The following is a 64377-nucleotide window of genomic DNA, read 5'->3' on the forward strand; positions in this document are numbered from 1 at the left end:
AAATGTTGACGGGCGTATAAAAAAGCGTAGTGCACCCGTATGTCAGAAAGAAATCTGATTTGTATGTTTTTGTCGAGTCTTCGACTTTAGTCGAAAAAGCGAGACTAAGCGATTCTACATTTCGTCGGCGTCTTTGAAATTTTAATGACCGTTTCTTACTCTATCCTGGATTTCTATTAAACTTGAACAGAAGCTTGTTAATAATCATAAGATAGTATCAAGAAGTTTTAAAACACTTATTAGATTCATAAACTGTCCGGGGTTTTTATCAAACCTGGACAGAAGCTTTTTTCAATCAAAAGATAGTATTAACAGGAATTTTTTATTGATTTATTTCCTCATTTTTTTTAACAAATTACCTGTTTAACATATTGTATGAAATAATTTATGAAATAATTACTGTGGTGTGGTCATTACTCACTGTTGAAGGCCGTGGGGTAACTTATGGTGAAAACTTCTGTGTCATTTTATTTCTTGCGATGAGTTGTCTCATCCCCAATCATACCACATCTTTTTCTTGTTATCAAAACTTCAACACGTATTTTCAAAAACTTTAAGAACGATTGTACGAATATGTATTGAAACCTCTTAACCAGCTTCAACATGTTCATGTGTGGACAAGTATCATTTGCAAATATTTTTAAAAAGCACGTATTGAAAATGGCGATTAACTGGAAACAACAAAGTATTAATACCAGAATTTGTGAAAACGCTCCACGAACAACTCAAGCTGACGACTTTGGCGCAATGGAGTGCGATGGTTTATAAAACGCGGGATATCTTAATTAAAGTCTACATATGTGCAATTATTATGAGCAGTATATTAGTTTCAATGTCAGTATATAAAGCATTTTTTTAAATTTGTTTTTCAGGGATGCACCCAGTTGCACCTTTTCATTTAAGATATGTTTCCGTGACAGAACCTCGAAAGATTAGTCACATCACTAAAAACAATAAGGGAAATGAAACTTCTTCTCGCATGTTGCACTTTGGGTAATTATAGTTCTCTTCGACAAAATACTGCCTTGAACTCAATTTTGGTATATATAAATATAAAGAGGCCAGTTTCTGAAATGTATATTTTTGTAAACTCTAAAAGCTAGGTAGCATATCCCTTAATTGATATAGGCTCTTAAATTCGACAATGTTTAGAGACAGTGCTAGGGCTGTTAGCAAGTCAAGGTCGCTAAACTCTCATTACCCGTTTAGAGATTTTCTGAAAATACAATGGCTTTTGCCTTATTAGAAACAAAAACATTAGCAAATATAACTGGTGGCCTTCGACTGTCAATTGTTCTTTTCGGGTTGTTGTCTCTTTGACACATTCCCGATTTTCATTCTTAGTTTTAAAATAACTAAAAATACTATTTACATAATTGTCAGTTCAAAATACATTTAAGAAGTCAGTGCGTTGATACATGTTATATTCTACTGAATTTACTATATCCGTTATTATTACGTAATAAATATATTATACAAGTCCTGTGTCTATAGGTGGAAATAACGGGCCGTAATAACAATATGTGATTTGTATGTCAGGTGAAAGTGACAACGGGTGGTATGTATACTAAAATGTTTATCGTCTTCCATTATACATGAGGGTGTGAAAGGGGGTTTATAGAAGGAAATTATAGACAAAAAAATAAAGAATACAAAAAATAACCAGACAAATAGAAAAGAAAATGATGAGGTACTAGAATATATGGAATAAAGAATGATCGGCAAAAGGTAAAACGAATTATTAAACAAATTGCCTAAAAATATGGAATACAGAAATACTGAATCCCCATTCAGACCCTCATGATCTGACAGTTAAAGCTTTAGGACATTTATGGGCATGCGATACAGTTTTAGACCGATAGTGATTTTTTTTACAAAATCAATTTGTACATGTGTATTTGTGCTAAAAATTATATCTTCATGTGTTAAATTTAAAAGATAAATGGGTTTGAATTATTCGACATTTACTTAATATTTCGGTTTCTTTGACATTTCTGTCCTTTGAGCAGACACCCTTAACATTTTATGTTTCAAAATATAAAGATATGCAGATTTCGGTAAAGAGATAAGGAATATCTTCGTTACAAAATTGGGTTCTTCCTACATTTCTGTAACAATTTTTTGTTAATAATTGATTTTTGTTAAAAGAAATTAAATTAAGAAAAAACGGTATTTTTGTTGAATATTTATCTAGTTAAAAAGTCGTTAATTTCTTCATAATAGTTGGAACAAAAATCTCCATACGGTATCAAACCAAATTTCTAAAAAGAAGGGAAATATGCTCTTAAGCTAATGGTTAAATCTCGAAAAAATGTTAAAATGCTAAAAGTTTTTAAAAGAAAGAGTTTAATGTCTGCTATTTTAGATTAATTCTGCGAATTGTTTTTGTCTGCAAAAACATAAAACAGAGAGATAAAGAGAATCACAACTAATTGAATAAAATGGAGGATTGAAATGGAGAATGTGTCAAAGAGACAACAATCCAACCAAAGAGCAGAAAATGGTGCGTCTAAACACGGTTAAGGACTCATAAGTGCACTAATATGTTATAATATGCTACTAAGGACTAAAAGAGTGATGTGCAGTGTAAACAAATTTCTTATCTAGATTGAGATTGATATTTAATGCATATATTCAAATTTAATCAATAAAAGATCACTGATAATAATTGAACAATGCCTGTGCCGGTTTTCGTTAATTTTTCCGAAAATCACTGAACTATAAGACACGTGTCAAATTACATAACTGATAACACTATTACCTTAAAAAATGAAGAAAAAAAAATTATTCAGAGAGGAAAATTACCCAGACATTTAGTTATATTTACCATAAAAATATGTTTTTAAATTTAAAAAAAATCATTTAATATGCATCGGTTTATGATTTAATGAAAACATATAGAAAATTGTTAAGCTGGGTTTTTTTTTCAGGAAGGAAAATAATGTTTGCATCGAGAAAAATAGCCCCTCCTCTATAAATGATCATTAATTTACCTAAGTGGGAGCTTAAATTTTGGAATCAATCGCGAGGCCTGACTGCCATAAACAACAGATTACGAACAGCAAACAGTGGATACACCAATTCATTGATATGTATGAAAGACAACGACGGACACAAAATGATTGCATTGAATAATTTCAACTACCATTGAGATAGATTTTTCAAATCTCCTTATCAAATTAAGCATGCATTTAAAAAAAACCTTGGGATATCTATTACCGTTAGGTTTCAAATTGGAATTAAAAATTGCATTTTCCCAAAGAGTTTTAGGTAAAACCCCGTGATTCTCACCTCCTAGAAATTTGAAGTGTCAGCTAAGATGTTTGAAAATATGTATGAATTTTCTTACATACTTGAAATTGGAAAGGAATATAAACACATTCAGTATGTTTACTGTACAAACAAACAACAGACACCAATTGTGTCTTATATTGTTGAAGTCATTTTTACTGAGATCAAAATTTGATTAATTGATTATTCAGTGGTTGTTTAAACGTCCAGTGGCAAACATTTCAAGCATATTCAGGACGAAAAGTAGTTTCAGAAGTATATAATTTGGTATTACAAATGAATGTTTAAATTTTCTAATTATTTAGTAAATGTCATTTTCTTAGGTAGTTCTAATTAATTTGTACGAATCAAATTTTTTCTGACAAAATAATATCTTTTGCTCTCAATTAACACATACGATTCTGATAACAATGGATAATATAAGGAACTTTGTAACTTAAAAAAAGAAATTATGATTGTTTAATCAGGTGTTATGTCAGTTCGCTTGTCAGTCGGATCACTGATATTCGGTAATATCAAGGAAAAACCGACACTTTCTAAAGATTGTTCAACTACTCATTTATTGGTGAAATTATAACCTAATATGTCCTGTTGATAAGTATATATGTACAGAACTTAACACAAAAATTTTCAGTGAATGTTAACATAAAAGAATCAAATAATTTCTGCTATGCTTGTAGTGAAAACGAAAACAGCTTACAATATTTTTTAGATATATACATATATAATCGTTTATAAAATGTATCCGTCAAAGTGAAAAAATATATAACATGTAAAAATACATAGATCATTCATTTATTGCAATCAATTATATCAAACATGTTAGTTAAAATAATTTCTAGAACCAGTCACTCTCTGTAGATATAATGCGTCGGACACTGTATGCATAAAAATAAAATCTCGATTTTGAACTGTATGAAATAAAATTAGTAAGAGTTTCGCGGAACACAATGTCTCGCCTTCGTTTGCCGTAAACTTGAACTCTCAGGGTGAGGCTGAACAAAATCAAGACACTATATTTTGATTGTTATGAGCTTCTGTCCAAGTTCGAAAATATTTCCGGTGCCTATAAAATAGCCGACTTCAATTCAGTTATTTGAATCTGAGCTGGCAAAGTAGCATATTATCTATTATGGTGGTATCGGCAAAACAGCTACAAGTATTGCCTTTAATGAAAATGCATATCAATTTTAAATACTATTCTAAATAAAATAGCTTTGAGAATCGTGTATGAAGTGTTCGTTGTTCAGTCGTTAATGAATCATTCAACGTACGTGTATCGTGCGTGCGTGTATCGTGCGTGTATCGTGTATCGTGCGTGTATCGTGTATCTATCATTCATCGTGCATCGTGCGTGTATCGTGCGTTCATCATTCATCATTCATTTTGCGTTAATCCTCCGTGTAACGCTCATCGCTCATCGTGCGTGTATCGTGTATCGTGCGTGTACCGTGTGTGTATCGTGCATTCACCGTGCGTGTATCGTGCGTGCGTGTATCGTGCGTGCGTGTATCGTGCGTGTGGTCAGTTTGAATTTTGGAAGGTCTGTAGTTGTGACTGGGACTTTCCTCTGACTGTATTTTTTCATCATCTTCACCTAACCAATCTGGTTCGTACTTGGGACTCGGACTTTCCATTGTGTATACTGCATCCGCCATCACATCTTTGGAATGGTATGGTGTTGTATGGTATTCTTTTGCAGGGTTTGATACTTTCTCAATTGTTTCTCCTTTATGAGGTGTTTGCTCTTTTCTTTGTCCTAACATTGCGGGACTGTGGTCTTCCGTCTTTTCTATCATCAAATTGGTATCAGCTCCATCATTTTCCATAGGTCCATTACATTCCACTTCACTCAAATATTTAGAAGGGGTATACAGTTCTGGTTCATCGTTATGTACTTGTACTGTGTCAACGTTCTCATCTAAATCAACAAATTCCTCTCTTCCCTGTTTTTTAACCATTGGATCCTGGTCTTCATTCTTTTCAATCTGTAAATTGGGATCATCTCTTTTGTTTACCATTTCAGGTTCCCATAAACTATTGAGCTTTAAATATCTATTACATTTTGCCAATACACAAAGATAACTTTTTGCTACATAAACAGAACCTTCGGCGACTGCTTTCACCAACTCTTTCCCTTCCTCATCACAACAAGCATTAGTGAGGTACTTTATGACCAGATGTTCTTTTGCATTTTCTGATTCATTTTGAAATGCCCCTTCTACTAACTCTTCAATCCTGTCTGTAAATTCGTCCAATAACTCATCTGGATATGGGAAGATATTCTCTAGATGTTTCAATATGAGTAATGGATAGCCCACTTTGTCAAATCGGTCGTTAAAGAGTTCGCACAATGTTTCGTAGTCTGTTTGTACTGTATTTGACCTGTTCTTATAGAACTTGAATGCTTTTCCGGTAATTCTCGATACCAATGTTTGTAACTTTTGTTCACTATTCCATCCTTTCACAAAAGCTGTAGACTCAATATCAGCTTTCAGCAGGGACCATCCGAGCGTCGCTGTTCCATCAAAATGACTTGAGCTACTCATACTTTGAGTTTAGTTGTAATTTACTATCTAAGATTACAATAAAAGCTTTACAAAAAACGAAAATTACAAGGAATTACACACAAAATATATACAATACAACTGTGTAACACAACACAAATCCCACAAACAAGATTTAAAAACAAAATCACAAACACCTGTACATACAATCAGCAATATCAGAAAAAATGGTATACTGATTGTATTCTGATTTGCCAATGAAAACAAAAGTATAGCAAAAAAAAAAAAAAACAATCTGAAAACACCTATGACATCAGAGGATCTGACGCGCAAAGCTGCTTCAGGAATTAAATAATTTTAATAACCCTGTTTATATCATCATATAAGTCAAGGGACCTAAATATTCAAAACTTTCACATATGCATACATGTAAATAAACATATAAGTGACACAATCAAATATGTTTATATTTGTCTTTCTTTTTAATATCAAATATACAAATTCATAAACTCAGAAAAAAAACTATTTAAACACAGGTATGAAATTGTAAACAATGACGTATGTATACACAATTCACAACAAATAGTAGTACAGTACAAGTTTATTATCAACACATTCTTTAATGAGTGAACACTTTTCAGACGGTAAAACCGACAAGACAATTAAATAAAATGAAAAAAAATAATTTGATAACAACTATGACATTAGAAGATCTGACGCACACAGTTGTATCAATAATTTATGAAAAACAAAAGAAAAACATACATGTATAAATGATATCTGACATCAGAAGATCTGACGCTCAACGGAATATCAATGAATGAAGAAAAAAAAATGTGTTGATTTGTATTATTATAAATAAACAAAACATGAAATAAACCAAATAGATAATCAAAAACTATCCACTAGTTGTTTGTTTATAAGGTTATTTTTGTCTTATTCTCAAGGTGTATGCAAATCTGTGTATTTTGTAAATGTGTTACAAAAAGGGGGATGGGATTTTTATCACACGGAAAGTCTGATAATCACAATATAAATATGAAACAAATATATCACTCGCGCAAATATCAATAGTACTGATAAATCAGCGCGCCATGAAATAATCCAATCGCGGGAGAGAAGATACAAAGATTTTCCTCTCGCGAAAACAAAGAAAAAATATGAAAATATGGCGCGAATGGATGTCACTGCCGATTAACAGTGTAAATCAGTGGATTCGTGCCGACTTCTGACACCACTGTAATGATTTTATAGGGATAGTGTATGCAATATATTACCTATAATATCACAATCTTAGGCCTGGGTCAATGGTTATCTTTTAGGCCGCTCATCAATTGGGGACGTCCGATCAGGATAACAACTATTATATGACTGTCAAATATATGATGGGGAAACCCGGAATTCCATGATATGACGCAGTAGTCTTCCGAATGTACATATGTAATAGTGAACCCAACTATGTGTAGTTCCGAGTAACTGGTGTTATCCATATTCATTACAGAATCACCAAATTTGGCAATAATGTACCTCTGGGGATAAATAACACAATACAAAAAAAAAATTGGTGTGGCTCGCCCGGTTCGGCAACTGGAGTGAAAACAGTGACAAAATCCTGTAGGATATTTTTTTCTCCCATAGGATTTTTAAAAATCCTACAGGATTTTCAGAAATCTTATAGGATAAAGTCATAATCCCATAGGATATTTTTTATATCCTACGGGATATATAAATCCTATCGGATTTATTTATCCTATAGGAAAATTTATCTCCTATGGGATAAAATTAATATCCTATGGGATTTAAAATCCCGTAGGATTTTCAAAAAAAGTGTTAAATCCGATAGGATTTTTTTTATCCTATAGGATTATCATGAACGACTTTTTGTCAGAAACAAATGTCCCTTAGGATAATTTTTTCTCCTAAGGGATTTATTTTGTCCTGAGGGATGTTTTTTCTCCTACCGGATTTTTTTCTCTCCCTTAGGATAAATTTTGTCCTGTCGGATATTTTGTTTTCCCTTAGGATTAACTTTGTCCTATAGGATTATTTTTTCTCCCATAGGATTAAATTTTGATACGTATTGTAATCTAAGATGAATTCGTCAGTTTTGTTGGTATTTTACAAACGTTAACGATTGTTAAAACGTTTGTAAAATACCAATATACATAGATATATATAGCAGCTATGTAGCCGCTACGTACCTGCATGTTATGATATTGAACTCAGCCCAGTTGCTACATATATATTGATCACTCACTAGTTCTCCGTTAAAGCGCCCAACGTCGGAGTAAAAAATGATAAAATATAAATTGCAGCAAAACTTGTTTATAAAGAACATAGAACATCTTCATAGTGTATTCTTTCCACCCTATAAATTTTAGCATGTAATGTGCTACCGTTAATTTGTAATGATCGAGACAGTTTAGATGAAAAAACAATAAAAAAAACATTTAACGTCATTTTATTTCCTTTGACGTCGTGATTTTCAATGCCAAAATGCTAAAAAAAAATATTGATTCACGTAAACTTTTATTTCTTTTTTCTTGTTAGCTGAAATTTAAGTATGATATTCAGTCATGTCTGCATTATTATTATATATATAAGGTTTTTTTTTTATCTCCTTAACACAAATTAAGGTGATAAATCTTCAAAAAGTTTTTTCTGTGCGAACTTGTACGATAAACAATCGACTCAGCATATCAGTCTTGTACAAAGCAAGATAAATAATAAAATCGTATAAACATGCTTTCAACACGAATACGCATATAATTTGCCACTGAATCCTCCTCCTTTTCGTCATCATCCTATTTACCATTCTGTGTTATCATGAATTATAATTGATGTGGTCATATTGATATCGAAAACATATATATAAATCAACTGTTTTAATTTCAAAATGCACAAGTATGGCGTATAACGCATGAATTTCTTGCTTTGAACTGTTTTTAAAAATGTCTTCGAAGCCGAAGCACAACCCTTGTATGATCTTGTATCTTTGATATAGGTTACTTCCTTTGATATTCCTTAATACCGTTTTGTTCTATGTATTGTAAATTAGAAAAAATAGGAGAGGCAAGAAGTGTCTATTAATTCTACTAATAAAGATAGTCGGCAAGATAAATTCGTGACACAGTGTTTAGTGACCTAATACGATATATACAGGGTCAGTAAATTCCATATGAGGTTCTATTTTCGCTCAAATCCCTTATGGAATTTACTGACCCCGTATTTATTGTATTAGGTCACTAACACACTGTGTAACTGATAATATCTGACTAGAATTTAAACGAATCACTTATTTGAAAAGGTTTACACTTTGTATATTAATACAATTTTAGAGGAGATATGCTTTTTTGATTGATGTTTTCTGAACGTACAGTGACAAATATTTCATGCAGATTTATGACCAGGAGAAGAATATTCAAAAAATAAATAAGATGTGACATGCGTTGTCGTTGATAAAGAATTTAAAAAGGTTCAATAAAAATATATAAAAAAAAAAGTGATGAGAGAGACACGACAAAAAAATTATCCAGCAAAATATAAAATATTAAATCATTATTCATATATATTTTATTCATCCTCTTTGGTGGTTAGTTGTAGCCTATTAATCTCGCAACTTTGATTTGTAGACAACCAGTAACGACCACAGTTTCTTTTTGTAGATCCTCTTATACTAATAGAACTGTGCATTGTATTCCGTTTGTATATCATATACTTTTTTTTTAGTTATTTGAAATAATTCAAGATATAGAAGGTGGTTTATAGATTAAAAAATAATTTTGAAACTTAAGAATATGGTGAAATGAAAATAACAGAAATAAATGATTTAAAGATTAATGAAACTTTACGTTTTCTGCATATTAAATTCATCATTGACAATATTCTAGTAGATCATTTCGAAAGAAACGTTGATCTTTCAAATTGGTTGTAAACGCTACTGGTCAAATGAAATAAGCGATGCAAATTTTATACATTCATATAAGCATCATTGTTTTTCGCCAAAATCACGATCTTGCATGAGTTAACTTTCATTTCGTTTCCTATTGTAGACAAATTTAACCTTACATCCTTCACGTGCATTGCTTCAGCAATTATTTAATTTTATTCACCTGGAAAAAAAAATAGTTCGTGACAGATGTCAGACCACGATAATCCGATAAGCAACAAAAAGATCTGCAATAGTGGCCGAAAAAAAAACAAGTTATAAATTCCATGCGTCCGAAGCGAGCACTATTTTTGATTTATCTTCATCATTTACGCCCAGCGACAGGTATTTGAAATCCAAAGATATGAAAGAATAGAAAGAGTTGATGAGCTATATGACGAAAATGACACACAAAAAATATTCAAATCAGTCGAATGTAACATTGATTGATAGAGTATAAAACCATAGGTATCTTTCTAATTCCAAAATATATAAATTGACCATTGATTGGAATTGTAAGGATTTACAGAACCAAAACATTGTCATAATTCGTACGTCTTAAATTTTCATACTGATGCTCGAGGACGGAAGACATTGTCTTCAATATTTTAGGGTATAACATTTTTTTAGTACCAACACATATTAAATATATTTCATAATATTCACCAAATTGATTGATAAGCAATGTTTCTTTCTATATTTTGTTGGACAGATGAGTAATCAATGATAAAATCGTTTTGGTGATCAAATTTTTATTTTATCCGATTTCAGATTTCTCTTAATGTCGGTTAGCTACCGGTACTGTCACTGTGTTCAGCTCCTCATTACCAGTACCTCGAATCACAAGGAAAATATGATAAAATATACCTCATATCATCTTTACTTTTGTTTATGATCCCAGCTATCCAACTTATTTCGAAGAATTTGAAATACTTTTTTTTTCTCCAAGTTTTATACTTATTTCAAACGTGGTATCATTTATGCAGTACAGTGGCAGAATAAAAAAGAGGGGCTATACGGAGAAGTGTCGTCGTACTTATGTTGTTGATACAGACAAGACAATATCTTGTCAAAATTTTATATACGGAATTTTTGAAATGCAGGAACTGAACCCAAGAATTTTACAGAGAAGGGCATATATTTCTAACTGAATAGAGAAAAATGGTCAAAAGAAATACAGAATGCAGAAATGTAGATCTCCTCCCCTAATACAGACCGTAATATATATATAGCATTGTGACGGATAGTTTTGTTTAATCTATATCTTACTCCTTTTAATTCCGAAAAGAATGTTGTACAAGGTGTTGTTAATTAATGTAACGGAATTTATATCGGGCCCTTTCTATCGACGTCATAATTTTGATGAAAGCTAAAAGCTTCTCTGCTTGTGCAACACGAAAAAAGAAAGAGCAATTTTTATGGCTTCTTGCAATTGCATACTTGTTAAATCGTATTGAATTCGGTATCAAATTTATATTAATCATAAAGCTTCATATCTTGAATATTGAAAACAGGTATAACTTATTTACATGCATTACGATTGATATAAAAACATCCGGTTCGTTTTTTTGTTTTTTTTTTCATCTAGATTTGAGAAAGAAGCAACTTTGTTACACTCAAACAATTATGGACCAAACAATTGATTTATAAAAATGTTACATGTTGTCTTCTTATGTCGTCTGAATTACAATATATTATTGATCTGTAAGTGATTATCCGCCATCCATTATAACTATCTAATATGTTTATTTGGCACGCCATACTCGATAAAAGTGCGGACGTGATAGAAAGCACTCTTTACCAAAATGTCAACGGAGATTACATTCCACGGAGGTTACATTTCGACGATTTCGTCATTTATGAACCATAATATGTATATCTAAAGATCGGAGTTAAACTAAAATTTAATGTTGACATCCATATCGATCTGTTGAATGTGAAATTTGTTTTCATAATTGATGTTTTTTTAAGAATTGGCCATTCCACGGAGATTACACGCTTAACAAATCTCTGCAGTTTTCAACTTTGCTTCGTTTTTCAGACTGATGTAACTTGGAATAAATGACCATTGTTATAAACAACATTATTTATGGTAACCTTATGATCAAATTTAACTCATATACACTCTATACTGTACTAAATATTTTGTCCTGCTTGGTCTTTTATCCATCAATGGAAATTTCAGCTTTTCGAAGAAAACATTATGGACGGCCGGTACGATCACGATCGTTGTGCATATGTACTAAACTTTATAAAAATTAAAAATATAGATAATAAAGAATTCTAAAATTCTCAGATATAAGTATAACAAGCTACGGGTATATAACTGGAAGTCGTTGGGTTTGCTTTCTTACGGAGGGACAAAATAACGTCATAAAATGGGCGCTTTAACGGAGAACGTTAACACTACGTAGCTGCTACGATATTGAACTCAACCTTTGTATTTAGCCTAGCTGCTACATCGATATTTATACCAGCTACGTAGCCGCTACGATATTGAACACGACCTTGGGTTGCGTTCAGTATCTTATCGGCTATATAGGGCTATGTAGATTTATGACTATTGAACGGGTGGCTAGCCTAGCTGCTACGTAGATATTAATAGCAGCTAAGCTAGCTACTCGTTCAATAGTCATAAATCTACGTCGCACTACGTAGCTGCTACGATATTGAACGCAAACCTGAAAAGGATCGTTAAAGTTTCCATAAGTATCGAAACGGATACATGGAAATATTACTTTATAGGATTGTGCAAATCTTGCCTTCGTATATGGTTTTCATGATATTTATTATTAATGAGTGTTTAATAAATGTTGTTTGTTTTACGTCCTGTGGCAAATATTTCATGTATGTTCATAACGAGAACACATTAATTATAATTCTAACATGACGTCCTTCAAACGCTTTGAGTACACGTGGTAAAATATGAATATATTGCCAGTGCTGTTCCGATTGTACTCCCACGTCATATGATTTTTTATGAACGAGATACCCGACGTCATGGAACAATGACGTTAGTATGTAAGCATTTTACGGGAAAATACACGCTTGTGAATCCGAAAATCATCACAAGGAAACATACACAAATGATGCTAAAATGTGGCAAAAGCCCTTTATTGTACATCATATAAGACATATAAATAAATTATCATTCAAATTCATCCAAAACTGTCTAAATACATTATTTTAAATAAGTTTAAGCATGTCACTAATGCAGTTTGATCCGTTCTTTTACGCTAGTTTATTAGTGCGTTTATTTATGGGAACGGCAAATATTTGCCTACACCTAGAGCGCTTCGATCCAAAACAATTGCCGTATGTGTCCTATCAGAATCGAAATAATTCATGGGGGCTTGAATATATCTAGATTTTACCACGGGTTGTCCCTTTATGCCGATATTTTACCCCTCGCTATCGCTCAGGGGTAAAATATTTGTCATAAAGGGCCAACCCGTGGTAAAATCACGATATATTCAAGCCCCCATGAATTATTTCTTAAATACAATAGGTAGGCTTTTCATAGCAAATATAAAAGGTCGACTGGGAGAATGAACATGGAACTTGGAATGGTAATTTGCAAAATGAGGATATATTGGATAAAAAAAAGAACTTCGTGAGTTTAGCCTTGCAACAGCTGGTCACACATGGATCCTTCAATTAATTGCTGCAAGAGTACCAAATGTGCAGAGAGCGTTCGTGCATGAAATCTACGCTTAAATCGACCATCGTTTTTCAAGTACAGTTTTCAATAATATCAATTGGTTAAATGCATTTTGCTGCCTAAAATAAAAGGGAAAATTCTTTGAGATTGGGTTACTTATTGCATTTTACAATGTAGTTTTATCTGGTATGATACTATATTTTTCTGACAGCTTCAGATCTCTCTTGGTTATATTTTTGCACTTGGTGCGGGAAATCGTGGGTTCAAATCCCGGCCGGGTCAAACCAAATACGTCAAAATTTAGAATTGCTGTTCCTCCGCTTAGCAAGTGGCATTAATAATTTAGTTATACTTCCCTCCATGACATGATATATCTGTAAAAAAAAACTCGACTGGTATGTGCTCGAGTTGCTAAATGATGTCTTAATACGGAGTGTTACCTTGTGAACTAGCACGCTAAAAATCTTTCTCGACACTATCAGTCTAGAACACGGTTCATATTCATATAACATTTGGAACTTGAATTTGTCTCTGGACAGGTCTTGACATAAGGCATATTCAACGATCATTATCTACTCTAGTAGTTATAGTTAATAAATAGAGAAGTATTTTCCTTGTTCTAATTTTTATTGCATGTACTTAGTTTGATTTCCACGAATTGATATTATAAAAATGGTATGGTTAAACTTTTCATCCACACAAAATACATATGTGCCTTTTGTGATATTTTTAATGGCAGGTAATATGAAATTAGCTCCTTACTTTATTTAAACATAGAACGTTTTTTTTTTTGGCTTGATAAGGTGTATGAGAAGTTTATATACCCTTTTAAAGGTACAGATTGTTTTGATATGGTTGCCAAGACCTGCTTTAATATTTTAAGTAGAAGAAATAGTTTTTTATATGCTTAATTGATAAATATGTTTTTACAGACCTGAAATATTTTATAGACATGATAAATGTAGTTTCATAGTTTTACATAATGGAAATGTTTTATAGACATGATAAATATATAGTTAATAATTTATATTGATTTCTATAGTCTCTCATAATTCTTTATATAATGGCACTTGTATTTTAATTTATAAAATTACTGTTTTATTCAATGTATACATTATGATGATTGTATTATATGTATTGCAAGTGGTGAGACTCTAATAAAATATTGAATCTGAATCTGTATAGGGATCTCTCTATAATAAAAAAAACATATGACTGTTAACTTTTAATGTTTTGATTGTCTGTGTTGTTGGGTTGTTGTCTCATCAATATTTACTCTTATACCCTTTTTTTCGAACCCATTGGTTAGACTTGAGTACAGAAATATTGTCCACTCTTTACTTAATCCGCTCAAAAACAATGCCTATTGCAGCTATAATTCCCGGTTTTGGATAGAATAAAAAGAAGTAGATGTGGTTCGATTGTGAATGAGACAACTTCAAACTATTGCTTTCCACCAAAGTGCACATGAAGCTGATGAACGCAAATTATATATAAAAAAAGAAGATGTGGCATGATTGCCAAAGAGACGAATGACATAGACATTAACAACTATAGGTCATTTTACGGCTTTCCACAATGAGCAAAGCTGTTGTATCTAATTTTATTTTATATGATTAATATATTGCCTTGTGTCGTTTCTATTGTTTACTAGTATATTAAATGTCCCTGGTGGTATGAATCTTACTTCATGAAATTTTAAATTAGACCCTTTTTTCAATGATAGGCTATCGCAATAAAGATAAGCTTAATAAAATAATTATTTCAGATTTTCACTCGTTCAGGAAATGTCATACGGGACAAGGATGAGTTTTAATGGCTAAATATATTTTTAAAACAAAATGTGGAATAAAAACAATTATGCCAAAAACAGTCTAACTTGCGAAGCTTTCTTTTGTATTCAATGTTACAAAAATAGTTATTCTTTTGTAGATTTAGAACTTGGAACACAATAAAAAAAAAATGTCTATTGAAATTGGTAGATGGCAAAATATTTAATAGAGAGAACATTTTATTTATTATATATACTTTATGTAAAATTAGGTGACATCCTAAGGTTTTAATCCTAAGGGAGAAACTATATCCTATAGGATATTTTTATTCTCCTAAGGGATTTATTATCCCTTAGGATTTAAATATCCTGTAGGATATAAAAAATATCCTATGGGATTATGACTTTATCCTATAGGATTTCTGAAAATCCTGTAGGATTTTTAAAAATCCTATGGGAGAAAAAAATATCCTACAGGATTTTGTCACTGTTTTCACTCCAGTTGCCGAACCGGGCGAGCCACACCAAATTTTTTTTTGTATTGTGTTATTTATCCCCAGAGGTACATTATTGCCAAATTTGGTGATTCTACGACAAAAAAAAGTGTGGTTCCAATTTGCACTTATGAGAAGTGCAAATTAATCCAAGAACATGTTTATAGTAAGACTTAGATATTGACTGATATTGACTCAACAACAACAAGCACATACAGCAAGATCGTACCACAAAGACTTAAAAGTCGTAGTATATTCTGTAATTTGTACATCAAACAATTTCTTCTTTCTGTAGAGAAAATCTTTCTCTTCAGAAAGATTTAAATATAGCGTTCTAATTAAGGCATTGAGTTATAAGTACAAGTTCTCTAAAGTAAGACATGTAGACAAAAAAAAACCAGTCACAGTAAGGCCCTACACATTGGGAACAAATTCGTTACAGGAAGCTTTAAACATCAGTTGAACTATCATTGTAAAGTAAATGCGATTGATACAAGTCCTGTACAATTATCTCCTAGATTTGATAGTCTCAGTAAGGCCTTAGATTTGAGTCGAAGTATTCTACAGTAAGCTCTAAGAATAGAATTACGACGCAAGTAAGATATATTCAGCTCTGACTTTGCTTCAACAATAACAGTAAGACATCGAGCATGGAGTACAAATTATCCGCATCAATTGCAGAAGACCGTTTTAACGATAACAGTTAGGCATTCAAAAAATAGCAAAAGTTCCTTGCAGTATGGCAGCTTGTAAGAGGGCCGTCTTTAATGAATAGCTGTCTTATTGTCAATTAAACCACATCTTGTTATTCATATACGTGTCAATGAGATAACTCTCCATCCAAGTCACAATTTGTAAAAGTAAACCATTATAGGTCAAAGTACGGTCTTCAACACGGAGCCTGGGCTCACACCGAACAGCAGGATATGAAAGGTCCAAAATATGACTAGTCTAAAACCATTCAAACGGGAAAACCCGTCAAGTATATATAAAAAACGAGAAACGAGAAACACTCATGCAGCGCGTTTAAACGGTTTTAAGGTACCCAATCTTCACCATGTTCTCGCCAGTAGTTTATATATGTTGTGTACAAGTTTGTACAAATTATAATTTGTACAGAGTTTTTGTACAAGTTTTAAGTTTTTTGACACATAGCTTCTTTCACCAGGTGATACAAGTTTATCTTCTAAAATGCATCAGTTTAATTTTTGTAATTCAATTGTATATATGTCAACCAAACATTTAGTGCTATTGTCTTTGTTCTGAAACTGGAAATGAGGATACCGGAATGGTTTAAATTCTAATTTTATTTTTCTCCTTATACCAAATTCATATCCATAAAAAATAGTTTTGAGTTCTTATAATGTTTTTGTGGCAATGCTCAGTATTAGACTGGATCATGTTGTTGTGGAAATATGACAGCAATATGTAAAACAAAAGACTGTGTGCTTGCCTAATCGTTTTGTGTTAAGTGGTTCGTAAATCACTGATAACTTGTACAAAAAATCTGTACAAATTATAATTTGTACAACATCCCAACTTGTACACAACATATATATTACCTCTATGGCAACGGCCTCAGAGAAACAACGAGTACAAGTTGTTAGTCTGGAAAATGACTTATCAATATATAGAAGGCATTACGCAATGAGCGCAAGTTCCGTACAGGCGAGCTAGATTAATGCATATAGCTATAAGCTAAAGTTCTCTCAAGTCGGATCTAGATATTGGTCAAAGACAAAAGTACGTCACTTAGCAATGAATTTGACGAAATATTAATTTTTATTATTTGCTGATAAAAAATTAACTTATTTGCAATGACAATTGAATGAAAAGAAAAAGAATTAACATTGAGAAATTTGATATTTAACGATGTATACATATACTATTTTAAAGATACATGTTATCTTAAAAATTAGTGGAGCACTTTAAAAGAAATGTTTGAATGTTTTATGTCTTTGCTATGCAAACTATTTGTTTAAAATAGAATAAGAATTGCATCAAGTGGATGTAGGATTGGACAATAATTCTTTACAGCAAGCTCAGATTACCAATTAGGCATAACCAATGCTAAAAGTTCATTTAATTTGTTTTTGAAAATGGTTTAAAATGAAAAACTATTTACTTATACAGTTAAACCTTAAAAATATAAATCACCGTAAGTATTTCTGAGAACAACAAGTTTCATGTTTTCAATCTTTAATGAAGAAAAAATAGGAGGCTTTTTTTTTGAAGGAGCAAAAACGAATTTGTATAACTATATAGATATAGTTTTTTTTATGTCTTTATTTTGTTCCAAATTTTTAGTCAAAAGAAAATGTATCACTTTTCGTATTTGAACATTCGATATAAGCAATCTCTTGTTCGGCCGATTTATTCAGTTTCACTTCCGTGGCTAAATGAATGATTTTTAAAATATATGAATATCTAGAGATTGTTACACAATTGGTAACATTAATTAATTATCAAGGAGTATTAATTAGGAAATTTATTAAAAAGGAAATAAACAATTCAATGACAATCATGTACGCTTTGGACATTTAATAACGATCTGTTTTGTGTAACATTCATTAATCATCAGGAAGTTATTAATACGACAAATCCGAAACGAATATATAACCTTTAGACATTAATAACAATCCGTGTGCATATTATAGACATATATAGCCTGAAGCCAATAAATGACCAAGGTTACTATGAAATAACATGTATCCTTCAGGGTTTGACAATTAACCATAGACTAGAATTATTTAACATCCAGACGAATACGTAACCGGCCATTAGCTATGGGCCAATGTTTATGGACAACTGGACTATATAAGATCCAGCTTTGGACTTGAAGGGGGGGAGATTGGTACAAGAGATTGGTACCGGAGATTCCGCCAAGGTCTCCCCCACCTCGTGGGTAGGCTGGAACTAATGTGCTTAATATCCGAAATACTCTAACATGAACGAACAGTTATACCACTATACGATCACGTGCCCGTGTGAGATACTGAACATTCGAACAATTCTACTTTAAAGACAGTTGTGAACATTCGAACATTTGAACTTTAGAATCTTTCTTGACTTTGTAATTACGTAATAAAATATATTTAATCATTATTGACTTCGTCACATAAGTCAAAATTTGATGCCGTTTGACCACGATCGATTTGGATTGTCTAAAATAACGCGAAGGAATACAAAAGGTAAGAACTCAGTTACTTTCATTTTTCTTAATGGAAAATCAAGATATTTCTATGTCAGTACAAAAAGAAGAAAAGGCTTTTCAAGGGATGTTACACATATTAAGTAAAGTTTTTAATTTTAAAGGGATTGAGGCTGTACTTTTAAAAGGCTTAAAATCTGATGGTTTTTTTTTTCACGAAATGTGGTTGGCACGATTTTTGTTATTACGTATTTTTAGGTACTATATATATATATAGGTCAATTTAAAAATTATGAATACATATTTTTTTCATGATAAGAATGAAAGGTTATTTTTTGTGTTATTTTTTATGCTGTACGTGTTGTTTAAGGGATAGGATAGATTAAACTTATGATTCTTCAAAATAAACCGTTTTTTGTGAAGTTTAGAGAAGCTAGTTTTTCGTTTAAAGTAAATATGTAAAAAGATAAAATGTCTGATACATTAGCATTTTAAAAATGGTGGTTTTTGGTCATATTATGGGTTATTTTTTTGAAGATACATTCAATTATTCTAGAAAACATATGTTTTACGTAAATTTAGTAGTGCACCGGTGTAAATTAAGGTTGATTTAGAACCTTTGGTAGATGAAGTTAAGGGTACTTTGAGGATACATTGTTTGCGTGTAATAGCCATTGGCGATATGGTTTCGCAGTTGGATAGTGTTTACGCACATTTGTTTAGAGAAAACAAATAGTCTATAATTTTAGATTCCAACCCCTTCTTCGGATGATTAACATAAGTGATGTTAAGTTATTAAATGGTGCAAGTTGTTTATGGTGTTAGATTACGCCATATTTACATATTGTAATAGATTAAGAGAAGTATCTTCATAAAGTAGCACATTAAAGAAAAACATGGATATGTTTGCCCTTAGGGATTTACTAGTAATGTTGTAGAAGACTGATATTTGTAAAGAAAAAAGAGACATATGAACTTCAGAACTTAATGACAAATCTTAAGTGAAATAGATATTTGATATTAAAGGAAAACTAGCATTCAAATAAAATTAAAATTGAAAAGTAAAAGTAAACAATTATGAGGATTATTATCAGAAATTAAAATAAGAATAAAGAAATAATTAATTAAGGTGTTAAAAAAAAAAAAGAAAAGAATCTTAACGATGTGTTTAGTTCATAAGTAGGCATAGATTTTTTTTTTTAATTGTTTTATTGAAATGTATAAAAGGGATAGGCAGTAGGTTTGAAATTTTAAAACAAATGAAAAATAGATATATAAAAAAGAAAGGAAATAGTATAAGGAAATTATATACTAATTTAAGAAAAATGTAATACATTACAGAGAACGACATTTTTTTTCGCAATAAGGTGTTTTTGTTGTCAAATATGAAATGTAGAGTCAGTAACAAATTGCGCAAGAGGTAGTTAAAATTCTATTAATGGAATCTTAAACGTTGTTTTTTTTTAGAGTAAGGAGATAAATTTGTGGTCTATATTTAACGTTAAGATTAATTAATGAAACACAATTTCAAACTGTAAAAGTATTACAATTGGGAAAAAAGAAACACATATAATTTTTAGTATATTATATTTTGTTTGTTATAGGTATCATGTACATGTAGGTGTAGGGGTTATATAGCATGATCGAATTGAACTTTTTTTATTGTAAATTAATGAATTTTTTTACGTCTTGTGTAAATACACATATTTTTGTTTTTATTATGTAGGATTTTTAAACTTGTAGAAGTTGTATACGACAGATTCCCTCTATTATTTTTTTTTGTTTTAACGGATAATTCGAAAAAAAAAAGGTATTGATTTATATATAGAAATTGTTTTACAAAATATTGCTAGGCTCAGATAATCCTGCGAACTCAAGGCGAATGAACGTACTATCAATAATCTGATTGATGAATTAAAAAAAAATGAAATAAAAAAAGAAATAAGGGGAAGTAAACAATTTTTAGTTTTTTCCAATTGAGATAAGTTTATCAGTGGGGTTTAGGTGCGATCTTCATTGGAATAGCCATATTTTTGTACTGTTAATTAATTCAGAATATATCTTGGTTAGCCAAAAAGAATGTTGTGAGTTCTGGTTCTAATGCCACGAACAATTGGGTAAAAACAAATGGTGTCTTCGCAATTGGTTGGAATAGATGCTACTGATAACAGAGAGATGTCTTCCTCCGCGCCATTGGTCAAGGACAAAACTTAACCGAATGCCGATGTTAACAGCCTCTTAAGAAGGACGAACCAAATAGCTAGATGCGTCAAATACTACGTAATGGAGATGATGATGACGACACTTGTACAAAGATGTGCGCCCTTTCCAGCAGTTGATGAACTTTATACTTTGATGGTGACGGAAATAAAACATGAACTATGTATATCGAACTATTTTCAAATGAACTATGTGTAAATATATTCAAATGTTGGACTTGCCGAATTTTATGAACTATATATGTGGTGATGGTTACCAAAAAAACTTAACAATGGAACTACTGGATTTACAGTAGCATAAATGAAGAAGGATTATCGTATTTTCCGAACTTTCGTTCTTATTGCGAGGGAAGGAATAATGTTACACAATTGGTAACATTAATTAATTATCAAGGAGTATTAATTAGGAAATTTATTAAAAAGGAAATAAACAATTCAATGACAATCATGTACGCTTTGGACATTTAATAACGATCTGTTTTGTGTAACATTCATTAATCATCAGGAAGTTATTAATACGACAAATCCGAAACGAATATATAACCTTTAGACATTAATAACAATCCGTGTGCATATTATAGACATATATAGCCTGAAGCCAATAAATGACCAAGGTTACTATGAAATAACATGTATCCTTCAGGGTTTGACAATTAACCATAGACTAGAATTATTTAACATCCAGACGAATACGTAACCGGCCATTAGCTATGGGCCAATGTTTATGGACAACTGGACTATATAAGATCCAGCTTTGGACTTGAAGGGGGGGAGATTGGTACAAGAGATTGGTACCGGAGATTCCGCCAAGGTCTCCCCCACCTCGTGGGTAGGCTGGAACTAATGTGCTTAATATCCGAAATACTCTAACATGAACGAACAGTTATACCACTATACGATCACGTGCCCGTGTGAGATACTGAACATTCGAACAATTCTACTTTAAAGACAGTTGTGAACATTCGAACATTTGAACTTTAGAATCTTTCTTGACTTTGTAATTACGTAATAAAATATATTTAATCATTATTGACTTCGTCACAAGATTAAATGTGTCTTTAATATCTAAGATGCAACCCCATTTATCTCCTTATTCAAAATCATTGTAGAAACGTATTTTGTTTTCAAAAATATGCATGAAATATCTTTCACTGGACGTTATAGCAAACAATCACAAGACCCTGAGGAATATTTATCTACGTTTATATACTGATAATACTATAAAGAATTATCAGTTGAAAAAGTTTCAGTCATATACTTACAATTGTCGATGATTATACTGTTATTATGTTATGTTTGTATTGATTATATGTATAACTATTGTTCTTTCCGTGTAAATTGAAAGAAGTACAATAGCGTACCATATGGTTTTTTTTACCTGAATAAAAAAACAATGGTTCACTTCATGTTATTATTCCACGAAGAAGGCAAGTTAAGAGAAATGTGGACAATATTCTGGCTGGGGGTGTTGTTCCAAGGTAATATTGTTTTTTGATCATCTTATTTTCTATGTTAATTTCAAATAAATAATGTTGAACATATTATGTCTTTTTTAATCTGAATGACAAAATTGATACAATACTCAAAGAACTATACCCTGCCTATCATTTTGCACATCTGAAGATGGTTGATTTGTAATAACATATTTTCGTGATTGTTTAAAATCCTTTGATTTGTACGGAAGACCGGTAGGGACATTTCGCATCTCAAATCTGATGCTTCCAACCTCAATTTTCTCAATTGCAAGTTGACATTTTTCAGTTCAAAGTTGGAGTCGCGAAATGTGCCAAATGAGATATGTTAAGTTTGGACTGAGAAATGTCAAGTAAAATGGGAAATGTCAAAATATAAGTGGAAAATTTGATAATTAAAATGTCTTTATCAATCTTTGAGTATTTTTATCTGGATTCACAAAATTAGTAAAAACTAGTAAAAAAAATGCTATACAATTAAACATCACTTCCTTTTCAGATAAAATGACGAATCTTTAAGCTTTGACAGTTAATTTCATTGGTTATATTTAATTTTCTTATGTAGGAGCAATATCGTATGATAAAGATGATATTAAAAGAACGAACATACATCGGTCACAATATTTTACTAGCGACAACAATTCTCTTCACAAAGCACCAAGTAATCATATACAAAGAAAACAGTTGAATAATTTTGGAGTGAAGGTTACAAAACAAGCAGTAATTTATCATGGATTTTGTAAGTAATAATGATTACATATAACCTAATAAGTAAATTATATTAATTTCTGAAATAATCATGGATACGGCCTATAATTTTTTTATTTCAATTTTTGTAACAAAATTCACATTTCGACTTAGTTCAATCCCTATCTCGCCTTTTGTATCTGGAATGCACAGCTAACATACCGATTAAACATGTTGTTATACATTTTACCATGTTGAAGCCTGTAACATGTTGTTTTACAGTATGGCTTAGATTACATGTTTGCCTTAAGCCTTATATTGTTGGCGTAATTTTTCAATCAAATTTATTTCAATCAAATGTGACGTTTGAAAAAAAAGGAAATTTCGCAGTCAATTGAGATGAAAAGAAAGTTGTTCTATATGCTTTGATTTAGAAAAGTCTGTAAATGGATTTTCTACAATTACTATAAAAGTAAAGTAACACAAAATACCAAACTCTGTAGAAAATTCTATATAATACTCCCTATGCTTTTCTCCTCTTATCCAAATAAAACACAATTTTGCAGTTTTCAGAAACCTGTGTGGAAAAGATCGTTTTTACCAGGAGTTTAATGTTTGTAAGAAGAATAAAACGGCAGTTATTAATTGCTTGACATTGCTTTCTGAAAGAGGTCTGCTAGGTAGACGAGAAATTTTGATCAACGGTGCTCATGGATTAGGGATAAGATTTCTTACTGGTGGTTTGGTGTATGCAAGTGTGTGTAAGTACTCAGTATATACAAAAACTAAATATTAATTCTACTTATGCCAAAATGTTAACTGTGTATACCTTTCGATAACAATGATTCTGAATAATTAAAATAATTTGAAGGACAGGTGGTTTTCAACTATTTCTTGTCTATTAAAGTTTGATTTCAACTCAAAAATACAGCCCGTAACAGAGTAGTGATCGAATTCGCGTTTCTTTACCGTCAGAATAAATTACGTTATCGACAAACTTATTTCAGATGTGACATAATTTAAATGTTCTTCATCGACAAAATATTTCATGCCTAACGTGTAAGTTTTCATTGTTTAAGTCGAAGTTTTTTTAACACAGTAAAACATTTTTTATAATCAACCTCTGTCATTGGCATTTTCATTTTAACGGTAAAGGATCAAATACGGGATCTCCGAAATTTCTATCATTTGTTACGAGGAAATCATTATTCAATCGAATTATGTCTTTGTTCATGACACATATTATGAAATACAAAGGAGTTGAAATGATCAAATACTTTCGAACTGACGGAAACAAAAATACATAATCTAGAATGTGTGTTCTGTCATAAACAATGGCTTCGTCGTGCGAATCGACGAGATCATGTTACATGTTAACAGTTGGTGCGACCTCGATAAAATCTTTATCAATTTAATATAAGCGATAAATATTCATGACTACAATGAGGGGGAATAGGAGGGGTCCTGATCCCGAAATCCCGGGCTTGAAAACACGAAATCCCGATGTCCCGAACTTAAATCAGTTTAATCCCGAAATCTAAACAAAAATTTCGATGGAAATATTCCGAACCCAAATTGGATAAAAAAAAAAAAAGGTCCTACAGATGATACAAAAATGTTCTAAATCAAGAGTTTCCCCATACATTATAATGTTAAATGTTGAAAAACAAAAATTGATTACCAGCATAAAAAAAAAAACGGAATAAAACGTTTGCGCGGAAAAATTTCTGGCTCAGATAAATCAACAAAATACCCCCCCCCCCCTTTTTTTAAAGTTAAGTAATTGCTTCTTTATGAAAGCCATTTTGATGATTTGCAGTAGTTTAAAAATAATAAAGATGTCTCGATTAAGCATTATAAAACGTAGGCTGCAGCAGCGTGCTTACAGGCGAAGAATATATATTTTCATTCTCATAAAGCCAATGCATTACATCGGTACAGAGATTAAAGGAGAAGAAGGAATGATATATTAGGGATCACTATATTCCTATCTTTTCTGTTTGTTTCAAATGGTATTTCTTCTCCAAGGGGTATTTGGCACAGGGAGGGGTAATGGTTTTTTTTTTTTTTTTTTTTTAGATTTGAGGGTAATTTAACGGATCCGAGATACATGTACTAGACAAACAATACATACATTTACCTCACACTTTTTAAGTAATGCATTTATGAGTGAATCGTTGTTTGAGTAAAGACCAGCGGCAAACATTTCTGTGCTAGTCACGTCGATTCGGAAAGTCCTTAATTTTCAAATGAATTGTGTGTTCGGCAATGATACTGCTTTGAGTCTTGATAAGGGCTTAACAAAGCTACGTTAAGTTTAAAATAAAAAAAAAATATATCAAGTTTAGACAAATATTTCTGTAAAGAACTTTATAAATGATTGTTATAAATATCAATTTTATTCAAAAATTGTTTCTTCCTTAAATATACACGGTGAAACTAATATTTTAAATGCCTAGTTTTGTGTACACTTAATCTACACAAGGCCTACATCGAGTATCGACTGCATGTAGACCAAACATGTTTTACACTACATGTAAACATTGAGTTTTATCAATGGGAACGTTATTTTGTTTAGTTTACGTGTGAGTTACATTTACACAACACCGAGTTTAGGTCAATGTGAACACGGCCTAAGCTTGGCCCGATTCATCTGTCATTTATGGAAACTAATTCACCACTTTCTGAGACATTCATTTTTATAACACTATCAGACATGCTACATTTGTAACTAAAGCTGGGGTCATACATTCACGATTTTTACTGCCGTCCTTGACAGGACCATTCCCAATTAAAATTTGTCAAAAGTCTGATCAAGATCCTGTGAATCGTGGATGGAAATCCGATTTGTATCTTTCGCCAGGTAAAATTCGACCGAGTCTGTCACGACTGCGTCCCGATTCTACCGAATGTAATCCGACAGAGATCAGATAGTGACAAGACAGTGAATCGACGCTGACGGAAGTTATCCGTTCGAAAACTGTCGGCATACTCGGGATGATCAGGTACTGTCGGAACGTAATCCTACCACGGTCCACTCTATCGCATTGCAAACGGCTTTGTCTGGTCTCAGTCGTATTGTATTCTGTTATTGTCGGGACTTCTCCAGATCATTCCCGTTCCACAGGACACCGTCCCGAATACACAGAACATTGTTAGGAATTCGATCCGATACAGCAGAATCTGTCACGACATAGGCACGATTGTAATCCGACTAGACAAAATCTGCTGAGTTTCCCCGAATGTTACGGGACGCACCTAACTGTCGGGGTGCTTTGCCGAACTATTCGGACCCTTCCCGACCAGTAGGAATCTGTTACAAACTAAAACGACTGCGTTCAGACAATAATAGGACATACCAGATAACTGAGGATACTAATCCGACTTTTTCACTTTTCGTGTCGTATCGCTGTCTGATCTCAAACGGGAGCAATAATCGGCAATGTGTGAACCCCGCATCAAGGAAAACTCTCAAATTAAAGAAATTTGACATGATATACTGAAACTTTCTTATAATCAATTAATCGACTGCTTTTCTTAGATATGTGATTTTTCATGGTCAAACTTTTTTATTGTTAACGGACATTTTGAGATTTTTTATTGTAAAAAAATGGTGTTTTTTTTTTAAAGAAATCAACATTCAAGATTTAGAACTTCATGAACATGTACAGGAAGCTGAATTAATGCACATCTATGTACTACTTAAAATTGTACTTCGGTCTGTTGCGTCCTTAAAATGTTCTCACCGTCCTAAGATTTAATGTACGGAAATGTTTCGGTAAATTAAATTCAAATCCGAATTGAATGTTTATCATGACAGACAAAAAGAGAAACCAGAATTTCTTGATGACCAAACGTATGTACACGTTGGGGCGATTTAGAGCTTTTCAGAAGGAGTGAGATTCCAACCTTGTTGAAAGCCTTGTGGAGACCTCTAGATTTTTTAATTCCCTCCGTTTTTATCATGGATGGAGTGTGGTCTCTCTGTAAATTACCCCATATCTTTTCATTTTCCTATTTACCGAAGGTTCCATGTGAAAATTTCCATTGGATCATATCTGTTAAACTAAATGTACAAAACAGGCTCAAGAAAAGGCGAAATGTCTTTTTCAAACCCGAACTAGAAATCCATTTTTTCCTAATAGAGCACCTTACATTATCGTCAATGAGTTCAGACATGTGAAAAATTATATAATCATACACAAGAAAGAAACCCTGAACAGGCTTTTAGCAATAATTTTTACCTATTTAATATTAAGTAAATATTAACATGTACATGTATTTGATAAAGTACAGATATAACAAAGACACTGCCCGGTATCCGACGTAAAAGTACACTTTTTACTGCATGCGTAGTCGGGTGCGTTCACCGCTAAAAAAAATATTCTCTGTGTGTGCCATTGCAAGAAATAGATTTGCTCGTTATTTTGTCATATTAAAAAAAATTCTCAACAAAATTTTCCCGTTTAAACTGCACTAGAAAAAAGTTTGGCATGTGAAACGGACGAAGACATATTCTAACAGAAGTACAAATAACCAGTCCTCCCTTTTGTGTAATAATATGAGAAAACATTTCAAAGTTATTGATTGAATTCAAATCCATCACACATACGGTACACATTGTAGTTCGAAAAAATAAAGGACTTCATTCCTATCAAACACCTTTTTATTTGTTTACCAGTATATTTCTTTTAGTTTTGGGTAAAATTGTAAAGGAAATAATACTATCAAGACGTCCTTCCATAAATCTTTTTTTTCTGTTCTGACTTTGAAGATCTGACTACTTTTCGCCCAATCGAAATGGTGCATGGACATTTTTTGTTTCATATTATTAGAATTATTTTCAATGTTATCGGTATTAAACTTGATTATCGACACATGAAAGTTTGTCAGCATTGTCAATCTTTTTAACGTAAAAGTACCAATAGTTCGGTCACTACTCAATTAAGTTTGTCGATAACGTAGCTTATTTTGACGGTAACGGGGCCGTAACTAGCCTCTTTTAATAGTGAGGCAAAATACATTCGACGAGCGTAGCGAGGCGAAAAAATTTTGGCGAGGGGTCTGGGGGCCGCTGAAGGCCCCCAGAAACACTAAGAAAAATAATGCAAAATCATGCATTCTGAGCGTTTCCCGGACTCTTTCTTTATTGAAACGCAATTCTTTTTCAGCTATTTTTTTGACAATATTCTGGTCTCAAAGCGAAAACATAGATTCATTGTAATATAAGACTTTTAGATTTTAGGGACAATATTAATAGACCGATATGTAGGACAAAGCAAAAATCGTAATTCACATAATCATTAAAACCGGATCTGTCTGTATGTCTGTCTGTTCTTGTCTTGTATTGTGCTTATACTTTGGTGTTTTTTTTTATAACTAGATTTAAATATAGTGACAGTGCAGTATTATACTTTAAGTACTAGTACTGCTTAAGACGACACTAAGAACCATCTTGACCTTGTTTTACGGTATAAATGATTCTTTTATTGTTGAAGACCCTCCAGCAACTATCAAGATGAAGAACAGGAATAAAAACTTTGACCATTTATCATTTGTATATTTCTTTGCATTGACTTTGTGTGCGATTATGTCCCGTGCACGTTTACTCCATATTCCTATATTTTCTGTTAAAGGGTCTGAACACGACTTAATGCAAGTTTAACCCTTCAATGTAAAAGGTCATATGACAATACATTAATGTTTTTTTCAAATGATTTGATATCGATAAATTGGTGGTCTTAAAAAAACATGCAGGGGCGACATCAGAGAGTGAAGAGAACTTGCTTCTTGTAAGACACTTTCCGTGAAAACAATTTGATATGAAGAAAATCTTTAGTTTCATTTTTTTTTAAATTTCCAACACGAGGCATTTGCCTCATTTGCCTCAATGTAGTTACGGCCCTGGTCACCGTAAAGAAACATCAATTCGATCACTTCTCTGTTACGGGCTGTATATTGTTAATACAGACATTGTTAACAATCGAGAAACATAGTTATTACTTCTTAAATAAACAAATGAAAAAAGACTTCCCTGCTACAGATTTCAAAAAGTACTGCAGCATCAAAATCAAATATCTTTCAAAGTATCACATAATAAAAATACAGCTCCACGAAAATATAATACAACTTTTTTTTATACACTGAAGTGCGATAATCGTAGCTGAACTTAATTGATATTTTAAATCTTGTATAATCTAATTTACCATTTATTATCAAGTTGAATGTAAAAACTAGAAAGATTAATAGAAATTTTTTTATCACACGAATAATAAAGGGTAGACAAGTCTTGTTGTATTCAAACACACAGGTTACTTCTTCATATTCTCAATGCATCAATATTTAGTATATATTTTGAAAAACACGCAAAAAAAAACATGTATTTTCAGATCATGAAATCAAGGCAGGATGTAAAAAAAGTCAATTAATACGTCGAATGAAATCGTGTATACACAAAAATGGAAAAACAAGTGTTTGTTTGACTAAACTGCAACAACAAGGACTAATAGGACCAGGAGAAATATTCAGACGCCTAGTAGTGTATAAAATTAAAAAGGTGAAAGGGACCAATCTCAGAACGAAAGGTCATTTGAAAGCAGCTATCAAACATCATAGGCGACCTATCAGTTTGAAGTTTAAGAATGGACGACTTATTCATGGAGGGAAAGGTGAGATTAAAATGTATCAGCTCTGTCTGAAGTTTTTGAGAAATTTAAATAATCAGGATATTTATATATAGCAAGAATAGAATCAAGTGTAAAAGAAATCGCGACGATAGTTACTCAAAAACTATATGTACAATAAAAGACAAATAGAAGTAATTGTCCTGTCCTACTACCGTCCTTAAACAATGAACGGCAAGTTTAAATACAAACACTTGAAAATGTAGGATCGGAATCTGAAGACAAATATTTGACAGATAAACATTTAAAAGTTACTCACAGTTGAAGATGAATGCGATTAATGCACAGTACAACCTAATCAAACACAGCGAATTGTGAACTCATTTCAAAAGAATAAGAATACAATTATAAACAACACGAGTTTCTTTAGTATTGTTAATTTGATTATCATATTCAAATCGCATGAATGGAAAACACAAACATATTGCTCAGAAATATAATACTTAAAATATAAAGAATATATATCACTTATACTGTTCGTTTTTAGTACGATCATTTTCAAAATATAAACATATCAACAACTTATTTCGCACTAGAAGTTAACAAATAAAAATGAAGAAAAAAAAATGCTCCTTCGTACTGTATTACAACAGTGGTGACTGGTCGTATCCGTCGGTTTCAATCAAACAATATCGAATCATTGTACAGTGTGTAAACGATCATGCGTTTCTCGTTACAAGGAGTCCCTGATAATTAGAATATTATTTTTATTTACTTGAAGTGTATAATTAACCCATATGGGTAAACGTCAAAGTAGCGTTTTCTTTCAAATCTTATAAATGTTATCAAAATGTCATCTGTCTTTGAAATTTGCAAAATGACTAGCGACGCTATGGATACAGCAACGATACAATACTTCGAAAATGCACAAAAAAAAAACACTTCGTAAGTTCGAGGCAAAGTTCCAAAATCAAGCGTATGAGCATATGATCAAATACAAATTTGTACTGCTATATGTAACATCTTCATTACAATATCATTAAAAGTGCTTTTACTGTATACAAAAAAAACTTGTTTTGATTAACAGTCCTGCTTAATGTTATGACCTTGTAAGGGAAAACAACAAATAATATATATTAATGACATTCTTTACTTGCATTAAAGTACACATCTCGGATTCAAACATCTGCTAAAATTTGCACATTTGCTGAAATCAATCGATTAACACGAAAACAAATTTTACAAGATAAAATACATATCAAATGCATGTACTCTGTGATCCGCGATTAACAATCCATTATCATGAAAAACAAAATAAACAGATAGTATTCTACCAATCCGTCAATATATGCACATGTTATTTGTTCAAAGGTCCCTTCTAAAAGTTTATAGCCCATTCCACACTGTCACGTTTTACAACGTTTTAAAATGCTACGTTTCAACTATAGTCCAGTCATTCTAGCATAAATTTGACCCTAACCTGAAAGTAATTGCAACAGAAGATTTTTTAGTTTTAATCTTTATCATTATACCCTAAATATGCACAGAAAAAAGTCCCATAAAATCTTGCTTGAGAAAGACTAAAAAAATCACCATTAAAAATTCCTATGGAGACTTGCATTGAAAAGGGAGATAACTCTTGCAAAAAGGCAGAAATATCAATAAAAATTGATAAAAAATTATAACTTTACAGCTTCTATTCATTAGAATGTATTGATTCTTGATTTTTAAGCGGTCTTTAGAGTATAACAAACAACTCTTAAGGTGTTTTAATATACTTTATCAAGCTTTAATATAGACTTCGTAATTCATTAGTTGACATTTTATTGAATTTTTCAACATGTCAAGGTAAGGAATCTCAAATTTAATAAAAAGTAATTAAGCATGTATTCTTCTTTTTGTGGTTTAAAGTTTCTCCAGATAAGTAAGATGCTGAAAAAATAAAATATATAGATATAAACAATACCAGATTTTTTTCAAAATGGTCACAAAGCTTCAAATTTGCAATTTCTTAAATGAAAAATGCTCAAAAAAATAAAACTACCCATAACACTTCGGTTTTGTACATTTCATGCGCAGAGGATTATATAATTCAGTCAAATATAAAGTTATAACCCCATCAAAGTATCATTCTTGGCATAAATTTCAAGAAAATAAACCAAAAACTGACCAAAAAAATAGTATTTTTTGCAGAGTTATCCCCCCTTCCAATGATAATTTTCAAAGGAAATTAAAAATGCTGATTTTGAGTTTTCCTCGAGTTTGATTTTATGGGACTTTTTTCTGTGTATATTTAGGGCATAATGCTATAGATTAGAACTAAAACATTTTCTGTTGCAGTTAGTTTGAGGTTAAATCTTAGTTTGACTGGACTACTACGTTTTGAATATTTAGAAAGCTAGGTTTTACTAGATGTGTGCTACGTTCTTATCACGTTTTGCTAAGTATAAGTACGTGGAGACTCACGCACCCACCACACATTGATTCGTTTCTATGCGTAGTAAGCACGTACGTTTTGTTACGTTCCGCTAATAGTCTAGTCAAAATAGCATTTGACCTCAAAAAAATTGCAACAGAATTTGTTTTGGTATTTTTCGATTCAAAATGGCCTTCTTTGTAACATACCAAAAGTCTACCAAGATATCTGAGTGGGAACATGACTTTTTTTGGGTGAAAAATAGCAAAATTTGTCAAAAATAGCGAAAAACTGGGAAAAGCTTGTTAAACATTCATTTTTGATGATAATTATTTCAAATCAAAAGTTTTACAACAGTTTATACAGTGTTTATGAAATGAAATATTAAAAAAATAGTTTTTTTTTTTTATAAACATGAAATTTTAGGTGAAAACATCCAATTTTTGTTGGAATTTGAGATTCACATAGTGTGAATTGATTACCAAAACAGACAGGCAAATATAAAAAATGGTAATAGAAGTTCATTTTATTCTTTAAAAAAGACAAAAACCTTTATTTTAATCATTCATAAACTTTACAGCAATTCTTTATTGGGTAAATGATGATTTTGGGTAAAATATAGTAAAATCAATCAAAAATCGTTAAAAACTGGAAAAACATCAATTTGGAGTTTTAACTGTTTTTGAATCACTCCAAAATAGAAAAACGGAAATCTTAATATAATTATAATCAGATCAAACAAAATTCATTGTAAATCAATAGTAAAATAACTGATTTTAGGTGAAAAAAGCTAAATTTGTAAAAAAATCATCAAAAACTGGAAAAAAATACTATTTATATTTTTCAGAAACCATTTTTTCAACAGACACATCATTTGGTGTCACAGTTTGTTTACAATTGCATCTAATATTTAAATGTTAAGAAGCTTATCAGGAGCAGGTGGAAGTTCCATTAAATTGGACAAAGTTTTCCATGTTTGATTTCCCAACCATAGTCTGCATGGTCTGTAGGATCTATGTCAACTTCTTCTGATAATACACTCGAAGACTATGAAATTGCCCTGAATCTGATGTTGGTGGTAAACTTTTCACCTGAACCAATGTGTTTCCAGTAATTACTATAGATTTGAATTTTCTCCAGAGAAGAATGTAAAGTCCTTCTAGAGGAAGTCCTCCATATAAACATGTGAGCACTTCTTCTCCTGCTTTGATAATATCTGCTTTAATGAAGCCGGCTTATTCATGAAAACTTGATCTTAATGGAAGTCCTTTGCTTATTCCAAAAAGCCTAGACGATGAGTCACAACCTGTTATAGAATGCAAAAAGAGCAACATCATCCCCAAGAAATCCTTTAGACTGTTTTATGTTCCATATTTTCATTTTTTTGGTTGATTGTCATTTATTCAGATTTATAAATAACCCGTTTGCACTGCTGATTAACATGATGAATAAGTAACACAAATAGATTCGTACCTTCACCATTTACTATGACTACTAAAGACAAAGCACAATCCAAAGCTGTTTGCACAATCTGCATCACCAGTCACATTCTTACATCTAATGTTATTATCTTTTAGCTTGTCACAAAGCACGTTAATAAGATATATATGGAAGATATGGTGTGAGTGCCAATGAGACAACTCTCCATCCAAATAACAATTTATAAAAGTAAACCATTATAGGTTAATGTACGGCCTTCAACACGGAGCCATGGCTCACACCGAAAACAAGCTATACAGGGCCCCAAAATTACTAGTGTAAAACTATTCAAACGGGAAAACCAACGAGCTTGTTTGTTTTGACTGTTTGACATGAAAAGTTCCTTTTAAGTAATGGATAATAGATTTTTTTCTTCATCAATACTACATACAACAGACCATTTTTGGAGTGGTCTTTCTACAGATTTGACTATAGAACAAATATTGATGAGAAGTGTCAAATCTTGTGGAGGTCTAACCAGGGGCAGAAGAATGGGACAGATTTATCAAGTACTGTGAATTCATTATTATTCGTTGGAAACTAATTTCGTGGGTTTCGTGGGTACATATGCACCACGAATTCAAATATTCAACGAATAGCATAATACCAATGGGCTTTGTATGCAGAGACTGGCAAAACCATGAAACCAAATATCCACGAAATTGCAAGTTTTCAGCAATCCACGAAAATAAATGAATCCACAGTAACTAAACAACTAAGTGAAAAAAAGCTAAAATTGATATGCCAATTAAAGACAAAAACAACAATATGCTAACAACAGAACGAGATCAATATTTGAGATGGAAGGAACATTTTCAAGAGGATCTTAATAGAAAAGAACCAGATAATCTAGAAAAATTTCCTGAGGCACCCTTAGACCTTGAAATAGACACAGATCCACCTTCAAAACAAGAAATACAGGCAGCCATTAAAAGCTTGAAAAACAAAAAGTCACCTGGCATAGACCAACTTAATGCAGAACTTTTTAAGATAGATACAGTGCTAGCAGCGGATACTGTACACCCAGTATTCCAGAAAATATGGGTGCAAGCTGTTATTCCTAACAGTTGGTCTGAAGTCAACATCATAACAATACCAAAATCAGGAGGCTTAACTTACTGCAATATTTGGAGAGGAATCACCTTACTATCCATTCCAAGTAAGGTCTCCTGCATAATTTTAATATCAAGAATTATAAAGGCTGTTGATAAGAAACTACGACAAGAACAAGCTGGTTTCAGAAAAGGTAGAGGCTGCATAGACCACATATTGGTCTTATGTAACAACTGAGAACAGTGTCATGAGTGGCAGAGAAATCTACTAGTAAATTTCGTGGACTTCGAGAAAGTGTTTGACAGCTTACACCGGGAAAATCTTTTAGTACGGTGACCAGACCCAATATTTTTTAGATTTAATCGTCAAACATACTATATGGTTATATTATATATCATTGGATTCGGAAAAATGAGTACTATTGAAATACCGATGTCGTCAAAAAGAAATGTGGTAACAGTTTTGCATAAAATGAGATCAAAGATCAAATTCTGTTTTTATTTTTTTCTTCCATACTTTCAAAATTTGAAGAAATATACAACAATTTTGGTTAAATTCTTGATACAGAAATTTTTTTTATATCAATTTTCAATGAATTATCTCGAAAATGTTAAAAAAAAAATGAATAAGAAATCGATTTATTCTGGAAATTGGCGTTTTTCAAATATTTGTTCTATTACTCAAGATAAGCTTTGATACGTATTTACTTGGTTTCTACTTCGTTTCTATTTTCGCTACGTTTGTTGTTGTATTTTCTTAAAGGGGCACTAGCTACGAGATATATAAAAAATCTAAAGTTTGATTTTTTTTTGTTCAATCAATAACGAAAGTGAAATAGTGAAATAACAATTCGCTTTTTGCAGTCAAAAAGGTTCAATTTTGTCAAATTACGCTAAGAAACATTGGCTATTAGTTATTCACTTGCAAGTGAATGAGTAGACCTCTTTAAATTCGTATTCATGTGAACTTCAATTTAACCCCTAGCTAGAAATTGACAACGCATGCATTGCACGTGTACTGGTTATTTAAAGAAAAAGAATGTCAACAATGAAAGTGAAACTACGGTAAATCATTTCATTACTAATTCGATGCACATAAAATCATTCTTATGATTAAAAACAATGAGAAACATCTATTTTTAATTTATAAAATCAAATCAAACAGACCTATTAAAATCCAATTGCACGTGTTGGTTTAATCTATTCATATTTTTAGTTATGTTTACATCGCTTATATGGTCATCTGAGGTCAAATCGATAGTTAATTAGATGGCGTGTGGACTAAAATACACACGAAACGAACCTATATATTATCTACCTCATGCTCTGTAAACTGTTTATTTTAGACTTTTGATAGTTTGGATAAAAGTTTAACTTTGTTATAAATCAACTATGAGAATTTGAGACAAATCGGTGACCATGCATTTGACAGCTAGTGCCCCTTTAACATACGGGCAAGTTCCGTTTTGAACAAAGGATCAGTACGTTTTGATACGCTTCGTTACGTGTATTCCCTTTTCGCTACGTTTTCAAAACGTAGATCTTGAAACGTGACAGTGTGACTGGGACTTAAAGCCCTAGTCACGCTGTCACGTTTTACTACGTTTGAAAATGCTACGTTTCAACTACGTTTTGAATAAAAAATGTCACGTTATTTTGAAAGCTAGGTTTTACTGGGTTTGTTCTACGTTCCTATCACGTTTTGCTACGCATTTGTATGTGTAGACCCACGTTTCAACCACGTATTGGTACGTTTCGATACGTAGTAAGCACGTTTTGTTGCGTTCCGCTAAGCTTTGATACGCATTTACTAGGTTTCTACTTTGTTTCAATTTTTGGTACGTTTGTTGTTTAATTTTCAAAACGTACAGGTCAGGTCCAGTTTTGAGCAAAAGATCACAACGTTTCGATACGCTTCGTTACGCATATTCCCGTTTCTCTACGCTTTCAAAACGTAGTAAAACGTAGCTCTGGGGCTTAAGCATTTTTCACGTTTTAAGTTTTACTATGTTGTGAAAGCGTAGCGAAACGGGAGTATACGTTACGAATTGTATCGAAACGCAGTAGAAACGTAAGAAACGTTTTCTTTCGTATAAGAACGTGAAGACCCACGTTTTCACCAAGCATTGATACGTTTCGCTATGTAGTAAGCACGTTTTGTTACGTTCCGCTAAGCTTTGGTACGCATTTAGTAGGTTTCAACTTCGTTTAAATGTTTGCTGCTTTTGTTGTTGAATTCCAGTTTTGAACAAAGGAAAGAGCCCCAGTCACACTGTCACGTTTCCAGAGCTACGTTTTACTACGTTTTGAAAGCGTAGCGAATCGGGAATATGCGTAACGAAGCGTATCGAAACGTTGTGATCCTTTGCTCAAAACTGGACCTGACCTGTATGTTTTGAAAATTAAACAACAAACGTACCAAAAATTGAAACAAAGTAGAAACCTAGTAAATGCGTATTAAAGCTTAGCGGAACGCAACAAAACGTGCTTACTACGTATCGAAACGTACCAATACGTGGTTGAAACGTGAGTCTACACATACAAATGCGTAGCAAAACGTGATAGGAACGTAGAACAAACCCAGTAAAACCTAGCTTTCAAAATAACGGGATATATTTTTTATTCAAAACGTAGTTGAAACGTACCATTTTAAAACGTAGTAAAACGTGCGTGACTAGGGCTTAAGAAATGTTACTAAAGCATCACGTGACGCCACGTTCTTCCTCGCGCGTGGGTATAATGTTTTATTATAAATATGTACCTTTTTACTTTGGTATACTCACAATGGTTGCTGATACTGTTACAATGTCCAGTAGGGAATGACACCCTCCACTATTGTTTGCAATAATAATTTTAAATATCTTTACAATGATGCCAATGACATTCTCTTATGTTTTAAAGACAAAAATTGCAATTGATCGTAATACATATTTTTCAGAATATCGTCTACGATGTACACGAAGACATTTTTTCCGTGTCTGGCGACGTTGTATGCATCGATATCGTCTTAAAAATGTATGCTTTCGGCGTCTGAAGATTTTGAAAATATTCATACCGTATCAAGAAGGTAAATCAACCATATCTATCGTATATTGAAAGCATATGTTTAACAATGGTATTACTAAATGTCTTTAAAAAAATCAAAAATAGTAATTAATGAAAAAGCAGTGAACTTACTTATAGGATTTATTTTACTGTCTAAATGATCTAGAATTTGTTAGAATAAAAAATATATATTAATAAACGTGCTTTTACTCAATGCAAAAATCGTACCTTGAAGAAGCGTACATTGAAAGAAAGTACAACTGGACCTTGTACAGAGCTAGTTACATTTAAATGTCATTCGGATCGATTGTTTTTGTTTTGACTCTGTATATAGCATTTGATATAAAATGTTTATCATCCATCAATGAATGAATAAAGGAATGTTATGAATACAAATACCTACAAATCTACAAATCTACAAAACAGTAGGTGCGACAAAATAAAAATATTTAAATATTGTGGAATTTTATGCAAGAAACGTTGAAAATACATACACAACGGAAGAAATACTATTAGTTATAAAGGGTCAATTAAACTAAAATGATTATATCTTCAGGTTACTATGGTGACGAAGAACATATTAGTCACAAAATAAAGTCAGTGGATGAATATCTTCGCCAACTAGCCAAGCTCGCCTTGCGTCATGCCAAAGAGAAAGACAACAGTAAAACTATTTACAGTAATTCAATGTCTTCTGATGGGTCACAGGTACATAGAACATACGTAAAAACTGCGAAGAAAACAAACAGAAAACAACATTTAAATGATGTTAAACACACGGTTGATAAAATCTCGAAAGAAAGTGATGAGAACCATGGGTATGTGAGCAGTGAGGAATAAGGTGGCTTGAAATACACTGGAAATAAGGAATACAGACCATGCTTAAACCTCAACACGAATTTCTGTCTTTCAGAAATATTACAATAGAAGAAGAATAAAACAATTAACTGATTTCATCGTGTCTATCTTCAGCACAACTTTACGAATTATCCTCCTTTCTTGTTTCTCTGATTAAATCTCGATTACATCTAATAATATAATACAATGATAACTGAAAAGAAAAATCACTGAGTACCCTTTTGAAGAAACAAACAATAACTGATACCGGAACGTTAAGTTAACATTTCCTTTCTCAATTTAATAATTATAAATATCTTCTGTCTTTGTTACCGATCTATTAATGGCAGTCACGTAAAAAATAGATGGAAAAAGGGGACATTCGAAACTAATCAATCTAATCAAAACTAACATCACCATGACAAATAAAAAACGCCACAAAAAAAAAGAAATAATTAACAAATTAACTAGGATAAAAAGTTCCTTCTCCTCGTGTGGCACCCGTCGGCTTGTTAATGCAAGTAACATACGGTGATAGATCTCAGTCGGTGATGACATCATCGAGAAACACAGGACAGGAATGAAGTTACGATAATTGGTCCTTGACTATCAGTAAAAAAGATTATCTATAAGAGTCAATCAGCTATCGATAGCGTCTGTAAACCTGTCGAAAGGACAAATGAACTCCAAGGTAGTTGATACACAAATAAGACATTTCAGATTTTACATATGTTTTATTTGGACACGTAATATATGTGGTAGTAAGGGACAATGTAATGAATACTAAATTAAATTATAAACAACGGTATCAAGATTGAAAGCCAGAGTTCATTGAGAACAAAATAACATAGTTCCATACATAGGAAGTACACTTCTTCATCGATCGTCAGTTTACCAAAACATTCGCTCAAACCTGTCCTAGGGCCCGTATCATTCGCTGGACAGACAATACGAGGTTCTGTTGTGGTGTCCTAGGTTGTTTAACGTGATCGTTTTTATTCTGTGATTAGTCACCACTTTAATGGTGACATAAATATCAATCATTTGGTCATTTTTATAAATTTATTGTTTGAAATGTTCTATTGAATTGTTTAGTTACCTATTTTTCTGTCCTGAACGTTCTTGAATTTATTTATACTGTAGTCCTGTCATGTAATTTTTATATTTAACATTGTCCTGTACTAAGTCAGGAAAATGGCAGTTGTTATCTTATAGCTCGTTTCTTTGTGTGTTGCATGGTCGTTTTTTTTGTTGCACTTCAGTGTTTCTGTTTTTTCGTTGCTTTCCTCTTATAGCTGATGTGTTTTCCTCAGTTTGAGTTTGTAACCCGGATTTGTTTTCTCTAAATATTTAATGACTTTCGAACCGCAGTATACTACTGTTTCCTTGTGCTTTTTACTGTATATGCACTGATTTTGTGCCGTGAATGGAATCCTCATATTCTTTCTTTTCTATTAAATGAGATTTTTAATTAAAATAACAAATCTTTTCTCTGTTTCATTAGTCTAAAAACATATATGAATATAATCTAAAATATTCAAGTATGAAATAATACTGACCTGAAATTTATAGTTACATGCATAACTAGATTCTACATGAAACAAACTAAATAATTAATGTTGAGCAAAAACAAAGCAGTTGAAAATAAGCAAAACACAATTACATAAAAAAAAACCCAATATGCATTGATAGCGAATCATTTACAGCCCAACTCTATGCTTACCTGATACTTATATTTAGATGTGACGGTCCAAGCAATATTAAATATTGATGTTGATACTGCTCACCAATTCAATAGAGAGGATCATCTCATCGATCAGTAAAAAAATATTTACAACTGAATGTAATATAATGAAAAAGTCTAACCAAATCACAAACCGGACGTGGCAGGGTATTTATACATCCCCAACATAAAAAAGGCACTAAGTTAAGATATGAGAGTACTCGCATTCGCTGATAACTAGTTCACAGCCCATTACAACTGACAAAAGAAGCATGTTTTCTAAGACCAAAACTAATAGTCCACTATAGTAGTGATGTGGTATCGATCTATTTCTAGAAGTAAAAAATAACGCTTATATATTTGTGTGTCTAATAAGCTTTTTTAGACGTACCGCCAACAGGAAATTTCAAACCTTAAAATACTGAAATTCAAAGACGATAAGTTCATGAAAACATGACCGATATATGACCTAATTAGACATGAAATGATCAGGCAAATCAAACTGAGGTAGCTGGAATGTATTTTCAATGTGCGAAGCACTTTTATGAATTTTCCATGATCGTAAACGTTTCAACACAAACATGGATTCCTGTATAAATTGATCTATTTGGCTCCAAGGTTATTTGAACAATGTTATTGTTGACTTTCTGAAATCATTAGTTGTCGTTTATTGATGTGGTTCATAAGTGTTTCTCGTTTCTTGCTGTTTATATAGATTAGACCGTTGGTTTTCCCCGTTTTAATGGTTTTACACTGGTAATTTTTAATAGCTTGCTGTTGAGTGTGAGCCAAGGCTCCGTGTTGAAGACCATTCTTTGACCTATAATGGTATTTCATTTACATATTGTGACTTGGATGGGGAGTTGTCTCATTGGCACTCATACCACATCTTGTTATATCTATGCAATTAAGTACAGACGTGAGAAGGAAGCTTTATGCCAAATAGGACATAAAAAGTTAGTCAATTTTATATAAGTTTAACTTTCCTAGCAGTTGAAGTTAAGTTTCGTCATTCAAAATTTCAGATTCAACATGATTGAAAAAACAAATGAGTCTATTTGAAGGAAACCACAAAATACATTATAACAAGAATTTGGAGAAGACAGAAATCAAGAGATCGTCACATTTGGAGATACCAACATACACGATCAGATCATCTTCCCCAATAGGAATGTATATGTATATGTATATGAATGGTGCATGCATAAACCATTTTTTAACATTCCAAAACGGGATTAAAACCAAACACCTGATTGATGAAAGACAAACGAAAAAAGACAATAACCAAGGACAACAACTGTATTTTAAGATCATGACTAGGGACAAGCACATACAGAATGAGGTGGTTTAAACATTTGTAATAGATGTGCCTGGTTAATTACCCTTAATTTGGACAGTTTAAATATTTAGAAACGTCGCACGATACTGGTGTCACCTAACGGTACATACTCAAAGACGTAAGCCAAAATAAAAACGTTGGAATGCATGTTGTTCAGATGGCTTTTTACAATAAATTTTAAAGGATTGATTTTTTTTCCTAAGAAAGGATTAATTGATTTTTCTTAGATAAAAGATGTTAAGCTTTAGTTTTATTAATAAATTAATAATAAAAAAGTAACTTAAATTGAAACCATTTGTTTAATATAAATTTTAATTATAAAGGCAATCGATTATTTTTTTATGGATAAACTTTGCACTGCAAATGCACTCATCTTTGCACTCCAGAATGTCAAGACGAAAGGACTACGGCATATCTAGCATGTAAGTTCTGCACAAATATATGCAAGGGAATTAGCGGGAACAATTATTATTGCTGGTTTTTTTTCTATTAATTTGTATTAAAGCGGATCCGACTATTATAGTCCGGAAAACACTTCAGTTCCGCGAGAAAATCTCTCCCAACCCCTTCTATATGAATCGGTAGAGCTTCAACATAAAACATTAATTGTAAAGTTTTCTTATTAAGCAACAAAATAAAATAGCTGCATTCCAAATCGTCTGTGAAAATCGCAATAATGACAATTAGACGGAACGTTAGAAGTATATTTTATTAAATAACGTCAAAATCGTATGTGGGGACATTGTATCGGACATTTTTAATTTTATCTGATATCTCGTATATTAGATTTAATTTATGGGAATTTAATATCAAAATAGAGATAATTTTTTGTACTTTTATCCATTATAATTTTTTTTTATGTAGCGATTGGCCCTGTATTAAATAAACATCATGAAAAAACAGAAAACGTAACCCTACGTTTAATTTGGTTTGAAGGGGACAAAATGTCGGACATTGCTATTCAACTCGAATAATAAGAATTTATTTGAAAAATTCCTGATTATTGCATGAGGCGAAAGTGTGATCTTTGTATAAAATACTAGTCTAAGAATTATTTACTTTCGACATAGGGATTGCTCTGGAATTCCCTTTTTTGGGACAATTTAACAAAAATTACGGCAACCTTTCGTGCATGGGACACATAATTTGTATCATCTTGATCCCTTTTTTTATATTTCCGTCTTTTCGAGAAAAAAAAACGACATTACGTCATCGCCCAATTATGAATTGCTTGTTTTAGACAAACTTTTATATCGTTTGGTAATAAAATTTATATGTTTTTTACGGTATTCAGAATTTCACAAAACTAAAAGTGTAACGCGGGACAAGGAAATCATATTGCAAAATAAAGGTTTTATTGAGTTTTAATTAATGAAAATGGTCTGTTACATATACAAAATTGCAATAATCTGAAAGAAGAGTTTAAAAGCTTTAAAATGATATACAACACTTTATAATATCAATTTTTATGTTTAAAAATTGATCAGATGAAATGTGTCTTGTCCGTGATTTTACCAAAGTAACACCAGTAGCGTGCGACGTTTCTTAGTATTTAAATGTTTATCTTAAGTTAAATTTGGTTTAAACATAGCAAGATAACAGTAATGATTGTTAATTAACTGTTTTAGTATTTAACTTTTGATGTTTCTGTAATAAAAGTCAAATACGAAGTTGTAAAACAAAAATTTCAAAAACATAGTAAATCGACTGAAACAATCTATACTACGTGATGACTTCTCGACTGTTCACCAGCAGTCGCTGTGGCATTAACCAACTGATTGTTTAAACTCATGAGAGATACCAGGCTCCGTGTTGAAGGCCGTACTTTAACCTATAATGGTTTACTTTTTAAATTGTTATTTGTATGGAGAGTTGTCTCATTGGCACTCACACCACATCTTCCTATATCTATTATAATTTAATGAGCCAGACGCCCGTTTCATTCACATAGATGACCAACGGTTATAAATACGTCCGTGTTTTAAAATATTCAACGTTCAACAAAAATGAACATAGAAATGATATGTCATGTCCAAAAAAAAGTGATGACTTCTCGACTGTTCACCAGCAGTCACTGTGGCATTGACCCACTGTTTTTTGTAAACTCATGATATATACCAGGCTTATAATTTAATGCACCAGACGTGCATTTTATTCAAATAGATGACCAACGGGTACAAAAACGTCAGTGTTTTGAAAAAATCTACATTTTATAAACTGAAAATTCACTGAAAATAAACATGGAAATGATATGTCATGTCAACAAAAAACAAAAAAGTGATGACTACTCGAATGTTCACCAGCAACAGTCACTGTGGCTTTGACCCACAGAGTGGTTTAAATGAAAGATACTAGGCTAATATTTAAATGCGCCAGACGCGCGTTTCATCCACATACGATTCATCATCATTGCGTTCTTTGGAGTGACGTTGGGGCATTTTTCGATTCATTTAAACATGTTTAATTGTAATTTCACTGAATACAGCTGCATGAACAAATGTTATCACAACACTAAGAAATATTGAGGTACTCAATATTTACATAGAAAAGTACATAATTTTCCAAATTGATAACAGTACTGCATCACAATACTTATTCAACAAGACTGAAAGGGGAATTAACTGTCAAATCCATGTTATTTTGAATTTTTTACGTAACTTAATTGTGTAAATACCACCAGTGTTGGTTACTACTAAACAAATTATATTCAAAGGGTATCTACACGTCTCAATCTTCAAAATCGGTTATCTAAAAATACTACCATCGCTCACATTTTTAACAATAAAAATCGTGGTTACCCTTCAATCGATAAGTGTCATGCCAAAAAATGACTTACATGTCCCCGTCTTTCCACCAACAATACGGTAAGGTCCACGTTTAATGGTCGCACAGTTTCTTTAAATTTTGAAACTGATATAACTTGAAAAACAAACAGTATTATTTATTTACTCATATGAAACAAACCGGGGTGTGGTATTCAGTACGTAGGAGAAACTGGACGATATTTATCTAAACGAACTCAAGAACATCTGTATCGTTTTAAAAGACCCAATAAATTCAAAAGTATCATTTACCAACACCTTAAGAAGCACAACCATCCTTTTAAATATTTAGCAGTTCAACCTTTAGAAGTAGTAAATAAGCAGCCTGGTGAATCGCATTCAAAGTTTGTACGATCACGGAAAATAATTGAATTAAATTGGATTAAAAAATTACAGACAGTTTACCCTCTCGGTCTAAATGATAATATCATGGGAATTGGTAATATATTTAGAACCAATTCCGTTAACATTTTGGATATAGTTTCTAAAACTGTTCGTAAAAAACGTTCTCACGGTCGTAGAACAAATCGCAATCAAAGAAAATTTCGGGCCAATCATACCAATATTTCGGACCTAATTTCTATTTCAAAAAACAACGGCAGACATTATCTGTTAACAAAACTCTGTTCGTTACCGGTTAATAAGTTAATTAAAATTTTGGAGGATTGCAACACAATTTCATATAGCAGTCCTAAGTATGAAATTGTTCAAATTATTATGGCATATTGTTATTCTAAATTATTTCCCAAAATTGATCGCCCTGAAGATCATAAAAAACATTTTATTAAAATTAAGTATGTCAATAAAGGCTTTGATTTTGTAAATATTGCCGGTATATTTAACGACCATTCTGTTAAAGAACAAATTCCTGGATATTTTGACAATACTGAGCTACCTCTTATTTGTTATATTTACAAGAAATCTACCCGGAGATGTGTGTTTAATTATAGTCAATTGTGTAAAGATGTTAATATCAGTGAAAATACATATACTTCATGTAATTGCAGTAATTCCAAATATATTTATGGACCCATTTCCCATGTTATAACAGGAGATCTTAACATCGTTCAAGACCGAGAGTTAAAATCATTCCTCAGTAAAGGACCTAAATATCGTCCCCCGTCTATTATTAATTCGAATGAGTGTCGTGATATCATCCACGACTCACTCCATACTTACTGTATCAAATGGATAAAACGTGAAAAAGCTGACAAAAAATCTTTGGACTCTTTTTTTAATTCAGTAATGAAGATAGTTGATATACGTATTCAACATTTTAAAGAACATTTTACTATTAACAATAACCACAATAAACCTATTTCTCGTATCAAACATAAACTAAAAAAACTAGCCAAGGAATTTGTTTTTGTCCCGGTCGATAAAGCTGCCAATAATATTATTATTGTTTGACGTAAATTTTACATTGAGGTTCTGAAATAGGAAATCACCTATTCACCAACATTCCAACTGACTCCATTTTCAGAAAACGAAATCTGTAACAAACATAAACTTTTAGCCACCGCTTTACAAGCAGAGCCAAATACAATGAAAGTCCCAACTATGTATTGGCTTCCGAAGCTACACAAAACCCCTTACAAATATAGATTTATTTCGTCTTCAAGCCATTGTTCAACTACTAAATTGTCTATTCTTCTTACCAGCACACTTGGTACAATTAAAATCCTGATAATAAATTGTTCAAATAAGGCCTTCGAAAATAGTGGAATAAATTACTTTTGGAGTGTCAAGAACTCGTTGGAAGTACTTGATAAATTGCATGCTTATATTGGTGATTTTGAATCTGGTCAAAGTTTTGATTTTTCTACCCTGTATACCACATTGCCTCACATTCTCATTAAGAACAAATTCACACACCTAATTAAATGGGCATTTAAAAAGTCAGAATGTGAATATATATGTTCAAACTCTTTTAGGTCATTTTTTAGTAGCAATAAACAAAAAAACTATGTCAATTGGACATGCTTTGATACTATATATGCCCTTGAATTTTTACTAGATAACATTTTTGTTCGCTTTGGGAATTCCGTATATCGTCAGATTATCGGAATTCCAATGGTGAATAACTGTGCACCACTTATTGCGGACCTGTTTTTGTATTGTTATGAGTTACAATTTATGACAAAAATAAGCAAAGACCCATCGAAACAACATCTGATAAACAAATTTAATAATACTTTTAGATATTTGGATGATATTTTGGCTCTCAATAATGACGACTTCAGTATGTATATTAATGAAATTTATCCTGTTGAACTTACTTTAAATAAAGCTAATACTAACAATGACCACTGCCCTTTTCTCGATCTTGATATCTATATCACTAATGGAAAGCTGAATACTAAAATTTATGATAAAAGGGATGATTTTTCATTTCCTATCGTTAATTATCCGTTTTTAGATGGTGACGTTCCCTTGTCACCATCTTACGGTGTTTATGTATCTCAACTTGTACGATTCGCTCGTGTATGTAACAATGTTTTAGATTTTAACGAGAGAAATTTATGTATTCCTAAAAAATTATTACACCAGGGTTTTCGATATCACAAACTAGTCAAAACATTTACTAAATTTTATCATCGCTATAAAGACATCATTTGTAAATATAGCTCAACATGCAGACTTCTAATACGTTCAGGTATTTCATATCCAATTTTTTATGGAAATATTCTTTATAAAGCACAAAGGTGTCAGTATTCACCTCAGAAACTTACAAAACCTTCGAATAGACTTATTAAGAAGGGATATAATTACGATACTGTTGTCAAGTCATTAAAGATTGCATATTTTGGCGTTAATATTGAGTCACTGATAAGGTCTTTGCATCGGAACTAAACACATTTATTCTAAAAACAGTTGTTGGCATGACACGGGTTATGTTCTTCTCATCTATGTTATGATGGTATGATACTAAACCCCTAACGGGAAGGATTGTGCCTGATGTTCATATGATGAAATCATAATCTTTCAGTCAGTTTAAGTGAAGTCTGGAGCTGGCATGTCAGTTAACTGCTAGTAATCTGTTGTTATTTATGTATTATTGTCATTTTGTTTATTTTCTTTGGTTACATCTTCTGACATCAGACTCGGACTTCTCTTGAACTGAATTTTAATGTGCGTATTGCAATGCGTTTACTTTTCTACATTGGTTAGAGGTATAGGGGGAGGGTTGAGATCTCACAAACATGTTTAACCCCGCCGCATTTTTGCGCCTGTCCCAAGTCAGGAGCCTATGGCCTTTGTTAGTCTTGTATTATTTTAATTTTAGTTTCTTGTGTACAATTTGGAAATTAGTATGGCGTTCATTATCACTGGGCTAGTATATATTTGTTTTGGGGCCAGCTGAAGGACGATTCCGGGTGCGGGAATTTCTCGCTACATTGAAGACCTGTTGGTGACCCTCTGCTGTTGTTTTTTATTTGGTCGGGTTGTTGTCTCTTTGACACATTCCCCATTTCCATTCTCAATTTTATATATCATGTTTTCTTACTAATTTTTCAAATTTATCATAGTTCAATCCTATGAATTCCACAGCAGTTAATACCTAATATAGTCAAAACATTGTTAGTTCGTGCGTACATTAAACCATACGCCATCTAATTATCCATGAAGACTATCAACGATCATTCAACCTGAAATATACATACACATAAATAAACATAGACAGAATAGCATGTACAATCGATTTTATTTCAGTCTGTATGAATTTATTTTATAGATAAACAAAAATATACATAATATACAGCCCGTAACAGAGAAGTGATCGAATTGATGTTTCTTTACCGTCAAAATAAGCTACGTTATCGACAAACTTAATTGAGTAGTGACCGAACTATTGGTACTTTAACATTAAAAAGATTGACAATGCTGACAAACTTTCATGTGTCGATAATCAAGTTTAATACCGATAACATTGAAAATAATTCTAATAATATGAAACAAAAAATGTCCATGCACAATTCGATTGGGCGAAAAGTAGTCATATCTTCAAAGTCAGAACAGAAAAAAAAAGATTTATGGAAGGACGTCTTGATAGTATTATTTCCTTTACAATTTTACCCAAAACTAAAAGAAATATACTGGTAAACAATTAAAAAGGTGTTTGATAGGAATGAAGTCCTTTATTTTTTCGAACTACAATGTGTACCGTATGTGTGATGGATTTGAATTCAATCAATAACTTTGAAATGTTTTCTCATATGAATACACAAAAGGGAGAACTGGTTATTTGTACTTCTGTTAGAATATGTCTTCGTCCGTTTCACATGCCAAACTTTTTTCTAGTGCAGTTTAAACGGGAAAATTTTGTTGAGATTTTTTTTTAATATGACAAAATAACGAGCAAATCTATTTCTTGCAATGGCACACACAGAGAATATTTTTTTTAGCGGTGAACGCACCCGACTACGCATGCAGTAAAAAGTGTACTCTTACGTCGGATACCGGGCAGTTTCTTTGTTATATCTGTACTTTATCAAATACATGTACATGTTAATATTTACTTAATATTAAATAGGTAAAAATTATTGCTAAAAGCCTGTTCAGGGTTTCTTTCTTGTGTATGATTATATAATTTTTCACATGCCTGAACTCATTGACGATAATGTAAGGTGCTCTATTAGGAAAAAATGGATTTCTAGTTCGGGTTTGAAAAAGACATTTCGCCTTTTCTTGAGCCTGTTTTGTACATTTAGTTTAACAGATATGATCCAATGGAAATTTTCACATGGAACCTTCGGTAAATAGGAAAATGAAAAGATATGGGGTAATTTACAGAGAGACCACACTCCATCCATGACAAAAACGGAGGGAATTAAAAAATCTAGAGGTCTCCACAAGGCTTTCAACAAGGTTGGAATCTCACTCCTTCTGAAAAGCTCTAAATCGCCCCAACGTGTACATACGTTTGGTCATCAAGAGATTCTGGTTTCTCTTTTTGTCTGTCATGATAAACATTCAATTCGGATTTGAATTTAATTTACCGAAACATTTCCGTACATTAAATCTTAGGTCGGTGAGAACATTTTAAGGACGCAACAAACCGAAGTACAATTTTAAGTAGTACATAGATGTGCATTAATTCAGCTTCCTGTACATGTTCATGAAGTTCTAAATCTTGAATGTTGATTTCTTTAAAAAAAACCACCATTTTTTTACAATAAAAAATCTCAAAATGTCCGTTAACAATGAAAAAGTTTGACCATGAAAAATCACATATCTAAGAAAAGCAGTCGATTAATTGATTATAAGAAAGTTTCAGTATATCATGTCAAATTTCTTTAATTTGAGAGTTTTCCTTTAGTTACAAATGTAGCATGTCTGATGGTGAAATAAAAATGAATGTCTCAGAAAGTGGTGAATTAGTTTCCATAAATGACAGTTGAATCGGGCCAAGCTTAGGCCGTGTTCACATTGACCTAAACTCGGTGTTGTGTAAATGTAACTCACACGTAAAATAAACAAAATAACGTTCCCATTGAAAAAACTCAATGTTTACATGTAGTGTAAAACATGTTTTGTCTACATGCAGTCGATACTCGATGTAGGCCTTGTGTAGATTAAGTGTACACAAAACTAGGCATTTAAAACATTAGTTTCACCGTGTATATTTAAGGAAGAAACAATTTTTGAATAAAATTGATATTTATAACAATCATTTATAAAGTTCTTTACAGAAATATTTGTCTAAACTTGATATATTTTTTTTTTTTTAAACTTAACGTAGCTTTGTTAAGCCCTTATCAAGACTCAAAGCAGCATCATTGCCGAACACACAATTCATTTGAAAATTAAGGTCTTTCCGAATCGACGTGACTAGCACAGAAATGTTTGCCGCTGGTCTTTACTCAAACAACGATTCACTCATAAATGCATTACTTAAAAAGTGTGAGGTAAATGTATGTATTGTTTGTCTAGTACATGTATCTCGGATCCGTTAAATTACCCTCAAATCTAAAAAAAAAACCAAAACATTACCCCTCCCTTTGCCAAATACTCCTTGGAGAAGAAATACCATTTGAAACAAACAGAAAAGATAGGAATATAGTGATCCCTAATATATCATTCCTTCTTCTCCTTTAATCTCTGTACCGATGTAATGCATTGGCTTTATGAGAATGAAAATATATATTCTTCGCCTGTAAGCACGCTGCTGCAGCCTACGTTTTATAATGCTTAATCGAGACATCTTTATTATTTTTAAACTACTGCAAATCATCAAAATGGCTTTCATAAAGAAGCAATTACTTAACTTTAAAAAAAGGGGGGGGGGGTCTATTTTGTTGATTTATCTGAGCCAGAAATTTTTCCGCGCAAACGTTTTATTCCGGTTTTTTTTTTATGCTGGTAATCAATTTTTGTTTTTCAACATTTAACAGTATAATGTATGGGAAAACTCTTGATTTAGAACATTTTTGTATCATCTGTAGGACCTTTTTTTTTTTTTTTTTTTTATCCAATTTGGGTTCGGAATATTTCCATTGAAATTTTTTTTTAGATTTCGGGATGTCGGGATGTCGGGATTAAACTGATTTAAGTTCGGGACATCGGGATTTCGTGTTTTCAAGCCCGGGATTTCGGGATCAGGACCCCTCCTATTCCCCCTCATTGTAGTCATGAATATTTATCGCTTATATTAAATTGATAAAGATTTTATCGAGGTCGCATCAACTGTTTCTACAGCTAAGATCAGTTACATGTAACATGATCTCGTCGATTCGCACGACGAAGCCATTGTTTATGACAGAACACACATTCTAGATTATGTATTTTTGTTTCCGTCAGTTCGAAAGTATTTGATCATTTCAACTCCTTTGTATTTCATAATATGTGTCATGAACAAAGACATAATTCGATTGAATAATGATTTCCTCGTAACAAATGATAGAAATTTCGGAGATCCCGTATTTGATCCTTTACCGTTAAAATGAAAATGCCAATGACAGAGGTTGATTATAAAAAAATGTTTTACTGTGTTAAAAAAACTTCGACTTAAACAATGAAAACTTACACGTTGGGCATGAAATATTTTGTCGATGAAGAACATTTAAAAATTATGTCACTTCTGAAATAAGTTTGTCGATAACGTAATTTATTCTGACGGTAAAGAAACGCGAATTCGATCACTACTCTGTTACGGGCTGTATTAATCAACGATATACCTGTATAAGTATATTAATAATCTGTGGGACAGAAGAACACGTTATATAAATCAGAAGAAAAGAAAAGGTCTTAGTTTATTAGAACAATACAAAGCAAAAACAACTAACAAAAACAGTATTTAAACACAAATTATAGATCTGAGAGCACTCGAAGTTACTGACCGCCAATCCAAAGCCAATAACAACTGATAAAACAAGCATGAATCTGAGACTTAAACTGATATTAAAATTAGGATTTTCCCTTCATAAGAATCACTTAAAACCATAAATATTTTAAAATCATGAATGGCTATGTACAAAGAATCTAAATGGCATTAGAGACCTAGGTAGAATTGCCAAATTCAAGTTAGTTCAACTGGCCTGACTGAGTATGAACCATAGTTACTTATAATAATGACTGTGATCGCTATTTTACGAAATTTCCATTGACATATGACTGATAATTATAGGACAGTTGAGTAATATGCAAAATTCCTGCTTGAATGGTTTTACACTAGTCATGTTTGATGCCATTTATAAAAAGCTTGCTGTTCGGTGTGAGCCAAAACTTCGTGTTGAAGACCGTACTTTGACCTATAGAGGTTTACTTTTACAAATTGTGGTTTGAATGGGGAGTTGTTTCATTGGCACTCATACCTCATTTTCTTATGTTTATGAAATAAGAATGAGTCTTTTTGTAAACTATAAAATTATTTACTAATGTTTTTTTTTAATTGCCTACACACATCGCTTACCGGTAGTTAAGATTTTTCATCTTTCAGAATGTTTAGTAGCTTTTAATTTATACGATTTAATTGATCTAAATGTGGCTAAATATTTCTGGATTAATCCAACCTATCAACTTCAACAATTTGTTATTGGTAAAATAATGCATTGCAATTTACAAGAGAAAACTTACTAACTCTTGAAAAAAAAAAAAAAATGAAAAAAATTGAAAATTAGAGATAAGCAAGAATCTGAGTATAAATTTTAGAAATACCAAAATTTACGAACGAACAAAAGGCTAAAAGGGCTCAAATTAGATCACTAGAGAAATGGGTCGAATTTGGGAGATAACAAATAACTCGTACTTTTTAGATTTGGAAAAACAGACACAGGTAAAAAAGTCAATTAATAAATTAAAAGGGGGAAATGATTAGATTTTAACGAATCAAAGTGATATACTACAACAACAACAACAACAACAAATAATTTATCAGAGTCTCACCTCTTTAAAACATATGATATACAACACACTATAATATTAACAATTTATAAAAGAGCCACTCTAAAAAGAGTTATGAGAGACTGACTATGTAGTATTAGAGAATACTATAAAACGTTATACTCAACGCAAAGCCCTGATAAAACATCAAGAGATACATATATATGTATGAGACAAAACTTGAGAAAGAAATGGATAACAATGATAATTACTTTGCGATAGGGATATTACAGTAGAACAATGCTCGGGTGCTATTTATAAAATGTAACTTAATAAATCTTCTGGATTAGACGATTTAACAGTTCAATTTTATAGAAACCGTTGGGATAAATTTGAAGTTCATAGTAGTTAAACATTCTTCATATTGGATACAAAGATCAAGCACTTACATACTCACAGCGTACAACTGTATTAACGCTATTATTTAAAAAGGGTGATACATTGTCACTAAAATATAAATAATTACCGTCATATTTCTCTTTTAAATATTGACATGCAATTTCTATCGTATGCTCTAGCAAAACAATTGAAAAAATCCTACCAAAACTTATTAAAGAAGACCAGACTGGATATGTAAAGAATAGATTTATTGGTTTACATCTTAGACAATACAAGATATTATTGATTTCAATGATTTATACAAAATTGAAGGGGCTATAGTCTTTGTTGATTTTTCTAAAGCGTTTGACTCTATAGAATTGAATTTTATGTTTTCGGTTTTAAAACATTTTGGATTTAATGAATCTTTTATAAGATGGGCTGAGACTTTATATAGCGATATTCAAACATGTGTTATGAATCATGGTTGGATATCTGATGTCTTTAAAAACACAAGGGGTATACGCCAATGATGTCCGTTATCAGGATTATTATTTGTTTTATCTGTGGAAACCATGGCTTCAAGATTACGATGCAATACTGATTTTAAAGGTATCAGAATCAAATTGGATTGAAAAAATCATAGTGTAAAAATTTCGCAACTGGCAGATGATACTACTTTATTTTGTTATTCTAAATATGATGTTCAAGTAGCTATGAACGAAATTGAAATGTTTGATTCTTATTCAGGATAGAAATTAAACAGAAATAAAACATCTTCAAGGGGTTATTGGTAGGACAGCTTAAATCATGTAATTAAAAGACAAAATGGAGGGAATCAACTGAAGCAATGGACCAGTTAAAACTCTATGCATATACTTTGGACATTGTAGAGAGGAATGTGAAAAACTAAATTGAGAAATTAAATAGAAAAGATGAATAAATTATTTTGTTCTTGGCAAAAAAAGAAATCTTACTATTTAGGAAAAATTTGGATATTGAAAACACTAATTGTGCCTACTTTCACTTTTGTAGGAACTGCCTGCATAGTTCCAGAGATATAATTTAAAAAAATAGAAAAAAAAAGTTGTTTTAAATTTTTTTGGGATAGTAAACCAAAAAAATTTAAAAGAAATTCATATATGAATATGTTCCATATGAAAAGGGGGGATTGGATATGATAGATATAAGAAGTTATTTCATTGCTTTAAAAGCTATGTGGGTAAAAAAAAATAGTAACTGATTGTAAAGGTGATTGGAAAATTATACCTAAGCACTATTTTTATAATTGTGGGTCAAACGGGTTAGTGTTTTAAACAAACAGTCGTGATAAGCGATACAAAAGCCTTGAAAACATCCAAGATAAAAAAAATATCATTGAATGTTGTAAATTAAGTGGTAGAGGTCTAACGAAAGAAAGAAAAAAAAAACAGAAACATTGACAGATATAAGAAAACAAATATTTTGGAACAAAAGAATTATCAAATTTGAACATCAAGCTATATTTTTTTTTAAATTGGATTAAAAGCGATTCATGTAAATGATATCATAGATGAGGAAAATTGGAGGAGCTTAGACTCCTGAATGATATTGTAACAAGCCAATATTTGAAATAGATATTTAATTATGTCATACAAAAAAAAGGTAATGCATTGTATCAAAATTAAGGTATTTTTTGAAAATTCGTATCATTCCAAGTGATACCTTTTCTTTTTATATTCCTTTTTTAACAGGTAGAATAATAAAATTTTGAAACGGGGTACCATGTATGTACATGTGCAAGCTTATTCGGGTCATTCTATGTTTATGACAAAAAATCGTGACCAAGAGTCACAAGGTCGAGGTGATTGACACAAGTTGAGTCAAAGCCAAGAGTTTTAAAGTCGTGGCCACGGGTAATATAGTCATGGTAACGAATAACAAGTCGTGGCCAAGAATTACAAAGTTGCGGCAACAAGTAACAAAGTCGTGAACATGAGTTACAAATTCGTGGACACAAGTTACTATGGCATCGATTCTCTGGCCAAATGCGCATCTGGTGCAGAAACATTCGTACTGTTTAAGTTATGATCTGTTTCTATAAACAATTTTAGACTATCTGCAGACATTATAATCCATCTTTTCGAACGACCTGCAAAATATGTGTTTTTTCTACGTGACATTATCAGGCATTGCGTCTTTTTTAATGACATTACAATAGGAATTTCAGAGGAAAGCAAGTAAAAATTGACGTCATAATCGAATTCTGACATCTGAAGAACTGAGATCACAAGAACCACACTTTGATTAAATGCAACTTCTACCACTACATTGAGTGTGAAACGATATTTATACACGTGAGGCTGTTAAATTTGGTTATTTACAAGCCGAGCGGTTTGAATATTTAAAATTTAACTTTCGAGAGGGGATATATATCGTATTACACGACCTCATCAGGCATGATAGCCTTTTACATGACGTCGCAATAGCAAATTCAGAGGAAAGCAAGAATATTTGACGTGATGCTTAACCTTACGGAGCACCTGAGATTGTCCCCAGTTTTTGACGGGGTTCGTGGTGCTTAGTATTTACGTCCTAACCGAATTTTGACTAATCAATTGCTGAGATCAAACGAACCACACATTGATTAAATATAGATTTCACCACTGCAACAACTGTGTTACGATATTTATCCAGTCGAGACAATTGAACTTTAATATTTAAAGCGGGAGGTGCCGAGCTTTTTGAATAATTGAAACTTAACTGTTGAGAGTGGAGAAATATCATTATACACGAGTTGTGCTGGAATCTGTTTCTCTGATGATTTTTATCTGCTTTTTCAAAGATTTGCAGAGGGTTGTGCTCTTTTATATGTGACGTCTCCAGACATGGTCGCCTTTTTTCACGACGTCACAATATATTTTAGCCGTGAACAGATATCTCTTTTTTTTTTTTTTTTTTTTTTCAACTTCAGATACTTTATTTCACTATAATAGTTGTTAACAAATCCCCTTAATGTTACAACAATGGCACTAAGGTTCTGCCCTGTATGGTTAATTACCAATAAAACCAGGGGATTTCATTGGCAAACTTTTATAATTCTACATAGTATTGCGTGTTAGTTACAATTTACAGAGTAATAGCTGTCTACAACATGTGTGCATTACTTTACTTAAAACAATGAAAAGAAAACGGAATTTTGACCGTTTTTTGTTTAACTTTTAGTTTCTGATTAATCGACAGTGAGAGAGCATGGTTTCGATCAGATCGATCAAGAGGTCAGTATAATCGAATTATGATTGTTTTTTAGATAGTATCTTAGCATTCAAATACACTTAACATTGAATAATATAATATATCTGATATTCAAACAAAAATTTAAAGAGCAATTTTGTTAAGAAATTTTCCTTCTTTTTATTTCAATGAAATTTTTGTGATTCTCAAAAAACTAGGTCAATCAAATGTAAACAAGACAGACAGAGAATCAAATTTCTAAAATTTTTCTTTGAAGTTTTCTCAAAAAGGAATTTTTCGGATGATATAAAATTTGTGTATCAATTTCGTTTTTTAGGACTGACATCATATTCACATATTTGGTTCTCTTTTCTGATAAAAAAAAGCATTTATAAATCACAAAGCAAACAATTGTTATAATATGATTAAGTACATAATATTCCACATCTTCAATTTTGTACCCTGTTACAAGATTTTTCAGACAAAAAACATGTTGACCAATATTAAGATCCATAAATATTTGGTGTAATAATTTCCAATAATTTTTTACCCATGTGCATTCAAAGAAAAAATGATTATAGCTATCAGATTTGAAACAAAGCTCACAGTTTTCACTATTAATTACCTTCCAGCGATACAGATTATGGTTAATAGCTAAAATATTATGCAGTAGTTTCCATCTAAACATTTTTAATCTATTATCTTTTAAAAAAAGAAAGGTAAAAGATAGATTTTTCTTAATGTAATATATGACATTTTCGCCTGAAAGTTGTTTTTTCCATGAGCAAAAACCAACTGGGAGCTCTTTATTTGACCTGATTATAATATTATAAATTTCTTTAAACTTAATTTTGTCTAGATTGTAATACAATCCATTACAAAACATTTTAATGTCTTGTGTTATGTTGATTTTAGTATGTTTTGATATATTGCTCTTTAATTTTTGGATCCAAATTTTGGGTAAAGCTTTTCGAAGAGAAATTAATTCAGCGATCCAATTTTGTTTCTTTTTAAGTTTATCTAATATTTTATGAGAAATTTCTCCTTTATCATCAATTACATCATTAACAAAAATTATGTTTTCCTTTACCCAATGACTATAATATAAACTTTTGCCACATGTTTTTATATATTGGTTTCCCCAAATAACTTGCTTTCTTATTTCCCTATAATTATCAGGTACTTTTGTCTTCCCTCCTCCATTTTTAATCCAACATTTCAAAATTTCAAAGTAAAATGTAGGTAAGTTTAAAGGTTTTCTAGAGACTTATGAGAATTAAGATTCATTTTAAATATTAAATTATTTTCCCCAAACTTTCTAAGATAAAAAGTAGGTATGATTTTCCAGTTAGCGCAAGTTTCATCAGTTAATCTTTTAACCCAATTTATTTTAATAGCTTCAATGTATGCATCAATATCTGTCATTTTTAATCCCCCTTCAATATAATCTTTTCTTAACACTGAGCGTTTAACTTTCTCGCTACCACCCTCCCATAAAAAATTAAATAAGATTTTTTTAAATTGACTTATAATTTCACTGCTTAGATTTATCAATGAAGCAACATATGTTATATTGGGAATAACTAGTGTTTTAATTATAGTTATTTTTCCTATCATACTCAGTTTTCTTTTCTTCCAATCATTTAGTATCTTTTCTGATTTTTCAAACTGTCTATCTATATTAAGTGTTTCACATTCTTTTTTGTTAAGGCCAAAATAAATGCCAAGACTTTTCACCATATCTTTCCAATTTATACTTTCAAATTTGTCTTTGCAGTGTTTTAGTTTGCCTAACCATATACCTTCTGTTTTGTTTCTATTGAGTTTAAGTCCTGAAAAAGATCCAAAAGTTTCTATTAAATTAAGTGCATGTTTTATTTCATTTTTAGATCTTAAAAAGAGAGTTGTATCATCTGCTAGCTGTGAGATTTTTAGGCTATGAGTTTTTTTATCAATTTTTATTTGTATCCCTTTCAGATCATTATTATCTCTTATTCTACAAGCCAGTATTTCAACAGATAAAACAAACAGTAACGCGCTTAAAGGGCATCCTTGTCGAATTCCCCGTTGAATCCCGAAGGTTTCAGAAATCCACCCGTTATTTAAAATACATCCTTTTATATCACAATAAAGTGTTTTGACCCACTTTTGAAAAGACTTGTTAAATCCAAATTTTTTCAATGTTTCCAGCATGAAGTCCCATTCGAGTGAATCGAATGCTTTAGAAAAATCAATAAATAGTATAGCTCCATCTATATTAAAGTTTTCAGCATAATCTATAATATCTTGAATTTGGCGTACGTTGAATCCTATATATCGATTTTTAACGTAACCATTTTGATCCCTATGTATAATTAGGGGTAAGATTTTTTTTAGTCTTTGTGCTAAGGTATATGTAATAAGTTTTACATCAGTATTCAACAAAGTAATTGGACGGTAATTATCTAAGGACAAAGGGTCATTTTTTTTGAAAATCAATGATATTATCCCAATCTTTTGGGTCTCAGATAAAGTTTCATTATCATAACATGTGTTAGAAACATTCAATACAATATGCTTTAAATTTGGCCAAAATTGTCGATAAAACTCAACTGTTAAGCCATCTTTGCCTGGAGTCTTATTTAGTTTCATATTATAAATAGAAGATGTTAGCTCTTCTAAGGTTAATTTACCATCCACTTGTTTGCTTTCACAAGGATTTAAAGAATGATCAATGGGGGTATTTTCTATGTATGTCTTTAAAATTTCAGTTTCGGGACATGTACTTTTGTACAGAGATTTATAATACTCTTTACTTACATCTAATATTTCACTTTGATCAACAGTAACCTCACCGGTTTTGGTCATTAATTTATTAATAGATTTTCTAGCCTGTCTATTCTTTTCCAGGGATAAAAAGTACTTAGTATTTTTTCCCCTTCCTCTACCCATTTTATTCTTGATCTAACTTGGGCTCCTTTGGCTTTAAAAGAGTAAATCTCTTCTAAATCTTTTTCTAAATTTTTTATTTGATTAAAAAGTTCATTATTTTTCCTATCAGGTAATTTGTCTACTCTTTCATTTAAAAGATTTAGTTTGTTTTCCATTATTAAAATATTATTTTTCCTTTCCTTGGCTTTTGATTTACAGTATTGGATAGTAGACTCTCTTATGTCAGTTTTTAGCAGGTCCCACTGATTTAGGACATTTGTAAGATTAAAATTTTGCTCATACTTTTCAATTAACTTATTTATTAGTTTATTATACTGAGTATCAGTCAATATACTATTATTCATTTTAAAATATCCTTTACCCCGATTGTTTGCATAAATGTCTAATTTAATTGAAATAGCCAGGTGATCTGTGAATGAAATTTGTGCAGGCCTGATATCGGCAGATACAGTGTTTATGCGTGCTTGTGTGCATATTATAAAAAAGTCTATTCTACTAGCTTCATTTGTAGAATTTTTCCTTTTCCATGTGTATTGTTTTTTATCTTTATTTAATTGTCTCCAAATGTCTATCAATTTATGTGTTCTAATTAATTGTTTTAAACCATTGACTGGCTTTTTAAACTTTTTATGTAGTTTATTATTCTTTGTATCTATAGTTGAGAGTAGATCATTCATATCTCCCCCTACTATTAGAGCACCAAGAGTGTGTTCTTCAATTAATTTACTTACTTTTTTATAAAATTGGTTTCTTGCATGAACTTCATTAGGTGCATACAAGTTTACTAAGGTGAAAATCTTATCTTGAATTTCTATATTGATTATAATAATTCTCCCTTCTCTATCACAAAATTCATTAATTAATTTAAAGTCAAGTGATTTATTAATAAAGTAAGACACTCCCCTTGAATTTGTTGTGCCTAGGCTATGAAGATGTTTGCCGTGGAATTCATCGTTAATTTGCTTTATCATATCTTTTGACAAGTGAGTTTCTTGTGCCATTAAAATGTCGCATTTTTGTTGTTGAAACCAAGAGAATAATCTAAAACGTTTTTCCTTTCTCGCTAAACCTTGACAATTAAGTGAGCAAATGTGAAAGTTTTTTGTTTTCATTATAGTATTAAAGAAGTTCAATTGTTAATCTCTTAAACGATTTATTTAAATCTATCAATTTATATAAACTTGTTCTATGTATCGTGACCCAGATAAACACCAAGTTATTTTTAGACCTATAAATAGCACAGGTAAAGTTAATTTCTATTTGTAGTTTCATTACTGACTTTCCGAAAACGTCTGGTATTTTGTAAACATTAACGTTATCACATACTGTAATTTTGATAGCGCGAGTGGTTCTTGTGTATTTACAACTTTTCTTTTCTTTTACAGATATGGAATTAATCGTACCACTGAATGTTGTTAGCCAAATGACTTTACTTGAAGTGCTAAATTCTTGAAATATGTGCACACCGAAAAAGTGTGTGATATTTAAGTTCAAGAACAGGAGGATATTTTTATCTGTTTCTCTGATGTTTAGCAAAATTAACTGTGTAGAAATATGTTCGTATCTTGAAGAAAGGAACATCTGAAGATTGTCATTTACTGAAACTGTACTCTTATAATTAAAGAAGACTGGCTGTTTTTTACTTGTTTTGAAGAATATCTTTTGACAAAGGATTAATGTGTGCCTATGAACAAATTCTAGATGACTATGTGAAGTAAATGTGATTTTTTTTCCCATGGTGATCCTGCATTTCATTAATTTAGTGCTCCAACCAATGAAGCAATTTTCATTTGTTTTAGATGTGCGTGGGACGATTTTTTTTTATCCAAGCAGATTTACCAACTTTAAATTCATAGTCTATACATATTTCATTTACAAATAATTTCGTATGTGCTGTATTTACTACATTTTTAAATAAACATCTATTCTGATATTTCTCTTTTGAATGTATGCTATCTGCAATATAGACATCACATTCACAAATTACAATTTTGTTCACTTGATAAACACAGTCTATGTTTATGATACAAAGTAAACAAAGATATATATACAATATATACAATATTAAAAACATGAAGATTTGTAATTGATAGTTTTAATTAAGATGAGCTTAGGATTTTGTTTTTTTCACAGGTTCTTCTCTCTTGTGAAGCTCATCAGTAGGAGTACTTGCTGTTTTTTTAGTACGTGTTTTTTTCTCTGAACTGATATCTCACTAGTTAGGAGAAATTTTTTTCTTCTAATTTTTGTGCTTTTTCACATTTCCTGACCGATGTGAGAAAAAAAGTTCTCCTCACTAGTGTTCTCGGCAAATGATTGGTTGAAATGTAATTATTACGTTGACTTTTCTTGTTTTCTTCTGAATTTTCTTATTGTGATGTCATGAAAAAAGGCGACCATGACTGATGATGTCACATCAAAAGTACACAACTTTCATCTTGAATTACATCTTGAAATTGACAATCAGGGTCGGTTGAAAAAAAACTTTACGACAAAAGAAATGATTTCAGCTTTCTAATTGTGAACTTTCCATTTCTAAGTAGCAACATACCAGCAGCACCTGCATACGGGGTATATATCTCCCAATTGATACGATATTCCCGTGCTGGCATTTCCCATTATGATTTTCTTGATAGAGGGTGCTGCTCACAAGGAAGCTATTAAACCAAGAGTTGCAAATGCTGAAATCGAAATCATCCCTTCGTAAATTTTACGGACGCAATCACGAGTTGGTTGACCGTTATGGAATAACCGTTTCACATATGATAGCGGATATGTTCCTTATGCCGTTACTACAATACCCTTCCTTTTTCACGAATATGACCTACCGAATTAGACTATTTACCGGATTTGTAATAAAATAAGCAACACAACGGGTGCCACATGAGGAGCAGGATCTGCTTACCCTTTCGGAAACTGAGATAAGTTTTTTGTGGGGTTATTGTTGCTTAGTCTTTAATTTTCTATGTTGTGTCTTCTGTACTATTATTTGTATGTTTGTCTTTTTATGTTTAGCCATGGCGTTATCAGTTTATTTTCAATCTATGAGTTTGACTTTCCCTCTGGTATCTCTCGTTCCCCTTTCTGTATGAAATTCCGTTCCGTTGGTTTATATGTTTGATTTTGTTAGTTGAATTGGACTCCGCATTTTTATATCTTAATAAGAGCTGGTATTGTTTATACCATTTTTTTTTTATTCTAATACAGATCTTTGCTCACTATAACATAATTTTATTTACAACAATTCTGCAAGTTGTTAATTAAAGTCTGTAAATTGGGCAAAGTTAATCAGAGATGAACTTAACAACATTGGACTTGGAGATATGTGGATTAAACAATCAGACCTCGTATTTGAGATTGACTTCCCTCTTATTAAACAACGACTTTTAGATATTAAAAAACAGGAAATGTATTCGTTACTTGATAACAGTAGCAAGTGCCGTATCTATAAATACATTATCAACAGTTTTGATTTACAGTTTTATTTGACAAAATATATTCCTATTGTGTACCGAAGAGCTCTTTCAAAAATAAGACTTTCTTCTCATTCTTTAGCAGTGGAAACTGGACGCTACCAAAACATTGAGCTGTCACGTCGTATTTGTTCAATTTGCCGTCAGTGTATTGAAGACGAATTCCATTTCATCTTAGTGTGTCCGAAATATAAGGAACTTAGAGTAAAATTTATAAAGAAATACTACTGGTCTAGACCAAGTGTGTTTAAATTTATTGAACTTTTAAGTTTAAAGAATATCAAACAGTTAACCAATTTAGGAAAATACATTTTTAATGCATTTAAAATCAGAGAAAATATTACATGAACATTCTCTGTCTGTTTACTTGTTTACTATGAAAATTTGTATTTACACCGATGAACTGTAAAGTTCAAGGTAATAAAGAATAAGAATAATCAAATTATCTTATAGGGACGAAAAAGCCAGCTACACCGAAACGTCCTTGAAACGTACGAAACAAAACGAAATCAAACAATACATTATCTCGACTCTTGACTTTATCATTCGTATTTAGAAAGGACATATACAGAGAACCAATTGTATAGGCAAGTGAACAACGTTTGTAACATCCAATATTTTATGGTAATATTCTTTATAGAGCACAAAAATGTTAGTATCCACCCCAGAAGCTAACAAAACCTTTAAATATACTTATTTAGAAGGGATATAGTTACGATACTGTTGTCAGGTCATTAAAGATTGCATATTTTGGCGTTAATATTGATTCACTTATAGGGTCTTTGCATCGGAAGTAAACAATTTTATTTAAAAACCAGTTGTTGGCATGACACGGGTTATATTCTTCTCATATATGTTATGATGGTATAATACTAAACCCCTAACGGGAAGGATTGTGCCTGATATTTATATGATGAAGACATACATGTCAGTTAATTGCTAGTAGTCTGTTGTTATTTATGTATTATTGTCCGTGATTTTGTTCATTTTCTTTGGTTACATCTTCTGACATCAGACTCGAACTTCTCTTGAACTGAATTTTAATGTGCGTATTGTTATGCGTTTACTTTTCTACATAGGCTAGAGGTACAGGGGAGGATTGAGATCTCATAAACATGTTTAACCCCACCGAATTTTTGCGCCTGTCCCAAGTCAGGAGCCGCTGGCCTTTGTAAGTCATGTATCATTTCTAATTTTAGTTTCTTGTGTACAATTTGGATATTAGTATGGCGTTCATTTTCACTGAACTATTATATATATATATATATTTGTTTAGGGGCCAGCTGAAGGACGCCTCCGGGTGCGGGAATTTCTCGCTGCATTCAAGACCTGTTGGTGACCTTCTGCTGTTGTCTGTTCTATGGTCGGGTTGTTGTCTCTTTGACACATTCCACATTTCCATTCTCAATTTTATTACAAACATATCTGGAACACATGCCGACATCCATGATTGAACCTTTGAATAAACATGACCATATTTGGCTTGTAAGCAATTAACAATTGTGCTTACAATATTTTGTATTTTTTGTAAAATAATGTTTCA

The 64377-nt window shown here is 31.8% G+C and overlaps 1 protein-coding gene and 1 long non-coding RNA gene across 2 annotated transcripts; both read left to right on the forward strand.

Annotated features, from left to right (window-relative positions):
- The first annotated feature begins 22314 nt into the window (after positions 1 to 22314).
- Positions 22315 to 38748, forward strand: LOC139517889 (uncharacterized). The gene is made up of 6 exons (XM_071309380.1): positions 22315 to 22500; positions 23060 to 23233; positions 23748 to 23942; positions 29571 to 29849; positions 37690 to 37818; positions 38353 to 38748. The coding sequence occupies exons 1-6, from the start codon at positions 22416 to 22418 to the stop codon at positions 38634 to 38636; spliced, it is 1146 nt and encodes a 381-aa protein (XP_071165481.1). The 5' UTR covers positions 22315 to 22415; the 3' UTR covers positions 38637 to 38748.
- Positions 38749 to 56381: 17633 nt separating this feature from the next.
- On the forward strand, positions 56382 to 61292 carry LOC139517860 (uncharacterized). Its single transcript, XR_011663218.1, has 2 exons — positions 56382 to 56474; positions 60747 to 61292. It is a non-coding gene; the product is annotated as an uncharacterized lncRNA (long non-coding RNA).
- The last annotated feature ends 3085 nt before the right edge of the window (positions 61293 to 64377 follow it).

The sequence above is a fragment of the Mytilus edulis genome, chromosome 3, assembly GCF_963676685.1.
Source record: "Mytilus edulis chromosome 3, xbMytEdul2.2, whole genome shotgun sequence".
NCBI classification, from domain to species: domain Eukaryota; kingdom Metazoa; phylum Mollusca; class Bivalvia; order Mytilida; family Mytilidae; genus Mytilus; species Mytilus edulis.

Bases quoted from the DNA above. Each gene is read 5' to 3' on its own strand.
- LOC139517889 (XM_071309380.1), top strand. From the start codon at position 22,416: ATGGTTCACTTCATGTTATTATTCCACGAAGAAGGCAAGTTAAGAGAA. The intron at 22,501-23,059 runs GTAATATTGTTT...TTTCTTATGTAG, and splicing joins GCTGGGGGTGTTGTTCCAAG to GAGCAATATCGTATGATAAA. The intron at 29,850-37,689 runs GTGAGATTAAAA...CATATTTTTCAG, and splicing joins ACTTATTCATGGAGGGAAAG to AATATCGTCTACGATGTACA.